The sequence below is a fragment of the Scaptodrosophila lebanonensis genome, unplaced genomic scaffold (assembly GCF_003285725.1).
Source record: "Scaptodrosophila lebanonensis strain 11010-0011.00,11010-0021.00 unplaced genomic scaffold, SlebRS2 tig00000142-arrow-arrow-pilon, whole genome shotgun sequence".
Taxonomy (NCBI): Eukaryota; Metazoa; Arthropoda; class Insecta; order Diptera; family Drosophilidae; genus Scaptodrosophila; species Scaptodrosophila lebanonensis.
Genome location: NW_022060589.1, coordinates 1,285,577 through 1,357,665, shown reverse-complemented (window position 1 = coordinate 1,357,665; position 72,089 = coordinate 1,285,577). Strand labels below are relative to the sequence as shown.

The window sequence follows — 72,089 nt, the reverse complement described above, 5'->3', positions numbered from 1 at the left end:
GTCAGTGCAACGAAATTTTGACGGCTTAAGTTGCACAAAACTGTTTGTCATGCCACGAAATTGGAAATGCCTTCCAATTGTGTCCCAGCATGCTCATCTGCCACATAAATAAATCAACTTTTCGACGCTGTAACTCAGCTTAATTGCATGCCCCGAGCATATGGATGGGATGTCACTTGCCTCATGCCAAATGCATGAGAGAAACGTTTAACCAAAACTTATGTCTAAACTGGGTCAGTTCGTCCTTTGAGTTATGTGTACATAACCTTTGCCTTGCTTTACTTATACGTAAATATTCAATGCGAGTACGGTGGGAAAACATTAAAAGCTACTGCGCTTGACAGCTAATTCTATCGAAAATTATCTCAAATGCCTTCGAGCGTTATTTAATTTGTTGTGAATGGCTTGTCGAACTGAAAAAAGTATTTTAAGGAATTCATTTTGGATAAATAGTTCGGCTCTGACTAAGGTAGGAGTTATTTCAGTTAGTCTTCTATATAAGAATGCTTCAAAGACTAGAAAATGTGTGTTCGTTATTGTGGAAAATGCTTTAATGGTAGGCTGTTTAAGGCAAACGCATTAATGCTGCTTTTAAAAGAAAAGCAATTAGAAAGCCCCTTATATTTCGACTGAAAAATTATATAATTCTGAGTCTGTTTTAGGTGTCGAGTCATTAGTTTCCCCCAGCTGTTTCCAGCTGTTCTCGTGTTAGTTACATAATTTGTCTGCAATTGAAAATTTTAATTTGCAATTAAGTATAATTTCAATAATTTTTACTGTACCTTAACATGCATTGTATATAGTATGTGGACATAATGCTAAGCGATTAAATCACAACTGGGTAATCACTTTCCACTCACCAGGGGTCATGTATTTTTTATCTAGCAGCTGAAAGTCTCCTCGTCCCCCTCCCACCCCACAATCTCCACATCACTCACTTTAGCTGTGTACATTAAATATGAAACTAAATGCATGCAATGACCAACTAATAGGAACTTGGGTATTCATACATGTGTGTACGTGTGTGTATGTATATAGTACACGTATAACGAATAAGCACGAGAGCACACACACGCTCACACACAGCTGCATAATTACAATAAATACCTACAAGTAATATTAGTGCATAGTCCCTGAGTGGTCAGTGCTATAAATGCATCTGCAATTAATGTAAATTAAAAGCAAAACCAAATTCCATTTCCGTTTTAACAAGACACTTAATTACATAAGTGAGTTGGCATACACGTATGCGCATATTGCTTCTATATTCATATGTATATACATATGCATGTATGTATTCATGCATGCATATATCTAAATCGGTGTGGGTATGTGCGTGGGCGTCTGTATCTGTGTGTGTGTGTGAGTTGTTCAGAGGGCAGGCAGGTTGCTTTGCATTTACAATTGCTCGCAACTATGTTTAGAATTTACTTAACAACATGGCAGCGTCAGAACGAGCAACTAACAACGGGCGACCGACGACCGACGACAGGCGACAGACGACCGACGACCAATGAGCGTCGGACAGAGCCGATGCAGCGCATTATAGACACATTTAGTTGGCATTCATACATATTACTCATACGTCATGTGGCACACAAGCACAGAAACATTCAGTAGTGCACTTAAACAGGCGTTCAGACGTATAAACAGCGCCACTCGCTGCCATTTAATCTTGGTGTTGTGGCTGTTGTTGTTGTTGTTGTTGTTTTTGTTGTTGCTATTGTTGTTGTTACTGTTGTTGTTACTATTGCTTGCTGCTTTGGCTTTGGCTTTGGCAGGTATTTGAATTTGCATTTGGCTGCTATTCCTGCCTCTGCTTGCCAACCAGTCACGGCTTCGTAATTAAGTTTCAAGTGCAATAAGAGTTTATCGGCTGTTCGTGTGCATATTTGTGTCTATATGTATATGTGTGTGCATGTGTGTGTGTGTGTGTGTGTGTGTGTGCATGTAAATACGTATAATCCAACCAATTTAACAAACTCTACTTATAATACTCAACTTATTTTGTAAGCAATAAACAGCAGAGGTGAAACCTCAAAATTCATTTTATTGTAAAGCGAGTTTCTACGACTTTTCTCAACGGTCCTGTAACAGTATTAGCTTGTACGCACCACCCCTCCCCACCCCTTGGGTGTATAAATGGATTTCATGCAACTAGAAGAAACAAAAAGAAAGTTACAAGCTTTTACCATAGAAGGAAGACCTATTTGAGCAAAGAGGCAATACAATTTCGTTCGACGACTACATCAGTTATTGATTCATCAATTAGAATGTATTGTAATTTATTAACACACACACACACACACACGCACAGCCTTGTACACTTATGCATATGTATGTGTGTCTCAATATGTACAGTTATTTACACTTTTTGTTATTTATTGGCTGAGAGCAGCTTTGGGGCAATTCATTGATGTTATTGTTTATATTTGCTTGCCTTTAAGCCTTGCCAAAAGCAATCGAAATGTATTGCCTACTTTTCAGCGCAAAGCCGCCACTTCTCAGTCATAGCACATTCACAAACCCTTCACCCACACACACACACAAACGCACACACACTCGATGTTTTATAGCAGAGCATGCGAAAATTATGGCAAGCTGCAAAAGTGCACCAGCAAGAGTGAACAAGTGAGAGACTGAGAGTTAGCTCTCAAGAGTGTACAAAAGAGAGCCGAAGGACGCTATTGAATATATTTTGGCACAAACAGACTGGCAATTAATTTCAGTCAAAAGCAAATGAGGCCCAAATGGGTGGCAGGACGCCCTAATGTGCTACGTAAGTAGTTGACAGTGGTTAGGCAACATTTTGAGCATTTTGTTAGCTGTTGCACCCCATCAGCGATCAATCAAATCAACGACCAGCACATGTGGCGCAAATGACTACTTTTTCAAAAACCATGCGATTCTTTAAACATATCCATTTGAGTCGCACTACGTTTTGCATTCAAAATTCGGGCTCTACAATTGTGGGCTTATTTTATATAATTAAAATATTAAATAAAATTCTTTACCGTATTCGAAATGATTTACTATTCCCTCCAAGTGCAAAATATTTGCGTATTACTATTATTAGAGGTAAGGCGGTGAGGAACATAAAAAGTAAGGCTTTTGGATTACCCAAGCTATATGGCATTTATTTGAAAATGCAATTTTCAGAAATAAATCATTAAGAAATTAGAATTAGTTTTTATAAATAAAATTCATTTAAAAAACAAAAAAAAAAATAAAATAGAACTCCCCTCACATGGCAGACATAATGATAATAAAAACCAACAGAATGGAAAATCAAAAGTACTTGTATTATAAAAAATTACAAATTAATAAATAAAATTAAAAAAACACAGACTTGACTGCTTGACGGCTCGAAGCCAAATGATAATATGCCTTCTATTGTGTCTCCTATTATGAGGGCGTTTGATTTAAAACTTAACACCTGCTGTGTTGCTTCGAAAGGTTTTGTGTTCAATGATATGTTTGACTTTTGCAACACTCGAACTCGCAGTGTTACCCAACACTGTCAGCTACAATCACAACGAGTCATTTGAAACACTGATGTGCACCATGAAGAACAATGGTGCCATCTTTTTAGAAGGGAAAAATGCTGTTTTTCATAGGAAGAAGAGAGAAATAAAGTTCAAAAAATGAATGAGCGGAGGCGCGATAACGACAACGATAGTAGCGATAGCAGTGCATGCATGCTCATCGCCAGCCTTGGCAGCCGCAACCAAACTAGAGATGTAAGAGAACCTCGATATATCGAACGTCGACAATGTTTCTACCACGATGCATCGATGTTTTGTGAAGTTTTTTTTTGCGATGCATCGAACATTTTTCATGTTTTATTGGGCGGTCATATTTTTTTGTGCGGCTTACAGGAGGTATATGTGTATTTTAATTTTATTATTATATGCACTGTAGATTGTTAAGTATTTGATCTTCATGTTGATTTGTATTGAATTTAATTGAATTGAATTGTTTTTAAAACTGTAAATAATAAGTTGCTTTTTAAGTTAACCACACAAGTTTATCAAAAGTCCGGACTTTGAGTTCTTTATTGGTTAACAACATTAGGTAAAATACTGTATCAGAGTCTTTTGATAAATAATTGTTTATTTAAAACATCTCTCTCTCTCTCTCTCTCTCTCTAATAAGAGCCATTTTTTCAAAGAAAAGTTTTTTTAAAGCGTCGAAGGATATTGACTTCGATGTTTTCGCTTCGATTTACATCCCTAAGCCAAACCAAAAAAATATGTAAATCTTGCGAATTCGTTTAAACGATTTTGATTACTGAAAACGACCAAAGAAGCGAAAAAAGAAAAATAACAAAAAAACAAAACATAAATAAAGCGTTTGTTTTTATGGCCGTTGCTGCTGCCTGCACTTCCGTTGGACTTATGATGATGATGATGATCATGGCGGTGGTGGCGGTGGTTTGGATGGTGTGGGTGGTGCTGTTGATTATTATTATTTTGGCGCTGGCATTGTCTTTGTCTGCCAGCCAGTGGCGAGTTGTTGGCGCGGGCGGTACGGGGGCTGACTGCATTTACAATTGAAATGACTCTCGTCGCATACGAAATGCGAAATGCATTTAAAGTTTGAGGATGCCCGAAATGTGCGCTGCATTTTACAGGCGCCATTGTCGTTGACAATTTGCTGCAACACTGCCACTGCCGCTGCCGCCGCCACCTCCACCGCAGCCTCTAACGCCGCTGCTGACGCTGGCGACGGCTGCAAAAAATAAATAAATAGGCGAGCATGCAAATATTTAGATTAATGCAAGACTTTTGCAACAAAATACGCGCCGCGCATATTGCAACGAATTTTTATTTATGTCGTGTCGCTGCTTGGGCTGCTTGACTAGCTCTGAGTCCCACAAAGTGTTGCCCGGAGGCTGAGGCTGCGATTGCTGTGGCTGCTGCTGCTGTTGCTGCCGCGGCGTTTGGCGGTGGCAGGACGAAGACGCCTGCATATTGCTTGTCAGTCGAAAAGTCACACCAACAACGATGGGCACAAAATTAGTTTTTTGTTTGCTTCTGTTTGCATTCCAAATGGCATATATTTTATGTAACTTGCATTTGGAATTTTCCATTCCATCGTGCTGCACTGATTTCTGAATTTCTGAATCATTTCTACGCACATATAAAGACTGCTTGGGGAAAATACAAGTATATACATATATTAATGCTGCCATTGTTCGTTCAAATAACAACTGACATGGCGATATATGCCTTCGAGCAGTGTTATGGGGTGTTATTTAAGCAATAAGAGAGCTGCCACAAATAATCCCTGAACTACCCAACTCGTATCCGAATCAAACGCACAGTCGTCATTAACATAATGAAATATTTTGATGAATATTTTGAAGAAATATTGTTCGAGCCGTCAACTGAAAAACGAGCCAACTAAAACACCAAGAACTAGAACGAGGCTTGTCGACCTGTAAAGATATTTTCTACATAGTTTGTTCTTTAAAGGTGCCTGAGGGCTATTGTTATTTCTATGGCTACCTCTGTCGCCTTAATTATTGTTATTATTTAGCTATAAACACGCACTAAATAGTTGTCTTCATCTGAACTTGTCATCTTAAATTGCCATCAGAGATTGTCATCGACTTGAAATTGAATTACTCTACTGTTCAAAAATATATACTTAGATCGTTTAATTTTAATTGGTAACTAGTATTTAAAAAACTGCTAAAGAATTGTTTTTGATTGTAGAGCTAAACACACACACGTCCATACATACTTGTACATATGTATATACACGACCAAAACTTTCTAGAAGTAGCTTGAATCTGATTAGTTCTCTGCCTAGAATCTCTAAATTCAAAAAATACTACTGGTCTCAGACTAGTCAGTTCTTTGGTGTTGAAGGTATAGCCCCTTAATCTTTATCAAAAAGCTCCTTCATATTCTGCAACTGTTGTGTTCTGCAATCCTGAGACTGTGCTCGCACTGCGGACTGGGGTCTATTGTTGGGAAGTTCACTTAAATTCGATGAGAAGTGTCTATTTGAAGCTGTTCGTCCTTTCATATCTACCAATAAAACGTTTACTGTGCCCTTCGACCCTAAACGTTTTCCAGTTCGTTTAACATCTCGTTGGCACCTTCTCACAAATGTGAAGGCCTACAGAGCTTTGTTCGAGACCACTTAAGATGACAATGGAGATTATGCTGATTATGATTGAGTGAAGGGTGCTATTGTAGCCATTTTTGAGAACATGCTCCAAAGCTTCACCACTGAGCAACTATCCAGCAGTTTAAAGCCGATCAAATTCTCTCTTAGAAGCTCATTTGCTTCTAACGGTTGTAGCCCAATATGCTGCCCATTCCTGGCCAGGCCAGCGAACACAATATTGCATGCCTTGAATGGCATTAGACCGACATTTCAATTTAGTTTTCGCATTGTATTACCTTGCTAGCTGGCTAGCCCTTGGATGCTTTTGTTTGCCTTTACACAGGGCCAACATCAACACAAGGTTTTGAATGCATTTTGGCCCGAAACCCCACACTGATGGCTGGCAATGGCCCGAACTACAGACAGGCTGCAAGCTCCGTCGTGGCCTGCATCGTGTCTGATACAGTGTTGTCCAGCTTTTGGCCGCCATGTTGGCCACGATGGCCACGTTGGCCATATTGGCCACGTTGGTCGTATTGGCCGCGCTCGGTCTATATGTCAAATTAATTGATGACCAATTTGCGTTTTCAATTAAAAGCAGCGCTCACTTTTTGCCAACGCGAATTCATTTCAGCTGTCCTGCTTCCTTTTTATCAACGAGCTATTGCCACTGCCACTGCCACTGCCATTGCCATTGCTGTTGTTTTTGTTTTCGTCATTCTTGTTGCTATTTCTTTTTTTGTCATCAACGCCAGCATCGCTATCGTCATCGTCATCGTCGCCGTCGTCATTTTCAGCACGGAAATTGCCCCTTTTGCTAAAATGGCAAAGTGGCGGAGCAGAAACAGAAACAGAAACAGAGACAGCGGAGCCGAATGACAGATCTTAGTTGCGGGCTCGCAGTGAACGGGTTGTGGAATAAAAAAGTAAGTTAAGTAACGCTCGAGCTCTGGTCCCGCTCTCATATGGTTTGGAGCATTAACAGATGTCTGCCGCAACACTCGATTGCCAACTCTGACACCGTTCCTTTAATTAAGTTGAACAATCTGCTGCTGCAGTCAGTTGTCCAAATAATCGCATTTCGGAATGCTGCTAATATTGCTGCCACTACTAGTATATCTGTTGTTGTTGTTGCTGCTGCTGCCGCTGTTTATAGCAGTTTCCCAAATTGGCTTGGACATGTTTATGCAGATGGGCTTGAATTGAAAACGATGGCAGCAAAGCCATGGAGAAGGCACAAGCCGAGAATTATTTATCAAGTGCCATCCAATCCTTTAACACTTTTTTAAGCGAAAACTGTATAGTTGCTTAACAATTATTAGCGAGAGCATTTTAATGTCACTTCGTATAACCATTATTTCTTCGATCCTTAAAGGGGCATTCATTGCTTAAATATACAAATTATAGCAGACGCTTGAATGAGAACTAAGAAGTGGAATAGAAGCTTGCTAAATATTACACGAAACACTTGAAGAATTGTGAAACGATTCAGAATTTTTATTCTTCTTCCCAAATAGAAGGGAAAGCAACGAATGAGTGCGTTAACAAGCATTTGGAGTCATTTCGTTTGTAAACCATTGACTGAGTGACACAAATACCTTAGTTAAGAATCAGTACAAGATATAAACTTTAAGAGTATTTCTATTTAGTGCTTGGCACTACTTCTCAAAACACATCATATCTTAAGTCTCGTTCACATTAGATATACAACTCCATCTCAACTGTAATTCTTACTAGAAATTTATAAAAAAAAAAAACCTCCTTCAGTGCAAATTGCATAACAAATGGATTTCTTTCAAAAATTGCTCAAATATGTTTTTAGTTATGTTTTGCGATTAATATGCGCAGTCTGATGATGAATAATGAAAATTATCTTCACTTTATATGTAGATACTAATTAGGAGTCTATCACTTTTTCAATTTTCAAGTGCATAAATATTTATTTTCTACCGCTGGTTATTCATATTCTTTTTTCCAAAAATACTTTTGCATTCAACACTGTGGCCATGACAAACTAATTATCAGACTTACTATAGATCTTTATATTTATCCGTGTAAAACTATTTTGATGTCCAATGGCAAATAAGAAGTTAACTTCGTCTGCCCCCAAAGCTTTTATAACTCCACTATTTTTTTACATTTTTTGCTTTAAGTCATCGATGGCAATCTTCTCAATAAATAAATAATAAATTGAAATGTCTTTGATGAAGAGCCTTTTTTAAATCGTATACTTTCTATGTTCGCTATATGATGTAGTGATAGTGTAGTGGTCTCAACAAATTATCTGTTTTAGCTAAAAGGAAGGTCCGGTACACAGATTCAAGGCGATAGCCCTCAACTTTTAAAGATACTGATTGAACAGCTAGACGGATAGGCGGATAAATGATAAATTTAGCTATTCCTTCTTCAAATTCTTACAAACTTACATGCCAAGAACAATATACCCCTTACCCTCCCTCCTCAGTAAAGTATACAGTATTGTCATTATTTTTGTTTAACCTTGCATTACCACACACTAACACATTTCTATATAACAGAAGGACATCCGATCGACAATGATTAAGCAACTGTCGCAAAAAAATGCACAACACTAAGTGTGAGAGCTGTATTTCTTGATTAAAAAATGCATATTAGAGTGTCCTTAAACAGACAAAGAGTCCATCATGCGGGTATATGACAGATTTGTTGTTGGCGCTTCACTCTCATTTATCGGCATAAATTCAAATATTGGGAACAGGGACAGGGAACGAAAATGGACTTTAAGAAAATAGACCAGACAGGCAGTTCGTATTGATAATTATTTGTGGCAGTTGCAGCTGAAGGATATCTGGAAATGGTGAAGCAAGTCTAGATATCTTCAAATGAAATGCTTAACAAACTTTAAGCTGCTTAACAAACTGATGGCCGTTGATTGCCAAAAAGCCATTGAAATTCACAGCTTAGGCAGCCAATTCGAGTCGAGCGCCCAACTTGTCGACATCTTGAAGTGCACACCTGTGAAAAGTCGTCCACGTTCGGCGCGTGCTCCAGAGCACTTCTGGTGCCGTGGCACTATAAAATGGGGGTGGCTGTAGGGCGAGGACGAGGGCGAGGACGAGGGCGAGGGCGTGGGCGATGTCGAAGTCGAAGGTTGCAGAGTGCAGGGCGTTGAGGACATCGCAAATTAAGTGACAAGCAACTTAACGCATTTAAATTAATTAAAAATGTGCTTAAGATGTTTTCGACTGACTCTGACTTGGTCGGTGGCGATGGCGATGGCGATGGTGATGGCATAATGGCTGAGTGTCTGAATGGCAGGAGGAAGTAATGGGGCGACAGCAAGTCGCTTTTGCTGTTGTTGTCTTTGTCTGGTATTGGAAGGCTGTCCGTGTCAACAGGAATAATAGCAACAACAACAACAACAAAAACAGTGGCAAGTAGTACTTGCACTACACTTTTGTTTTGCATTGCAGCTGGCAGCTGCAATTAGACAATTCACTCGCCACGGCAGCCCCCATCACCCTTTTCCCATTAGCGGTGGGGTGTGAAAATCAAAAAATTTTGTTGACGGCGGCACAGATTCAAGACGCGCCGCATTGGCGGTAAAGTTTTGTGCTAACGAAACTTTTGTTGTTGTCTGTCTGTCCGTCTGTCCAAATGTTCCTGCACAGGAGCCCCTGCCCTGTGCCGTACCCATGTTTTCTGGCTCCTGCCCTATGCTTTGTCTACTTTTCTGTCGCTTGCTTAAGACCCTGCTGCATAGACTTTTAAGTAGTTGGCAGAAACATAGACACACACACACACACACACTGGTAGGGAGAGAGGGGCGGTAGGGCGAGATGTAGGTAGGAAGCATTGAACAGGATGTGGAATAGAAAAGGCATTTGCAGGCGTTAATGAAAATATTTGTAATTAGTTTTATTTGTTGTTGGCAATGCATGGCTGGCAAGAGATGTGAGAAAGAATGCCTTTAGCCGGTAGCGGAAGCGGAAGTGCGGCAAGAAAATAATACAATTTCAGGTGCATTAATTGATGAGTTTGTCACACTCGCATTGCATTGTCGTGCACATATACTACAATGGAAACTACTTTTATTTACGAGTATTATGTATACAAGTATGCGGGTATTTTCATTTCACTTTCAACTTTCCACTTTAGCCAAATTTAATTTCCGCTTTAAGTTTGCTGCCCCAAGTCCAATTGGCATGGCATACATAATTATGCAGCAGCCACAACAAAAACAATGTCTATATAGACAGGTGGCACTGGCACTGGCAGCGGCAGCGGCACCAGCACCATTCAGTGGCAGTGGCAGTGGCGGTTGCTGGCCAACAGCATTCATTTTCATTGGGAGTGTTCAACGTGTGTCTGTGTCAGTGTCTGTGTCAGTGTCTGTGTCCGTGTCCGTGTCCATGTCTGTTGACTGGCGAACAGGAACAGGAACAATTCATCATCCATATGACAAGCAGTCGAAAGCAATCGTTTTGTCATCTTCTTGTGTGTTGCTAAATTGAATATGCCCCGCAGAAGGCCACTGTCCCAACACCCCCCAAGACCCAAAACCCACTTACACCCAAGCTCAAAAACACACACACACACACACATACGCACACACACATACGCACACATACACACGTCCAAATGCCAGTCGAATGAAATGAATGAATGAGCACACATGAATATATGCACATGATTGTGTTTGTGTGTGTGTGTGTGTGTGTGTGTGTGCGTCTCTCTCTTCAAATATGCATATCTGCCGACGCATTCCAAAATAACACCACTTCACTCACACACTCACAGACTCACACACACCCACACACACAACACACAACACACGCATTGCCTCACGTTCCTTTTTTTCTGTGCTGTGCTGTGGTGGGGTGCGGTGGGGTTGGGGGTGAAATGGGGAATGGGGGCAGCTGGCTTCAGAACAAACACCCCACCCCCCGCCACCAAAATAACGCACACACACACACACTCGTCCCTTCATCATTTCTCATTCCCCATTCATGGAGGCTGCATGGCCAGGATAGCAGGCTGGCACTCAGGCAGGAAGGAAGCTTTACAGACTCTGATAGATGCTAAAGACACGATGTCAAAAAGAGTGGTAGCACACGCACACACTCACACACTCACACACACACACACACACACACGCATGCATTATGCGTTGGTCGCTGCGCCACACGAATACAAAGTAGGCAACGAGTTGACTTTAAAAAGCCTTTGCATGTGCCTGTCCGAGGGTCTGTCTGTCTGCCTGTCTCTTCTTGCTCCATTCCTCTCTCTCTCTCTCTCTCTCTCTCTTTCTTCTCTGTGACAATAGATCATCAAATTCATTACGTTACATTTCATATGTCTCATTTGTGTCTGTCTATGGCACGCGCACACACACACACACACACACACACACACACACACACACATCTTCCGCCCCTATTTCTGTGCTGGCAAAATAAAAGTTCTGCAATGCTATCCAATTGTCCAAATGTGCGTGACCATGACATGCATCAAAATAAGCTAAGTTCAAGCAACAATAATTTAGCCAAATAACACATACACCCGCACACCCACACACCTAAGCATCCACACACACACTGATACATTTGCAGAAATTCCATAGCAAATGCTTTGTGACATTTTGGAACAGCAGGAGCTGCAGGAGCAGGAGCGACAGCCAAACCACTAGTTTCAGTTTCAGTTGCAGGCTCCAACTGGAGCTCAGTGAAGGCACCTCATCATAAGCAGCATGAAAAGCTGCTGTCCATGCCCCACTACCCAGCCTCTCATACTCTTTGTTCATGCTCATGAGCCTCTGGCATCTATTGCGCCACTTTTCAGCAAAGATTTTATACAAGTACATGGCTCTCTCCACTCCGGCTCAGAGACATGCTTTGGTTTTGAAAATGGCAGCCACAAAATGCCGCGACTGCATTCACCACCTACCATTCACCGCTTACTGCATTGCGCCCTGCCCTCTTCTCTTCTCTTCTCCCCTTCCTGCTCTATAGTGCTCGAAGTTTCCTCTTGAGCCTGTCCACAGGCAAACTGCCGTTTTTATAGACCAAAATTTGCGTTGACATTGTGCTCAAAATGAACGGCACGTTACCAGCAACAGTCTAGACCGAGTTGCTGTGCTCCACATGACGTATACGCAACGTTGAGCTTTTCATTTGAGCTGCTGCTACACACAACTAGAAAGCAGCTAGAACTACAAAAACTAAGGGAAAACAAAAATATGAGTAGTCCAATGTTGCGTTGAATCCATGTCGGCTTACAAACTCGACATTTGTTTGCAGGTAGTCCTTTACTCATCCACTTAAGTTCCCTGCTCTCCCATTCAGAACATTAATACAAGTATCTCGGTAGGCTTTTAAAAATCAATTTCAAAATTAAGTAGCTAGGCAATAAACAATTTATATGCTTTGAACACAAAGTGGAACGCTGTAACAGTGCCCTCCATAATGTAATTACAAGTATTACTATATATATTTCAGGGAGATACCCTATCGCCTATTTGTTCGCCTGTATGAACGCAAGGATCGTGGAAAGTGGAGGAGCTTGATTCATTAAGCTTGATATCCATTGTTAATTATTTTCTGCGATGTGTAAACAGACCTTAGATGGGTAAAGGGTCAAAAGTTTGATAAGTTTCCGAAAATATTATAACTGTTACAGGTTGGGTCTGAAAAGTCGGGCTTCTGCTACCATAAGGGCATTAATTGACACCATTATCCTGAGCTGATAGCAACCGAACAATATTGTAGAAGACATCTTAAATATACGAAAAATTGTTGCTGTTTAAAACATTACTGAGGCACAGTAGCAATGCTTCTGTGCCAGCCCTAATGAAAGGAGTCAGACCCAGAGCTACACAATTCGCAGGTTGTTCAATGAAGCGGAAATGTATTCGATCTGGAATTGAGTTCTCGTCTATATAACACTCGAAGATAACTCTTTAAGTTATAGCCAATATATAGATTTACTTTTTTCGTTCCCATGAAAAGTATTATTATTTATTTTTCTAAACAATTGACAAATTGATTTATTATATATACTTGTATATAGCACGAATATGCAGGTATTGCTTTTGCCATTACATAGAATAAATGTATATACGAGTATAAACATACACAAGCACATATACAAGTATTTTCGCTGTGGTGGTGAATGACTTGCACATTCTTCTCTCACCACTCGAGCATTTATTTCGTTGGACTTATTTTTGGAGGGAATCACCCACAATGCTGTCCACACCACTCGCCAATACTTTTGTTATTCGCGAACGCCCTGGGGCTGACAATAATCGAAATTCCAGCTTATAATCCCTTTAGCGAATTAGCAGGCAACCCTTTTTTAGTGGCACTCCTCTAGGTTGAGGGCTGGTGGGTGCGAGTGGAGGTGGGTGGGGAGTGGCTGATTTGTGGGCATTGCAAATTATGAAAATTAAAGCGCGCCCCGTTCGATTTGAGCAGCTGGCCAGCAACAACAACCACGGCTGAAAAAAAAAAAAACAGTAATAACAACAATAGGGCAAATTATGCGCACAAAGTGGTGGGCAGCCGATACTGCATGGCCAGAATCAGAGTCAGAGGCAGAGCCAGGGCCGGAGCCGGAGCCGGAGCCAGACGTCGTTGCGAGTCATCCTGGCAGGTGGCGGAGAGCCATTCTCGCCGTTCTTCGTTGCCGGCACTGCAGAAGTAGAAAAAAAAGAAGCAACTTTTCCAATACGATGCGGAGCTCAACGAGCAAACAAGGATAAATTATGCCGACGCACTCGAGTGCTTATTGTCCTGCTGCTGCTGCTGCTGTTGCTAATGCTGGTTGCTGGTTGCCGGTTGCCGGCTACCGTCTGCCTTTCGAGTGCGTCCAGCCAGCGTGCCCCATCCCTCCAGTTGACAACATCGCGTCGGCTGCGTTTTTTATGCTACTTGCCATCAATACACCAACAACAGCAACAACAACAGCAACATCAACAGCAAAGCAACTTGGACGTCACACCGGCGCAGTTGTTTGGCATATTCAAAGTCATAAATCATGGAACTGCTGGAGGATATTTTATCATAATCACATCAGGAAGCAAAAAGCAAACCGAGCCGATCCGAGTCGACTCGACTCGAGCAGAGCAGGGCAGGGCAGGGCAGAGCGAAGGCAAGCCATGGCGCTTCCGTCTGCCCAGCCCTGGCTCGACGCGTCCTTTCGATTTGTTCAATAGAAAAATGACATTAGCCATATTTTTGGCGTTAAGTGTTCTTATTGCTGTTGCTTTGCTTGTTGTTGCCTTGGTTATTGCTGTTGTTGTTGTTGTTACTGCTACTGCTGCTGGTGCTTTTAATTTCTACTTTCCTTCGCCTCGTTTCTCGCTTTCCCGTCCCCGTCCCCGTTGCCGTTCCCATTCTGACAAGCGACTTTTTGTTTGCACGCTCAAGGGGTGCATAATTTAAGCGACTGTCACACACAAACACACACATATTCATAAATATATATACATGTATGTGTGTGTGTGTGTGTGTGTGTGTACATATGTGTGTAGACTTGCCTATTTGCTTGCCTGCCAAATTGCATATGAAAGTCAATAAATAATTTCAGGCACAGCCAACAGAGACAAACATTTCACTTAGCTGCTCATTAGGCATTCAAGCGGGCGATTTCATAAATGAAGTGCCTTCATGTCAATAAGGATTGTCCCGCCCCCCACTTACTGACTCAGCATGTTGTGGTCTATGGAAAATTAATATCCTTTACCGAAAGAAACAATTTGTAAGAACATTTTTTTTGTATTTATTATATCCAAGAACAAGCAACAAAGCGTTTTAGTTCCGCTTCGATTCCACTTTCCCTTCCACTCAGCTTTATTATTCATTCATTATCTTTAGTTACCTTCTACTTCAAAACTATTGAAATCTTTTCAGTTATCCTCTTTTCTGAGCTGGAAATTAAACTCTTTTTGCAACCGTATACAAATAGATTGTCAATAAAATATATATATTTTAGCTAGAGCGAAAAAACATAATACCAGAGTGATTATAAAACTTACATAAATCTGTAATCAAAGAGGAAATAAATAAAAGATAATAATGATAATTGCGAAAATAAGGGAAGCGCCGGAAATCAATTTTATGTGGACGCAGTATTTTTTGAATATTTTCGAAACTTATTGAGGGAATTTCTCTAAGTTTGGCATAATTTATCGCTATAGGATTTAATATTTAATCTTAATGGTTATTTATAAACAAACAAAAATTTATATTAGAAATGTAAAAATGTTTAAACAGATATATAATATTATACCTGATTAGACATACTTGTACATATATTTATAACGTATATCTAGTTAGGTATTTTTAAGTATTTCTACTGCGACTTATACAAGATATTAGTCGACTTAAATTGAGGTGAAAGCTTAAACAAATGTGTGTTCTATTACATGAGATTACAATTTTCTTTTGACATTAGAAATAAATAGCTTTAAAGCTAGACAAAAAAAAAACAGCCAAACAAAGTGTACGTGTATGAGGTAAATCAATAAAGCCCTAGTGACCAAAATGTAATCGCTATAGGGGAGCAACTTGAATGGCAATTGAGCCTCAACTTAGACGGACAAGATGCAAAGTTTGAAAACAATTTGGCAACAGCTCCACAGACAGGCCAACAACAGCCGGCGAAGGACAGTTGGAGGAGATGCAAGAGCAACAGAGCTGGAGCTGGAGCAGGAGCAGGAGCAAGGGAAGAGACAAGGTGGACAGCAATTGCTGCTAATGCGCATATGTTTTGGCCAAATGTTGTCATAAATTTCAGCAGCAATGGCCAAAACAGAAACTGCAACAACAACAACAACAGCAACAGCAACATGGCAAGCATAAGCAGTCAAGTCAAAAGAAACAATGTGCAGTGGCAAACGGCAGGATGGCAAAGGAAATAAGTGCGGTTGTCTCTGAACAGACAGGCGGCAGGCAGGCAGGCAGGCAGGCAGACAGAAAGAGAGACAGAGAGGCAGGCAAGTTGACGACGACAATATCAGAGGCAACAAGGACACCGACAGTGATACTGACAACGACAGCGACAGGGCCAGGATGCTGGCCAAAGTTGGCAAATGATCTGCCAGAAATCAAAAGAGGGCTATGAAGAGTGGCCGAGTGAGCGAAGCGATTAGAGCGGTTGGCAGAAGGACGCAATCATGCAAAGTGCCATGGGCGGCCGCCATTGTGGGCAGTCAGCGTTGCACCTGCAGCAGCAGCTTTACACACACACACACACACACACACACACACACATAGACACATGCATATGCGAGTACGTATATGTATATGTCCAGAGACGACGGACACACAACTAAAATAATTGCATAATTTGCATATTATTTTCTGCTAAACATGCAAAAAGCGCCGCGCAAAGCGAACACCCACACACTCACACACACACAGACACACGACAATATATTGCGGTGTGAGCATGTGTGTGTGTGTGTGTGTGTGTGCATTAAGTGAAAAGTGTAAATAACCGACTCAGCATAAATCGTGATTACAACATTTTGTGCGGATATTTGCGGGCTTGGTTTTGTGGTTTTAATTTAATTAATATATTTTTTTTTTGTTTTTCGCTTCCAACCAGAGCACAGATTTTTTTCTCTATCTTTGCGAATATATACACATTGCCTGTGTGTGTGTGTGTGTCTGTGTGTGCATGGGTGTGCTTTTTGTTCAGGTGCAGGCATTTTATTGAGAATTTGCATGTGCAGCCAATGCCCGCAAATAGACACAGAGACACACACACTTATCCACATATTTGGCTTATGAACTGCACATACACTATAAGTCAGGCAACAACAGAGTTGGTGAAGGCAAATCAATTTTCGAAAATTCCAAACGCAATTCGATAAGACATTCTGTTTACTATCTTGCAATTCAATTATTTTCTAGGAATTTTATCTCCAAATAAGAAAAACAAACACATCGCATCGATTCTTTATTTTAAATTCAAGAATGATCATTTTTAAGTCAAATATGAAATGTATGTACCCTTACAAATGGTGTTAATTCAACTTAAAAGGCATATTTTATATAAATGCGCAAATCAATTGTTTCCCACTAGTCGCCCATCTTTATTCTAAACTACGGTAGAGAGAATGGAAATAATTAGTTCGACCAATATCCGTTTATTTTCATTTGCTATCAAAACTTGTCGTTTAGCTCTGCAACTAAAAAAGCTTAGCTGAGCTGAGCTGTGATTGTGATGTTGATCGTGAAGTCCTTCTTGTTTTATGACCGAGATGCTTATTCATCTGAAAGAAACCAAAAGAAACAATTTGTAAAATCATTTTTTATTTATTATCTATTAATTTTCATTTACAACCAAAACTTGCCGTTTAGCTCTGAAACTAAAAAAACTTACCTGAGCTGAGCTGTGATTGTGATGTTGATCGTGAAGTCCTGCTTGTTTTATGACCATCAGTGCTTTCGGGCTGATTTCGTATATAAAGTTTATCTTGGCTTGTCTTGATGATGCTTCTCCGTCTAAAAGAAACAATTTGTCTAAACATTTTTTATTTATTATCTGTTTATTTCCATTAACAACCAAAACTTTCCGTTTAGCTTTGAAACGACAAACGCTGAGCTGAGCTGTGATTGTGAAGTCCTTCTTGTTTTATGGCAGTCTGTCCTTTCGTTCATAAGGTTCATCTTGGCTTGTCTTTGTGATGCTTCTTCTCCTCCGATTTAAAATTAATTCATGTTTGAACAAATATACTACTTAGGTAAGTAAGAAGGTTCTCATCCGGCTGTGAGCCAAGTACTTAATATTTAATTAGGCCCTAGTCGTTTGTGTTCATCTTCCCTTCTTTTAATTTCGTTGATTTGTTGCAGTCCTCGCTACTTTAACCACAACTCAGCCAACAACTACAAAGGAGTTGTTAGCTGCACAGTTGCTATCAAGACCACAATTGCGGCCAAAAACACTTTTAAACTCTAATACAGTTTCTTTAGCTGTTCCGTGAGCATTCGATGCAATTGACAGCTGGAAAATGAAATTGAATTTTAGACACATCCAAGCTAGTCGAAGAGCTATTCCAAAGTGAAGATGTTGTTATATTATAATTCAATATCGAAACAAATCTAAAGTGCCTTTAAAAAACAGCTCCTACTCCAAACTGCTAGGTTCAAAGGAAGCTTACAATTTGCTTAATACTGGAAAACAGGCTTAGTTCTAATACCGACTCTTTACAGCTTGCTAATGCTTTTAATTGATAGTTTGACAGATAAATGCATTATATTCCTAGGTTGCCACGTTTTTTGCTCAGTGTGCAGCGCTCACACTTCACACTAGCAATTTGTTTACCTTTTCGTGGCTGTTCTCCCGTTTTTGTTGGGCACTTTTTTTTTTGTCGGCTCTGTATTGTGCATTTGAGCTTCATTGGCGGTGGCAACAATGCGGTTATGTAATATAGTGCAAATATGGCGTAAAACTTAGATAAATAAATTTAGCATGGCGTACATGTATCTGTGTGTGTGTGTGTGTGTATGTGTGTGTATGAGTGTTAGGGTGTGTGTGTGTGTGCGTGTGCGTGCGATAGAAAATGCAAACGTGCAAAATCGCATTAAATGAGCATTAGCGCTTTGTTGGTTTTGCCCACGCAACCATCCAAAGCGGCCTCCTTCCTCGTACATGCCCCCCCTTCTTTGCTGGGATATTCATGCATTGCCAGTGAGAAAATTTAACAAAATTTAAGCTAAGCCGCTTTTATAATGCATAGCCATTATGTATTAACGACGGCCATTGGTGCGTAGAACAAGCTGTGCGTTGGAGAGTTTCGAGAACGAAGGAAGGTTAGGACTGGATTGGATTGGACAGGACTGGACGGGACTGGATTCGATGGAATGGGATGGGATGGGATGGGACGGGACGGGATTGAAGGGGATATAATGTGCGAATGGCCACTTTGATCTGCGTCCAGCTGAGTGACCGCGCTGCGGGTCAAAGTTCAACTAGGGACGCCACTTCAATAAATTAATTTAAAGTTTAATTAAAAAATTGGTCTTTATTTTCAATTAGTGCGCTGCAAAGTGCTGTCCAAGTAGGACCCACACCGGCACCCGCATCCACACCCAACCATAGACGAGCAAACCAAACCATAGCAGACCCGAGCACCGCATCGCTTCGCCTTACCGAGACAGCGACCAAAGTGCTGCTCTTGCTGCTTTTCTTAATTAATTAACCAAATTAAATTTATGCACGGGGCAAAAAATGTAAGCAGCAAAGCACAATAATTATCAATAAGGCAGTCACTAGCGGCATGCCCCACCACCGCCACTGCCACCGCCAGCGGCTGCAGCCCCCAGCCTCCAGTCTCGTCCTTGGTTCACCTTTTTGCACTCGCTTGCCCCAAGTCGTTCAAGAAACGACCGGCACGACGACGCAAACGACAACGACAACGACAGCGATGCTGGCGAAGAAGGCACAACACAATGGCTATTAACTTACATTACATAACAAGTGCGAGCACATACACACACACTCACGTACACAAACAAAGGACTCTTCTCTTTCTTGCTGCTAGCTTCCAATGGTGGTGCTTGCTGCTGGCCTGAAGGGTTGGGGTGGGACAGGCACGTAAAAGAAACATTAACGCGCCATCACTCGTGCTACCCGACCAACCAACCAACCAACCGACCAACCAACCGACGGAAGTAGTCAACCCGGTTGTACTCCCCCCTCCCCCCCCCCTCCCCCACAGGCAGCTACACGCTCGCTGACTCCCAAAGCTTGTTAGCCCAAAAACCAAGCGGCAGCATGCACGTGACCTGCTCCCGCTTCTTCCGCCGTACGCTGTGCGTGCGAGCTCTGAAGATGATGCCTACTTGCCACTCGACCGAGCTCCCACCGTCTTGTCTCCGTCTTGTCTCCGTCTCGCATGCAAAGTGCTCGCCCAGCTGCCTTCCAAGCGAATGCCAAAGGCAACACGCCAAAGCCAAAGGTGAACAGGCGAATAGGCGAGCAGGCGAGCAGGTGAATAGGTGAGCGGATGAATGGCGTCTCTCTTGGGTTAGTTTTCTGCCTCAGGATGGCAGCTGAAGTTGTTTACTGCAAGACACTGACGTGGCAAGAGTTGCTTGCGATATGCATACGTACTCATATATCGAATCCTTTCAGTAAAACGATCGTTAACTTAAAACCTCTCGGGCATGTCATGATATAAAACATAAGCGTTGTGCTACAAAGCGCTTGACTATAAAATACCCTGCACGCAGCCCCAAAAGAATATCCTTTCCCTTTTTTTTTTTTTTTAAAAGCACTTTTTGTTTAACAATACCTTTTGATTGTTGACACCGCTTTAGACGATCAAGTAACAAATTCAATTCCAATCCATCTTGATTTGATTCTAAAGCTTGGAAAATAGTTTTTATTTATTTATTTATTTGTTTATAAGTTCCTACATAGGTTTCAATCCATCATTTTATTTCTTAGAGCAAAAAAAGAACCATAATCGATATATCTGGAATAATGGGTTTATAGAAGTTTCTCCATCTCTTTGTCCACTCGTGTAAGTTACTCGACTGCTAGTTACTGCAACTCCATAAAAGTAAAGCTAATAAAAACGTTCTTTGTTGTTCATTAAAATCCAACAAGTAATATTATATTCCATATACCCCTACAAAGATAATTTTTTGATATGAATACAAAGCCTAATTCTGTTAAGAACCTCGGAAAATAGTTTATCCATTTAAGCAAATTTCACAGATATTATTTAGCATTGTCTTTATTTTAGTTAATGTTTATATCTAAATTAAATTTACTAAACGGCATATCTTAGACGAGTATGCGCCCGTCTCACTACAACTTTAGAGGTTACTTAAAATTGAGAAATGCATGCATCCCAACTTGGTTATTCATTTGCAATTATGTTATTTTTTTTTATTTTTTATTTACCTCCATCCGAGATCTGGCAGAACCGGAAGGCACAATTTAAAAGTGCATCGCATGCCCCTGTCTAGCACGCCCACGGAATGGTGCAGCCAACATCGACGTGCAACAGAGCCCAAAATGAACTTTGGTCTTGCATGTCCATTAAGATGTCTAAGGTAACTTACAAAGCATGCGATGCCGACACTTTGAACGCTGGCAGGACGACCGCTTGCTACAGTCGGGTGGGACAACTTAATTTCCGCCTAGATTTCAATAATAATAGCAACAACAACAACGGCAAAGACAGCAAGCAGAGAATCTGTAGCAACAATGGAGGAGTTGCAAGTCGCAGGCAAAGCGTCGGCAATGAGTTTTAAAATATTCATAAATGAGTGCAAAAAGAGTTTGTCGGTCGGTGGCCGGTCTGGCCTGACTGCGTGCTTACATATACTTATATATGTATATGTGTGTGTGTCTCTCTCTCTCTCTCTCTCTCTCTCTGATAAGTGTCGGAGGGTTTTGCTCCAAAGTTGAGGTCGAAAGCTGCCATTGCTGCTGCACACTAATTGCTGTTTCACTTACAGCACGCAAAGTGGGTGAAATCAATGAGCAACTAAAGGAGCAGGAGCAGCAGCAGGAACAGGAACAGAAGGAAGCCACTGCAACAACAATGGAGCCCAAGTTGGGCCATACATTGAACACTACAAAGGTCGGGCCGGGCATTGCCTGTCAGTTGTAATCAACGTTCCAGCTGCCCCCTAAAACACACGCCCAGCTGCTGGCAGCAGCAATTAGAAAATGTTGCCGACTTAGAAATGCGTGGCAACTGAAGCTGCAGCTAAATGGACGTTAATGGCCCGCTCTGGCAGCAACAACAAAAGCAACAATAGCAGCACAAACACTAGCAACGACAACGACAACGACAACAATAATGAAATTAGAAGGGTCACAAAGTATGATGGCGTTAGTGGCAGTAGAGGAGGGGGAGTGGGAGTGGGAGGGGACAACTACTACCCCTTTCAATGGCGCATATGTCCAGGTGGACCGCGGTCCACCCACCTACAATTCTCAATACACAACACTTGGTTGGTCGTTGGTTCGATGGCTGTTTGGTTGTTAGTTGTTTGACTGGCTGGCTGGTTGGATGGTTGGATGGTTGGTTAGTTGGTTGGTTGCCATGCGGTAGGCACACACATTAAAATTAAATTGCAAATTAAACATCAAAGTAGTTCATGGGCGAAATAGTGAAATGAGTTCATAATCGGATTTGACGACTTGTGAAATGGTTTTAAATGACTGCACAGGTATCGAGCGGGCGGATGTATGGGCGGACGGGCGGATGGGCGGACAAAAAAGCGCCGTCAAATTAAAACAGAATGTTGGCTGGCCGTGCATCAAACGGTAGCAGTAAATACGCTGTGCGAAAATAAAAATCCTTTACAAATAACAATCATTAGCAAAAGCCACAGACAGATTGCCTGCTCATTAATTCTGAGATAAATTGTTGAGTGCCCATTATGAATAAAAAGCTCTGAATTCCAGTTTCAAGATTAAAAATACTTAAATATTTGTTTATATATTGCCGTTGTTATTATTTGAAAGCAAAAAAGCAAAAAAGAAAAACAAACAAAGAAAACAAAAAAAAAAAAACAAACAAGTCCCCACTTTTGTGCTTTAATGACCCCTAAAAGTATGCAACGCTTTTAACTTTACAGAAACCATTATCGCAAATAATTGCAGATTATAATGAACACACAAAATGCAAATAAATATGTACTTATGCATATATTTATCGCGTATTACCACGGAATATATGTGTATTTATTTACACATTCATATATACAGATAGATTGGTATATATACAAATATAACACATACGACCCATTGCCCACAAATCTCACAATACAATGCTAACAAAGTATTGAAACATTTACGTCAATGTGATTGCAATATTTCCCCAGCATTGCATTTGATATATTCATTTTCTCAAACGTTTCAGCGGTGCTTGGAAGTCTCCATCAAATAATCGATTTCCCCTCAACGATTTCTTTTCCATCAATCTGAGGGCGTACTTAATATCAACCATTCTGCACAATCAGTTCATATTTAAAACTTTAACATTTAAAACATATAAATATAACATACTTGTATATTGATAGCTTGCATCAACTTATCGCTAAAAAATGTATAGAAATCAAATATATTTTACCTCAATTATGACTATGAACACCTTTGTTGTTGAAGACGAAAGTGGCAGCCAAGTTTATGCACGAAACGATTTACAAACTGTAACAAAATTAATAAAAGAAAATTTCTATTGATATTTGCCTTTCCCCATAGAATTCACACCAATTATTTTTTTCAATAGCTGTCCCAAAATATTATCAACTTTACCTTTTCTACCTAAGAGAAGGCACAACAAAATACAATTTATTAGCCATTTGTGCGTGCTCCGATATGGCAAAGGTTGGTGGGCATTACCAGCTAGGATTGTGCGAAATAAGCAATCACAACTCTATTGCACAAACTTTTAGCAAATAAATGCATTACAATGCAAAATATATAAATTAAAAGACGGAACGTTTTCATAAGCATTTCAAGTAAGTGCTTCGTGCCACTACACATGTTGTCGAACTGCCCCAAAACGCAACTAGTTGTGCTGGTTGCTTAATATATTAATATTCATATTTTTCAAACCGATTTATAATCGTCGAAAAAATACTTTAGAAAAGATTTTGAAAGCTGCAAACAAATGTGTGACTAACTTTTTTAGGGGGCCTGGCATAGCTCCACGGGCTAACAGGAATCTTACAATCTGAATTCGTGCCTGGTTCTAATCATTGCTTAAAGCATGATTTTAAAATAAATAATAATAATCATATCTAAAGAAAAAATATAAAACTGTCTTGTTACGTCTTGGATTCCGCAGCATAATATCAAAAAAAAAAAAAAAAAACTATCTTTTGTTCAGCTACAAATTTGTAAGCGTTTTCCAAACGTCATTTCCTTGAGGAAGATTAGATTTTTTATGAAATTTAAATGGCTTAAGTCGACCTCTGAAATGCATTTTTAATTCAAGTAATAGCAACAATAACTACAATGTTTTCATTTCATTTATTTTATTTAATTGCAGCATAAAAGCTACAAATATTTTAAGCAAGAAGTAAATAATATAAACAAATTGTAGTTGTTGGTATACTTTTTTTGTTGTTGTGGAAATCAACTCACATTTTTGTGCAGTGTACAGTCACTTTGCATTTGTATTTCGCACTTGAGTGCCTTCGTTGGCCGTCTAGGTTGCTGGCTCGCTGGCTCCCTGGCTGGCTCGCTGGCTGGCTGGCTGGCTCGCTGGCAGGTTGGTTGAATGACGCATTGGTTCTGGACCAGAGAACGGCCTACCATAGACCGAGGACTACGTTCTGAGTACTGAGTAGTGAATACTAAGTACTGAGTAGCGAGTAGTGAGCGTGGACAACAACATGCTTTTGACTGAATGACACCTTCGCTTGGTTACACATTTTCGTGAGTGAGTCGCAGTTTGTTTTTACTGTTGCTGTTGCTGTTGTTGTTGTTGCCGCTGCTGTATGCGGTTTGTCGTTGCTATTTTGTCGTTGCGGCCCATTGTTGCTATTGTTGTGCTTATACTTTGTTGCTGTAGTTGATGTTGTCGGCATACTGCCACCGCCAATAAACATTAGATGGAGGCGTTGTGTTTTTGTTACGTTGCGATGCGATGCGTTGCGTTGCGTTGGGTTGTGTTGTGTTGCTTTTGGGCCGTGCCGCTAACAAATTCTTCAAAAATCAATACGTAGGCGACGGCAGGGCGTGAAATGTCAGGCGGTGGCTATGGTGGCTACGGTGGCTACGGTGGCTTGGATGCGGCATGACGCGCACAGGCACAGTTTAACATGCTATGGGACACGAGCTGCGGCCATGATGGCATCACCACGAGTCTGAGGGTCCGTGTGGGTTTCCATGTTTGGTGTGTGCTGTGTGCTGTTGTCAGCTTTTCAGTGGTCACAACGGTGGCTGCCACCAATGCCACCATCTACGCCGACACCACCACCATGCCACTGCCAGCGTCGTTGCCGATAGCGTATGGAACTCTAACGGCTGCGGCATGTTCCGGCGGTTGACTGACGCGTTTGCGTTATTAAATCTGCATATGTGTGTGCGTGTGGGTGGGTGGGAATATCAGTGTGTATGTATGCGTGTATGCGTGTATGCGGCATGTGCGTGAGTGCGTCTATGTCTATGCGTTTGCACGCTGACAGCAATTTGCGTATCAATATGGGCACATAATGTTTCGAAAATGATTTCCAAAATTTGCATTTAAATTAAAAATTATATTTGCAACACAAACACCACACTACTATACCCATATACATATGCACATATAAGTATATACGAGTATAGGCATACGAGTACGATATATATACACACATACATGCATATACTTGTATGTGTGTAGTACTCGTACACTATTGCAGCCGCAACACCACAACACCGCAAAACGTCAAAAAATGCAAATTTAGCAAATTTTTAGCGAAAATTTAGCTATTAGTTGTTTCAACGTCACACACACACACACACACATACACACATATACACACTCAATGGCTCACGCACACACACACACACACACACACATTAAATGCGTTGCGCATACGCAACGTGTGCGGCCACAAAATGGAAATGTTCAACATACACGTAAGCCCCAAAACACACACACGCACACACGCACATACAGGCAACGAGTATATGTGTAGATATGGCAACTTGATTTGGTGCTGCCACGCCCAGCATCACACCTTGCCGCCCACTTTGTTGGTTACGCTGTCACATGGCTGTGGCTTTAGAAGCTTCTGTTTTTGATTAGGCAACCGGTAGCAGCAAAATCGAGCACAATCATGCATACATGTACTATATACATACATACATACATACATACATACATACATACATATACGTATATATAGTTTGGCACGAAAGCCAAATCGCTTATACAGCCACGCACATATTGGTGTGCATGCATAAGCACCGATATATCATTCCCAAGTGGCCGGAGCATGAGGCTAAAAAAAAACGTAAAAAGCTCACAAAACAAATTGCAATTACTTTTAGAAACTTTTACATTTCTGTTCTTTAATTCATATGGATCAGCTAATGATACTTTCGAAACACGAAAAATGTTATTAAATAGCTCTATATATACTATATATATTTTATGTATAACAATATATATAATAGGTAGGTATATATAATTGTATATATAATTTTTAAACATGACACCTAATTCCTAATATAAACAACGCATTATTCTAGAAAACAAAACAATGCATGACGGTTGTTCGTAAGGACTCGAGCTTTTACCAGAGCGGAATTATAAAGCTGTCCTTAAATTGAGAACAGGTTACTGAACAAAAATGGCAAATACTAGAGCTCTATCTGAAAAAGCATTCCTTACTAATTGTAATTTGAAAATATTATAAAAAATCGATGTGTTCTTTCCCAACCCTCCAAATAATGGGGCAGCATTATGTGTATTAAGAGTGTGGTGGTATCAGTATTTTGTAGTATTACATAATTTATATAAAATAAGTACTACGATCTCTTCTTAGTCGATACCAAATGAAATGCTTCTCACGCTCTGCTTTTGTAACAGGCGCCAATGCTGATGCCAGACTAATCGTTTAGGACCAGCAAAGTGATGCACACGTCAACCTATTTATTTTCCCATGCCCATTACAAAAAAATGAACAGAAAATATATGAAGCTGCAGCAACGAGCACTTCGAAATACGCCCGAGAATTGCAAGGATGTCCAGGAATGCCGAACAATCCGAACGAGCCGTTGTACACAAACTAGAGAAGCGCATGCCACACGCCTGCCTCTGTATGTGTGTGGGTGTGTGTTGGTGTGTGTGTCAAAACAAATTTTATTTCACATTCAATTAAATTAATTTTAACACCATTTGCAGGCGGCAGGACAAAACCAAAGCCATAGGGCGGCAGTGGCCGACGCCATGAAGATGCGAAGTGAAGTGCCAATGCGGACAAAGGACACAGCAGGATGCAAAAGACAGAAGGCAGGATGATGCGGCAGGGTGTTCGCTACCAAATGCCTTTGCTACGTTTTCCACATTTCTCACTACTTTGCCGTTAATGGTTTTATCTTTTCCTTATTGTTGCCGCTTGGCGCTCGCCCATAGATCGATCGAGCCTCTGTCTCTGCCCCTGCCTCAATTTCAGTTGCAGCCTCTGCATCAACATCGAAGTCGACAGCGGCCGTGCGAACCAATTCGAACAGCGAGTTAATATAATTACAGAAATAAAGTCTGGAATTTTAATTAAAACACAACTTCATTTACAGCCGCAGCCAGACGACAAGCGGCTGGGCCAAGCATAGGAGGCATGGCCACCACGATGGGTTAAGGGGTGCTCGGAGGGCAGGTGGGCTGGCTGGCAGAGCACAATTCACAATTGACAATAGTTCCGACTTCGATTGCGGCTGAATGTCATTCAGTTGCAGCGCCATAGCGACAACGTACGAATTAAAAAAAAAAAAAATCGAAAATTTAATTAGAAAAGCAACGAGTGGTGGGCAGGACCGTCCGAGCTACTTAAGAATAGGCCGCCAATACAAATGCGATGCAATGAAAAGGAAGAAGTTTGTTGTATTTCAAAGACCCGTAATATACTATATATATACATATACTATAATGTAATATTTGTTCTATCGCACCCATCACAAAAATTGTGGCTATTGTTCTTCCCTAATCTGATGGGGTCTTTCAAAGAAAAATGAAAAACCAGTCGTTACATACTATTTATACTCCCCTCCATATCAAAACAAAGCAGTCTTTCAAAATCAATTCATGCTTTATAAATTCGTCATGAACTCGTAATAAATATAATTTCAGTTTCCTAGCAGCTGGCGCGCTAAACACAACATAAAAAATGTTCGAAAGCAAAATTTGTGGATGAAGTATATTTTGAATTTTTGAAAATTTTCGTGTAAAAGGTAAGTCAAGTATTCTAGCAACCCTTTAGTTTATTTTCATAAATCAATGTATGTAATTGTAATTTACATATTCATTTTAGTAAACAATACACGGTGTGGTTAATGAACAGGAGTTGGTTCAAAAAACATGAAAACATTAGGGCTAACACACTTATGAGATGTTCATGCTGCTGGTACTTGAGAGCAATCGGATCTTTGGTAAAAAATACAGCTGGATATCTCGCAGGAAACATCGCGATAACAATCCTTGACATTAGATGATGGTTTAACTACAAACACGAGCTAGGCACTACAGCAAATGTGGCTGGAACGATGCACACATAACCCCCTTCTTCTGCATAGTCTGCAGACACATAGCTGCCATATTTGACAGCGATTTTCCTTGTATTGCTCCACAGTAAGGAAGGTCCCATACTAAGTATACACAAATGCTGGAAGTTCTGAAGGGCTTTCCACTTCGGTAAGAAAACATATCGACTTTGCAAACGATGGAAACTCTAGTTACAGTATAATCTTCTTTTCGTAGTCCAATCTATCGACAAGAGTGTCCCGCTAGCTGCGACGGTACCGATTGCCCAGATCCGAAGGCTTGCGATCCACTGGCGGTACGAGTGGTGTTAGAAAACATTGTTGTTTTTATTTTTATGTTTTGTTCCGCATACGAGTAATAAAAATAAATGTGGTATGGTAAGCGCAAGATATTTTTTGTACCGAAGGACACCACTATGACACACATCCTGAACTGAGTTGTATTTCGCCAGCTGGGATGGTACCGACTCGTAGGAGGAAGGGCTTCGCATCGCCCTGGCAGACACCCATCTTTAGGAAACTTGACCCCAACAAGTCTCGACAAATTACTTACAAATTATTATTAAGGTCTCCAGAGCCCAATTTTCTTATTTCAGTAATAAAATTCGCGTTTAAATTTATTTTTGATTTTACATTTAGTTTTTTTACAAACATGTTTTTAATTGCAAAAAATATGTAAATAATTATTGGGTAAAATCAAAACCATTTGTAAGAGACATCAATCATTGAATGGTGGTCGCGAAAACCACTTCTGAGTATCTCCCGTGCGAATTACATTGGAAACGAAACGATAGTACCAATTATAGGACTAGTTAGGAGTTATAAGTTACGTCCTTTAACAACAACAAAAACTGTTTTCATTTGACTTTTTTTGCATTAAATATGATAACATCGAAAAAGTCGAAAACATCGCAAGCATTGCAATGAAAATCGAAACTCAAGGCATAAGAATGTTGCTCCATCCAGCTCTCGAGCTGAACACATCAGCAAACGTTTTATTTTTTATTTTTATACAAAAGTGTAAGTATCCTTGTTTTCTTCCCCTTGTATTTCTCTAATCCTTTGCTACTATGTTCTCTACAGAAAAAATGTCGTGGTGTTATTGAACAAACGCGCCTGAGCTAACACGGGTAAAGAATCCTCTCGTGAGTAAGAAACCTAGATAGTTCGAATGAAACATACCGGTTGGCTTTTAATCGTCTGCTTCTGCAGCATTCAAGGAACGGACTGAACACTACATATTGGTACACAATTGAAAGGAAAACTATGACACTCAATAGTTGCAATTAGTATGGGAAAGCAGGTCCAGGAGGTCGCTTTGATTTAGACTTCATTTTAGACCCCCTTGGAAATCGGCGCTGAGTTGTCCTTGCGATAGAGTATTTCTAAGTTCATTGTGTATTCGACTCTATTCTAAATTGAATGTGTAAATAAATTCGGTGTCTTCATACTAGAATATAGATATAAACTAACTGACTAAATTATTGACTCAAGCACTCAAAGTATTTCTAATAATCTTCAGGTGCAGAATCTTCGCCCATTACGGTACGAGTATTTGAGAAAATCTGTACCTTTTTTTGGAAACCTAGCAAGCATTGAAATTAAATTCGTCGCTTATATTTAGGCCAGTTGCTCTCGAAAAATATATATTCAGTTTTCGTTCAGCTCGAGAGCTGAACACATCAAAATTTTATTTAAATGTTTAGTTTGGACTTTTCTCCACAAAATTCTGGTTTCTCCAAAAAATCTTCTTTCTAGTTTGATGTGGAATTGACGCTCCACAGATATCTCTATAGAGCGGCGGGACCGACCTCCATATGGGCGAGAGGATTGCGCTGAGCTGGTAGTCAAATGTGTACTCTTTTATAAATGATGGTCCAATATGTAAGTGACCCTATTCTTTTCCTCAGTAACTGATTGATTGATGATCCATCCCTGGCAGATTTTTGTCCAAGGTTTATTCGTAATACATCCCCTTTGATACACTAAGGACGGTAATGGCGGTACCGAAGGCAGATTGCGCCAATTTAGGAAACAAAATGCAAGTTGGAGTCGCTGGCAATCCTTCTAATTTCTACAACTATCCTTTTCTCTCTTCATGGTTTTAGACTGCAATGGATTCCTGGCAGGACTATTGATATTATTTTGTTGGCAGCTGACACTGCTTCACTTATTAAATAAATGCTTGCATCGCTTTGAATTTCATTTCTTCACTTCATTCCCTTAATTGTGTAGCCCATGACGGAAGCCTGCGAATTGAATGCTAGCTTGATTTTCAAAATACATTCGGTTGTAAAATTCGATTCTTTCGATAAAAAAAATATCTAAATGGGAAGAAATGTTGAAGTTTGTTTGTGCATGAGTGTTCCATATTGTTGGCTTTCAGCAAACTGTAAGAACACTCTGTATAAAATGGGGGAAATTATTTATCAATGGCTTCTTGAAATTCCTAACTGGCTGCTGTAAATTTAACTAAAAGCGATGCCTTTAAAGGAGGCACGTACTTAGTATAAGATGTGGCACGAACCAGTTGGGAACTATAAGTGAAAATAATGAGCAATTTCGCCGCGATGTATGCTACAGTTTTGTTAAAAAGTGCTCACACCCCATCCACCTTTCCGCCTCTCAATCTACCTATCTGTCGTGCTGTTTATATTTACTTTTTCCTTGCGTTTGAAGCTCTCAACCAACACCAGATGGAATGCCTCGGTTTGTTGCCATTGTCTGCAGCTCTCCCGCTACTGCCCTTTCGCTGTCTCAATTCCAATTATATTTTACGGCTTAGCGTTAATTGAAAATCAATTCGTAGGCAAACAAAAACTGACTGACATTCAGCCATATTTCCACAGTGGAAAATCGAACCAATCAAACACTCCATTCGATACATTTTTCTATGATGGCAGCTCCCAAAAAATAAAAAATAAATACATATGCCAATGCGATTTCAAACAACAAACAAACACACACACGCAAATACATTTTTTTATTATCAGTATTGACTTTGCTGTTTTCAATTAAAGCACGTAATTGATTAACGCTGAAGCTGGCATAAAAATTGAAAATGATGTTTACATTGCGTTTGTGGCGTGTAAATAATGCAGAGAGCAAAGAGCATGCTGGCTGGGGATGTGCTGTGTGTTGGTGACGCTGGTGGAGCTATTGGAAGAGCATCAAAGGGATCGCGTGGCCAACAAAATGGCGCATGGCATTCATAATTACATATTATTCCGCAGGCGTGCTGCCAAATATATAGGTATATATTCGCATCTACATAAATATGATTTTTCTTTGTTCCCTGTATAGTGGAAGGATATAACAAGTAGGGAGTAAATTTTGTATGGCCGTCCTTCATTGCTTTAGGTTATAAATATCAATGAAATGAATGATTATTCACTTCAAAAATGGTTTGATTTGGTTTTAATTTGTAGTACATTTCTGAACAAGAAAGAGTCTTTTGAATTGGTTGCACATTCCTTTTTTCCAGTAAGAAGATGCTTAATTTCTGCTCGATTTCTACAATACATTCCTCGGCTAATTGGTTTCTACCGGATGGAGCCAGCGCGCTCGTTATTTGCGCCTCCAACCAACTCATTTCCTTCTCGTGGAAACCTCTGGGCTTGGAACAATACCCGAAGCACCTCTCAAAACAACCTTCCTACTTTCGCAAACGTTTTGAGGAATTTAATCAGTAGTTTACCCTACAAATAACTATAAACATTATATGCTCAGTTAAATATACGAGAGACATGTACGTTATATATCTGCTGCACTAATGTTTGCAATAAAAGGCAACTTCAAAAACACCCTTTTGCCCTTTTTCTCACTTTTGTCTACTCCCAAGTAGTAACGCAGAAACTAGTGCTCCAAAGTTTCAGTTGGTGGATTAATATCGCGGCCACATCTCAAGTCCATTAGTCTTTAAAGGGTTATCTGTTGTTGGGCTTTGGTTCAGAGTATTGAGGAGTCGGGTTAGCGCGAAACCTCTCTTATTTAACGATCATCTCAAATGGGCAATAGGTACTATACAACAATATGATACTTTGCAATTGTAGTTGATTTTTAATATATTTTCTGTCATTTCATTAAAAAGCGATAAGCTTATTGTTTTTGTTTCTGTTCGCTTGCGTGCACACATACATACGTGAATACGTGAATACGTGTATGGGTGTGTGTGTGTAATAATTTGCAAAATTACTTTCGTCGTTGCAAAATGAAAAACAACAACAACGGCAGCAGGAACAACAACAAATGTAATTCAAAAGCACATTGTTATTGTTGGTGTTCCAATTGCTAAGGACGATGACGAAGGCGGCGAAGAGATGGAAATGCTCATGAGCTGCAGAACAACAATAATAGCAACAACAACAAAGTGCTTGCTACTGATGATGAGCCTGATGGCAGATGGCTGCCAATGCATTTATTGTTGTTGCTGTTGCTGTTGCTATTGCTGTTGCTGTTGCTGTTGTTGCCTCAGTGGCAACAACATAATTGTTGTAGCTGTTGAACTTTTTGACCATTTGCCGCCTGTGCGGGGCAATTCGCAACATCACACAATCGAGCAGGGGACAGACCAGGGTTGCCAGGGTTGCGGAATGGGGAGTGGGGAGTGGGGAGTGCGCAGGGCACTAGCCAGGGCAGTCGTGTGCAGTCAGGGCAGTCAGGGCAGTCAGATTTGCATAATAAATGAGACAAAAGCCAAGCGGCTACTGTCACATAGCCACTGGGCAATGGTCAAGCGAACAAGCAGGCAGGCAAGCAGGCAAGCGAGCGACCAACGAAACGACAGACCCATCTATAATGATGATAATAATGATGCAGATATATGCAGACAAACACTCACACACACACACACACACACACACACACAAACATACACATATACACAATAACGAAGAGCTGGCCAGACAGACAGGTGTAAAGCTGTATTGGGGCTGAAGTGCAATGAGTTATATATGCACATATGTGTGTATATCAATATGTATGTTTGTTTGCATGTATGCATATGTATGTGTGCGAATTCGGGCAGGCTTGTTGTTGATTTGCCAGAGCAGAAGTAGCTGTGTATGTGTGTATGTGGCATATGAAAGTATTTGTAATACAAGACAGAGCTGTGTTGGTTGAGTTCAAATCAATTGAGCGAGACGGATGTTTGGAAATACTCATTACAGCTACTTGATACTTTTGTTTATCTAATCCTTGGCAAATCATCGCTATCCTCGCACCATAATCTGCCATTAATGCCCTCGGGGTGTCGTTCCGTTAATGTACATGGCATGCTTAAAGACAGACATTTTATTAAGTTTTTCAGTTTATTCTCTCATAGCAAGAACCAGACATATTTCTCTTACTCTTTACTTTTAAATTCTGTCAAATTATAATAGTCGGCTTATATGGCGAACAAACATTATACTTGTAATTGCAATACTTCCAAAAACGCGGCGAGCTCTGCATTTCTATTCCTTCATAATTAATCGTCGATATGATTATATATTTACGAACGCTTCTTAAATATTTTCAGCTCTTAAAAGCAGTTATTGGTATCCGCTTCATATAACTGGAATTTTGAGTTCTTAAAAAGTGTTATACTTGGTTCCAGCTCTATCTGGTAACTAATCTACCAAAAGCTTGGGTTGGTGAATGAAGTATTATACCATTGATTGTAAAAAAAACTTATTGAGCACCATAAACTTATATTTGAGGAAGAAGTCTTATAACATGTTTTGAACGAAAACTATTGAGCACCATTGGTTCAATATTTCATTTTCATTTTCCATCGGAATTTCTAAGGATTGTGTATCTGTCAATTTCTTTTGAAATTTTCTCATTGCGTCTCATCTCGATGCTTGTTGTCATATCCTTTTGAAGGATCTTGGTGCTCTTTAAATCTACACTACCATCCCAATTGGAATCTGTTCTTTTGTCGTATTTTCACAAAACATCTAAAGCTGTGATCATGCATGGGAATTATTTGTCAAGTTGTTATCATCCGATGTTTTTTGGATCTTTCGTGTTGTGCATCCTCATGAGTTTCTACTTGTATATCGAAGGCGAGCACCTTTTGAATGGCCCTCGTATATGCACACACACACACACACACACACGCATATATATACAAACATACATATTGAATAGTATAGGCTTGCACGTACAAGTTGCAGACGTCATGCGTCACAAAGCAAAAACAATATGCAAATTTCATTGCATTCTTTTCGGAGGCAGCGTGAAAAACATTGCAGCTAAGCATGTGGTTGGCGGCAGACGCACACAACCACACACACATACACACACACACACTCACACAGGCAAATGCAGCTAAAATCGCTCACTATTGCAGACAGTTGGCGGCACAATCAAACAAATAAGCAGCAGCAGCAACAACAACAATAAAAAGAAGAAGAAGACGAAGAGAATGACGTGCAACATTGCAAACGGCAGCGGCAACATAATGCCTTCCTTTCCGGTATCCAATAAACCGGCTGCACTTGGACAGCCCGGATATCCGCTTGAATCATTGATGAGCTATTAAAGTCATTTCTATTTTGCCTGTTTGTATTCCGTCTCCCCTGTCTGGCTGGCTGGCTGCCTGCCTGCCTACGTATTTCAACCCTTTGTGCACTGTTTCCTAGTGCTGTTGTTGTTGTTGTTGTTGTTGCTATTGTCGGCCTTTATGGGCAATGTCGTTGCATTGTGTGTGCTGTGTTGTTTTAGTTGTTGTTATTCAAATTGTAGCTGTTGTAATTGTTGTTTTTGCTGAACTTTTCTCCCATGGCAAATTGTTAAAAGGAAAACGTAGACGAACTCAAAAGTAAGTAATAGCTGCATGCAAGCCAATCTATGAGTGTGTATGCGTGTGTGTGTGTCTACGTGTCTGAGTGTGAGTAATTGGGCACCCCTGCCACCTCGTAGAGTGACTCTACCAGGCAACCACCGAGTCCATAACTTCAAACCACGCAGTCGAGAGCCGTATTATAGAAGAAAATTATAAAATTGATTTCATTTCAATGAAAACTCTTCATCATTATTGCTTTTGAAATGGCGCCTGCGCTCGAGCTGTGTCAGCCGAACACAATATATAATTAGGAATATACACACATATAATATGGGAAATATAATTTTAAGTCTTCTTCTTCAGAAATTTATTGTCTTATCTCTTGTCGGAATAAATCAATGAATTCCGGGGAATATACTCTCACATTACTTGTATATGTATGTACTCGTACAAAAAACTGCTGCTATGTTGGGTCTAAAACTCTGAGCTATGCTTAGTTCAGTCGACTTGGGGCCATACCTGCATTTTAAGAAGTAGGCCCGCTCCCTAATCTTTGGCATTTCCGCCGATTTGCAACATATAGCAAGCGTTTATAATGTATCATAAACATTTGCAATATAAGGAGTGCTTACATTTGTTTAATTCTTTACGTCCAACATTCTCAAGCAACCTAAATATTCAAAAATACATCTTCAACATTTACGCAAGTTTCTACAGACTTTTCTAAAGGCATACAGGAATGTTTATGGTGGCTGAGAATAATTTCTGTCAGTATTCAAAACTCTTCTTAAGCTGTTATTTTTGGTTCGAATTTGAATCACAAACTAACTTGTTATGCCACCCACAACAAATGTCATTATTATACCTTAAATAATGATATATCTGCGCACCGCTTTCATGTCTCCTCTGAACCAGCAGCCGGTTCTAAACAAAATCGAATCATTTATAAATCGATAGCCAACCATTTATGACGACATTCGCAGACCTGGACCAAGTCTTGACAATGATTCAATCATGTGTTTGGTATGGCTCAGAAGAATAAATCCGAATTCTGAAGTCGATCCATAATCTTGGATCACTTCGCGACTGGAAAGAGGGAACAGTAATGACAATATGATAAATCTGGAGAATCGGCTCCAAAGAGTTCCATCTGCATTTGGATGCACCTTTTTCCAATAGTTTCCAACATTTTACATACCCGTTAAAGCATTGTCGAAGAGTTTAATTTTTAAACATTTTTCGGATTATTTCCTTTTTTCAGGCTTGAAAAATGACCCGGTGCTAAGGATTTGCGAACAATGAAGAGGTCTGCTCTTGAACATCGGTGTATTGTGCTAAGCAGGCGTATTTTAGAGAAATAAAGAGAATCTCTCCCCAAATTGTTTAAACTTTTGTTTAATGTCGGGTACTACTGCCAATACCCTAGAATCAATTTTCAAGTCTTATTTGCCCGTAACTCTAATATTCGATAATGATCGATTCAGTAGTGTCGACGCCTATTGGCAGCAAAAATGCAATTGCTTTCATGCATACTTTATGTGCCTATGTATGTATATGTATGTGCATATTTGTTTACATAAATAAAAACAAATATAACAACAAAGGAGCTTGAGAAACCGACACAAACGAATACATTTCAAAATAAAAATAAAAATTAATTATAATTAAATTAAATTTGATATCAAATGCAAACTAATAAGATTTTCTAAAAAATATATATTAAATTTAAAGCAGCATAATACAAAATTAAAAAACATTAAAATTATAATAATTAAAAAATGTATAATTTTAAATAAAAATATGAGACGCTGTTGACTGGGCGACTGATCTCGAGGCGACCTCCTTCCTTTCAAATGACAGAAGCGAGAAAGCAAAGCCTAGAATGATTCGCAGTTGTTGGGCAACTCTGAGACGGTGTGGCAGCACTGTTTTCAATTAGTTTTGCATAAATAATGCCAATAGAACAAATAGGCTTGATATCATGCCGGATTTTCACTATTAGTTCAGTCTTTTTTTTTTTGTATATCCCTTAATAAATGGTTTGTCTTTTCCAGATATATATATAGAGAGAGAGAGAGAGAGAGAGAGAGAGAGAGAGAGAGAGCTAGGTAGCTGTTGTAACGATATCGATAACAACATAAAGCTTAAAAGCTATAAATAAGTACTTTTTAATAATTTAATTTCTGAATTCAACCCATCTCCGAGATTTGCGGCTCTTGTTGATTCGCATTGGTTGGCCTCTGGCTCTGGCTGTGGTTGTGGCTGTGGCGCTGTGTTAATTAAGTCAGCGCTGCCACTAGCTGAATGGAATTCTAATTGAAAGGTTAATCAAATTGACTTTTTTCAGTAGATTTTCTTGTTCGGCACATCCTCTGCTTGCACACAGCTTCATAGTTAATTAAAATCGGTATCGATATCGATTTTTGTAAAGGACGATTCTGTTAACTACTCGTGGCTCACATTTTTCATAATTAACTTGAAATTTCATTAAAGTTTTTTTTATTTCAAAATACACACGCACAGAATCGCATTTATGCAATCGCATTGCCTCTCAACTGTGAGTGTGTGCATGGATTTATGTGTGTGTGTGTGTGTGTGTGTGTGTGTGTGTGTGTGTGTGTGTGTGTGTGTGTGTGTGTGTGTGTATGTTTGTATGCAACTTATATAATTTGATGAAACAATTAGCGAAACGAAACTCGATTTAAGCTGCTTTTAACAGTTGTCCACGTGCCGCATCAGCCGCAAAGGCCTCATCAGCCACATCCGACCCTGACCAGCTCGACCAGCTCGACCAGCCCGACCAGCTCGACCACCCTCAGTCCACACCCACACCCACACTCACACCCGAACCCACACCCCCCACATGCCCACAACAGCGACCGACTTGCTTGCCATTTTATGGTACTTTGCGTGAGCTGCCAATGGCTTTCGCGGCATTTTTAATGAAACTCGACATTGGACTTAAGTTGGCGACATGGCACATGAACAGACCACCTGGTCATCTGCCCAGAATAGTGTCCCGGCCGTCGTTGGCGACAACGACGGCGACGGCGACGACGACGACGACGACGTGATTGCTAAAAAGCTTAAAGCAAACAATCGAATGACGCGGCAACGTCGACCTCGGTTACGTTGAGGCTGTAGCTAAGAGTACGTGGCAATTGCCAACAGAACGGATGCACGGACCGAGGAAGGGATGGCAGGGACAGACGAACGGACGAACGGATGGCAGACGACGTTGACGGAAATGAAAAGATAATTTACCCGCATGTTCCAACATCAACGCAACTACGCCCAACTCACGCACGTGGACGCAGTCGACTGCAGATTTGCCTTTGCCCGGGACAGGGACAGGGACAGAGGCAGAGGCAGAGGCAGAGGCAGAACTAGAGCCAGCTCCAGATCCGTACGAAGAGGTAGATATACATAGATATAGAGAGGACTAGGGATGTGCGAGTGTCGTACACGTGATTAATGCTGATAAACGTTTACTGAATCGGATTCCATAAGCTAAGAGCGCTTGTAGCAATACTTTTCCATATTATGGAATCTATAGCTCTTTAGACAGTCTAACTGTCAACTATCAAGATCAGTGATTGTGAAGTGATTGAATTAAGATAGAATAAGTATTTAAAATAGAGTATTTCATGGAGTCTTTCATTTCAACAAATGCAGAAAGATTATATATTAGAAAGATCAACCTCCACTGAGAGTAGAACAAGGCCTTTTGCGCTTTTCGATTTTCACGAAATTAAGTCAAATTATTTTTGCGGATTGAAATTTGGAAGCAAATATTAATAGAAATCCTTGATATCGGTGGAAATCTGCGTGTCATATTTATATGAAACAATAAGTAGTAGAACTTCGATTATTAACACTTGAAACGAAGCTGCGATCAGCCTGAAATGCCTATATTCTCGGCAATAAGTTGCCAGTTCTGAGGAGTTCGTCTTTTAAATCAAAAGGTCCATATGACTCAGGCATAATTTGCTTAATAGGGTCCACATTGCGATTGCTGTAAGGTAAGAACGGGTAACTATCTCTAGGGTTACAAAAATAAAAATACAGACGACGCTTGATAAGCATTATACCAAAAACATAATCAGGCTTCGGAAATTCTAGAATTAAGTGAAATAGAAGCCAGAAGAGAAAACACTGAAAGCCAATCAGCAATTTGTGCTGTCGATAAAAATGACAAAAAATATAAATTATATTACAATAAAAATGTAAAAATAATATTACGTTATAATTTCAACTTAAAAGAGAAGAAAGCCTCAAATATACAAATGCAATAATGCCTGTTCCTTCTGCATGTTACATACTTTGCACAAACCTAATATACCCTTTTTACCCTACGGGCACAGGGTACAAAAATCACAATAAATGAGCATTATTTACAGCATAAGGACCTTTAGTCACGCACCCATCTCTGGCGGTGAATCAGACTCAGACCCCCATCGCTAATGCTAATGCCGCAGCCGCCGGTTATCTGTCTATCCATCAGCCGGCCGTGTTATGATGTAAATGCTGCTCATGTGCCCGTGCCCGTGTCCGTGCCCGAGCCCGTGCCCGCAGTGGCTGACAAGAATTCCGAGCCACTCAGCGGTTGCTGCTGCTGCTGCCACTGATGATAATGGCCACCAGGACTCGGCGGTCGCTTTCGCTTCCGTCTTGTCATTGGGCTTGGGAGAGCCGGCAGACGACTGCCAAACATTTAGTCTGTCTAGCTTAAACACGCACACACACACACACACACATAGACACACACACATAGACACACACACATAGACACACACACATAGACACACAAACACATGCTCACATACGCAAATTTATTGTTCTTAAATATCTGAGCATGAATGAATGAATGGCTGCGCCCCAACCCCAGCCCAAGCCAGAGACCGTCACCGAGCCCGAGCTCGAGCCCGAACCTGTACTCGTGCTATAAGAATCCAAGCAAGAGCCTGCGCCCCGTCTGCCGGCTATATTTGAATGCCAACTTGCCAGTTGTCAGAAACTGAGTGAAATATAGCCAAAATGTCAAATGTCAGCGAAAGACATTATTACTGGCTAGTTGATCCGTCGACGTCGACGTCGTTGTCGTCGTCCTCGTCGTCTTGGTTGTCTTGGTTGTCTACGGTTGCCGGCATCTGATGCCGTGCATGGCCCAGATAATCGATACGCACAGTCCGCAAACACGCACAGCCCCACACGCCCAGCACATGTGCGGACAATGTATGAATGGGGTGTGGGTGTGGGTTTGGGTTTGGGTGTGGGGAGCAGGACGAGGCATAAAGGAGCGCTGCTGTCCATGTCAACCCAATGCGTTTGGTAACTTACAATATCCTTCAATTCCTCACGCGCACTTTTTTCTAAAAGCATACGAGTACAAACATACCTTCTTAAAGACAGAAAGGGAATCTCTTCAAACTGTTAAGCACTCTGTCTTGGTAATTTTACAGTTCAGAGAGAGGCTTCTCACAACCATTTAGTTCCTTTTTACTATATCAGTAGAGCTGGCACGGTCATTCCTCGAGTAAAATAAAGCTTGCAAAATCTTACGGAATAATGTTTATGCTTCAGCGTTGATTAAAAACTTTCCAATATTCCAGTTTGTGCTCCCACCCTGCTTTGTCGTTAAAGATTTCCTTTTCCATTTGCAATGTCCTCTTCAGGCGAGAAAGTCGAAACGCAAAATGTAAATGTAAGAGGTGGAAGGATATATAGACATCTTCCTCTGTCTGTCCGCCTGTATGTTCGTCCGTATGAAGCTAGCTAGGAATACAAAACTTGATATGCAGACCATATGCAGAGCGAGTTTTCTTTTATATAACATCATTATTTTATATAGCTGCCATAGGTCCGATCACTCTCAATATGATAATGATGTTTGCGAAATTGATATACAAGTATAAACCAGATTTGCTATTAATACTTTAATGTGATATTCTAGAGTTTCATCAAAATTGAAGCACACAACAATCCAAGTGCTTATGAAGTTATCGGAAGCTTATTTGATAATTATCAGTTTTGTGCATCAATACGTGCATAATCTAAGGTTTCATCAATATCGGTGGACTATAGTATACCCATGAAACGATCGATTGAAAAGCCCTGTTTTGTTTTCTTTTTTGGCATTTATGTATTGCTTTTTTATCTAAGGTATTATGAAAATCGGCTGACTATATCATATAGCTGCCACGGGAATTATTGCGTTACAAATGTATTCAAGCTAAATGAGAGGCGGTTCTTTCTTATTTCTTACATCCAGCTATTTTGGATACCATTTCTCAATTGTTCAAAGTCCCTTCGATTTGTAATCAGAATAGATGTTAAGTAGAATTAACCAATTCTAATACTTAGTACTTAAGTATATCCAGAATTATTTTACTCACAACATGAAATACATCCGGTGTTATTTCTTCCTAAATCTTCCTAAGTAAAAATAGTTACGCTTTTAAGCTCTGATTAAGTAATTTCTCTTTAAGCCATATTATTAATTGATTTCAATTCTAACACCTTTATACAAATCATAGTTTTGTTTAATTCTCTAGCAGTTCCTTTATACTTATTCGGTTTACCGTGCTTTGAAATTATATTCAACATTTGTGTTAGTGTCAAATGTGAAACTTAAATCAAACCCCCAAACTTTGCTATTTTTTATTAACAATAAACTATTCTTCCCACAACATTTTATTTGATCAAAATCGACGATTTGGTTGAAAAGATATAACAATTTGAACTTTTGAGAATCGTTGAACCTATTCAGTTGAGCGGCAGTGTATGTGTAATCTCAAAGCTAGTAAGGAGAACCATGTGCAATATTAACACTAGTAGACCATAGATAAGGAATAGGCTAGGCGTCACAATAGGTCTAAAAAAATGTATCGTCGCTATATTGCTGGGTGCATATCCAGCATCGGCATATAGACGTAGACCTGCCAGCCGGTTGATCGCTGTTCTCTGCACATGCGCGGCTGCTATTTGAACAATAGCTAAGAATAGCTAAATAATACGGTCAAGTAATGAACTTCATCATGGGACATGGATGAACACCAAGAATGTGAACAAGGGCGTACGCAGCTTTTACCAAGGGGGGCAAAAAAATAAAATTTTGATTGATTTACAAAATAATTTTTGCATATGATCAATGAAAAAACTTCAACAAATCCAACTCAGTTCCATTTTAAGACGAAATAGTGCGTCATAATAAGGAACGTGTTGTCGACTTCATATGGCAAAATTTGTTGTAGGTGGGGCCCTTGCCCCTCCCCCTGCGTACGCCCTTGAATTTGAATCAAGTCTACTGTGCATTCGTCGACGGAATGTTGGCATAAAAATTTAACATTTCGATAAAAATAAATCTATTAGCTAACATTTTTGAACACTTTTTAGAACCGAGACACACCGGCTGATTAAAAGGAGGCTGACGAACTATGGATCGTAGAACGAGGAGGGTTCAGCGAGAGGTGCGCATCGGCAACTACAGGGTGCTGAGAAGGATTGGAGGTGGATCTTTCGGTGACATTTACGAGGGCGTTTACGTGCACAGCGGCGCCAAGGTGGCCATCAAGGTGGAGAGCACCAAGGCACGTCATCCACAGTTGAGCTTCGAGCGACGGCTTTACCGCTGCCTGAGAAGGGCGCCGGGCGTGCCGCACGTGCGCTACTTTTACAAGTCGGAGCACTTTCAAGCCATGGTCATGGATCTGCTGGGGCCGTCTTTGGAGGTCCTCTTCAATGCCTGCGTCCGCCTCTTCACCATGAAGACGGTGCTGATGCTGGTGGACCAAATGCTGCAGCGCATCCAATATGTGCACAATCGAGGCTTCATACATCGCGACATCAAGCCGGATAACTTCCTGATGGGTGTGGGCAGACGGAGCAAGACGCTCTATATCATCGATTTTGGGCTATCGAAGAAGTATCGCGATCTCACCACTGGCGTGCATATACCATATCGCGAGAACCGTTGCCTGACCGGCACCGCACGCTTCTCCTCCATATATGCCCACCAGGGTGTGGAGCAGTCGCGACGCGACGATCTCGTATCGCTGGGCTATGTCTTCATCTATTTTCTGCACGGTCGCCTGCCCTGGCAGGGCCTCAAGGCGGCCAACAAGCGACAGAAATACGAACGCATTTTGGAGCTGAAGATAAGCATCTCCATTGAGGAGCTCTGCGCCGGCTACCCCAGCGAGTTCTCCATCTATCTGAGCTATGCCCGGGGTCTGCAGTTCGACGAGAAACCCGACTATGTCATGCTGCGCAAAATGTTCAAAACTTTGCGCAAATCTCTTGGCTTCCCCAAGGACGGCATCTACGACTGGGATATGCTCAAGACCATACCGCTTCACACCCAGAGAAATCGCGGCAGAGACTTCAGAGCCTATCCATTGCGTGCCAGGTGCGACGATGGTGCCAGTGGCTCTCCGGTAGTTCGCAATGAGAACGCCAATATATGGAACTAGCCCCGAACTCCCACAACCCAAGTACAAGCGATAGACATAAAAAGTGAAGCATTAAATTTGGAATTAATTGACAATTTATAGAAGCTTATTGAGCTTACGAAAACGAAATTAAATTATTGCGAGCATGTATCCCGTCACAGTTATTTCGAAATAGTTATATCTAGAAAGCAAATCAGACGTGGCCATCATTGAAAACTAATTGTACACTTAAATAAATATATCTTGTAGCAATTGAAAAATGTCAAAAAATAAAAATGCTTAAGATTTCTTTTTTTTAAGCTCAGTTTCAAGCCAACAAAAATTATCTGATAAAATTTCGTTATCAGAAATCGTGGGACTTAACCACGTCAATAGAGACCATACTAAGAAATAAGCTACTGCGCTTGGACACAATAACCCTAACATTAGCATACATAGAATATTAATCGGAAATGGACGTGCTCCTAGTTTTTTGTAGTCGAGCTTGAGGTTGGCTGCGAAGATAGGCCAGAAGGCTGTAAGTTGACGGGCAAAGAACGAGCTCGCTTTTGCTGCCTGAACTCATGTCCAATCTTTCCCGAAGAAACTATAGGAGGTTTTAGGTTTTAGAAGAAGCCCCTGTTCTTCGAGGTTTAGATATATTAGCCACGGGAGGAGCTGCCAACAAGCTGGCAGTTGTTGCTTGCACAAAAATAAAAGTGTTGGCTGGTGGTTCGTGCTTCTACAGCTATTAATTGAGCACAGGATCCAAACTTACTTAGTTGTTGTTGTAATGCAAACAAACACAAGCGCACTGTGTTGATTTTACAGTGAAAAAAAAAAGAAAAAACTACACTATACAGCAGCTGTATTGGGGTGCACTGTGATGCGCCATGCTGTGTACGTGCCATTAACTATACGAGTACTCTCCATATGGAATAGTAGCTAGCGCTCAGATAGTTCGACACACTCGGCAAACAATGGGGCGGCTCGAGCAATGACAGCTAATATAGGTTGTCCTTTCATTTGCACTACTTTCTTGCACAAAATAGTTTTCTTTCTTTATTTTCCAATGTACGCGTACTAGCCATGCATACAAGTACTAGAGGCGGCGGGCGCCACATGCATCAGGAATCGGGCATCAGGCAGCAGGCAGCAAGAATCAGTCAACATTCAACATTCAGTAGCACCCATCAGGCAAAGGGACGGTCAACCGACCGAGTGTCTGTCTATCTGACTATCGGTCTGGCCAGCAAATAGAGCAATTTAAATTGGAACGTGATTATGCAAACGTTTGCGCAGCTTAACTCAAGTGCCGGGCCGTGCTGCTCGGCCAGTTGGCCACACTTGAAACATCAAACATCCACTCGTCCTCTGATTCCATCCATCCACTGCCCACTCCATGAGGCGTTGGCAGCCAACTAGCGTCCAAAACTGTGAGCCGCACGTTCACACATGCTAGTGGTGATGGTGTCGATGGTGCTGCTGGGTGGTGGTGGAGGGATAGGGATAGGGGCATGGGGAGTGGTAGGGGTAGCTGGCGGTAGAGGCACTTTACATCTCTTAAATCAATTTTTAATGCCACGTCGCTGGCCATTCATTGTGGTTCAAACAACAGACAAATCCCTGCAAAGTGTGCCAAAGACATGCGAAGCATTTGACACGTCTGCTCAGCAGCTATATATACAAGTATATATATATATATATATGTATGTATGTATATATATGTGCATATGTACATATATGTGTATTGATAGGCCCCGTTCAGAGCCTCCGCAGCAGGCTATGTAACAGTGGGCTGCGCACGGAGACCAGCTCGAGAAGAAAGAGGAGACTGGCCAGCAGCAGTAACGAGAAATGGCAGAAATATAAGCCATGCAGCATATCGTTGGTGATGCAAGGATTCTGACGCTCTCTCGCATTCATGTCGATGAAGCGATGTCCCTGCACAAAACGCTGCTCCAGATGATTTAGTATGCCCGAACCCTCCAATTGTTCGATCTTGCGATCAAAGACGAACTTGAATATCGAGTGCTTCGGAAAATAGAGCACCACCTGATACACGTAGACGGGCTCGTGGAGACGCACCAAACGACTACTGTCCCAATTCTCCATATTCCAATGCGCCAGATTATTGATCAACGATATCGTGGCGATCCTATCCTCCCGCTTGGCCCTCTGCACGAGCTTAAAGCGCACACTAAATTTTCCGGGCACGAGACGAGTTCGTGATTCCGGATAGAAATCAAAAAATACTCCGCTCACTAGCGTATAGTTTTGCGCCAGTAGATCCCCCAGTCCGTTGGGCAATGGCTTGGGTCGTGACACGCGCAAAACATCGAACATCTTGCCCTGATAGGCGCTCCGCAGCACCAGCGTGAATAGCAGCCAGCTGGCCAGCAGGTAGCGAACACTGATCCTTCCACTGAGCCGGTGAACACCTATTGGGTTGCCAAAGGTAGAGGCGAGCAAGCTCTCGACGGGATGCGGGAGATAGGCGCGTAGCCAGGGCGTTGCCAAGAGCACTGCCAGCAGCAACAGCAACAGTAAGTTCCACACTCGGTTGCGAAAAGGACATAAGAGATGAGCCACCTGGGGAATGTCCTTGTCGTTGGCCACCACAAAGACCAGATAGTTCAGTTGATAGACGGCCGAGAGTGAGAAATATTGACGGTTCCGATCAGATCCACTTAAGCCACCTATGGCCATGTTAGCCACACCAGATGCCAGCTGCAAAGAAGTTAAGAAAAGTTATAGAAAGAAAAATAAAACCTTTTTTCCATGCACATTTTTTCAAATTTATATTATTTTCTAATCATAGTTTCATCTTAATTGTCTGCCTTCCTTTATCTTTCTCAAGCAATGATGCACTTAAGTTTAGATTCGAGCTCAGCGACTTGGAATATGAAGAATTTGTGAATGTAGGTTATATACAAGGAGCTTTCCAAAGTAAACAGGACTTTCTGAATCTAGCGCCCCCTGGTGGCGCCATCTATATGTCGACTGGTGCGTTAGAATCTGCTATCTTTAATGATTGTCCAGTGAGAATTTCATGACATTTCTTCGATTGGAAGTGAAGTTATTGCGTTTTAAGTGTCAGTATGTTTGTGTTATCGGTGCAAAAATGAGCTTCGGACAAAGAGCCAATCATTATTTTCAATTAATTAATTTCAAATTCTAAATATCCTGAATATTGTGATAGGTCTCCTCCTAAAAGTTTGTATTAAAAAATGGGCTTCATCTGCAGTTCTGCTTCTAACAATTTCTTGCAGTGGAACACTTATGAAAACTGTTTCAACTATTGGCTGAAAAGCTGGACTTACTTTCGAAATTTGTGCTGTATTTCCTGCTTATGGTATTCTCAATAAGAACAAAAAAATTACCTGCGCAAAGCAACCGCTGTAGTTTCCCGCACTCCAGATCTCGCTCCGACGGCTCGGCACATACAGACGTATGCGAAAGCGCATCTTTTTGGCCAACAGACGCAGCAGCTCGCCATCGATGCCACTGATGCGGCGCAGATCGCTTTCGTCCAGGAGCCCACCAGAGCTCTTCCCTCGATACATGAAATGCGGGGGCAGCTGTTGGGCGCTGACATTCAGAGCACAAAAGTGGAAATCACGGAAGTGCGCCGGAAAGAGCACATCATTCTGGAAGCGTCCAGTTTCGGGGTCGTATCTGTTGAACTCCATCACGTCGATTACGTGCTTACAGTCCGGTCTGAAGATGCGATGCTTGTAGAGTATAATCTGACCGTCTTCCCGCTGCACCATCACCACAACGTTGATCACATTAAACTGCAGACTGGTCGCGAAAATGTGCTGCACGTCGGCCAGGCTCCACAGACGTTCCGTGAGCACGACCAGGAAGTAGAATTCGCGTTCGTGCAACGTGTTTGGCAGGCTGAAGCGCAGCTCACTAGCGGAAATTTGAGATGAATGGAGAGGGGTGGTAAAATAGAATTGTACCTATATACAAGTATCTACTATTATGAAAGCTAATTCCAAAGCAATCACTAGTTTAGAAGATGTGTGCGCCTGCAAGTATGCTTTAAACATTTGAAATTGTATCACCCACAGGATTAAATTAAATCTTAATCTTCAAGCATATTTCATTTCTATACTAATTTGAAAGTAATGTAAATAGTTTGTATTTTGTACAGTTACATTGATTTAAGTGCAATCCTATAGATATTTTCTATATATAAAATATAGTAAAAATCTTCTATCTATCTATCTATCTATCTATCTATCTATCTATATATCTATCTATATATATATATATAACAAATAGGCTGCGGAATATTGCGAATCAATTAACTGATGAAGAACGTCAAATTGCACGAAAAGAGCGCCGCGTTGGTGTGGCACAAAATATTTGTAGAGCCCTGCATCGTTCTTATCAAACACAAGAGTAAAGAGAGGTCGTGAAAAGGCTAGATTAGAAAGGAGAAATCGTAGAGTTTATCTCACAGATCAACGACAAAATAGTCGTCGACGCACAAGAAGAAATATTTCAAGTGTTGATTTAAATCGTTCAGCCTTTATTTCACAATTGACTATCCGCTCATTGAATTGAATTAAGTTTGTACTTTTTTATTTATTTGTCTGTTGCTATAATAAAGCAGTGCATTGAATCTGTATCACCAGGTCCATTAAAATTTCGTATTGCAGAATCAGACGATTCGAAATTATTTTTAAGTACAACACGTAAATTTAATTCATGGTTTAAAATGAACTCAAAACGAACGTGCTACCCTTGCGAAGCCGGGGTAGGCCACGAGATTTTTCAAACATAAAAAATTAAGTTAAATTGTTAAGTGCTAAGGAATTCTGAATGGGCTAGAACTAAAATTAAGGCTCAAATTGCAAATTGAAAAAATCTACAAGTAGATTGTAAATGCGGCATTGTGGGGCCTATTTCGAATTAATGATGAGTGAAAACTTAAAATGTACCCTGAACTCTAGATAATAATTCTTTAGACAAGTACCAGCTTTGTCAATAATTGTGGCAACAAGCCCCTATTTACTCACTCAAAGGCACGCGGCTTATTGACAATGAACAAACTGTAGTCCCAGGGCTGTTCATCGAGTGTTCCCACAAATAGCTGAAGTGCCAGACTCTGGACGGTCTGTTTCAGTACGTAGTCGAGAAGCTGGGTCTGCCGGCTGCGCTGCCTGCTCGTACAAAGCTCACAGTGATCCATGATGACCAGCGTGGTGGTGCAGCGGACAATGTGCCTTCGTGCCGCATCCACTGCTGCACTTGCCAGCTGTAGTGCTGCCACCTCATCGCTGTCCGACAAGGGCGCCAGGGCAGAGACTAAGCCCAGGCAGGCGTATAGGGAGACCAGAGCCAAATGCATGTGACGAACGATATTTGGCGACGCTCCTAAGGCTACTGGCTGGCCGATGATGTGGCCATCAATGCGTGTACTCGTATGCTAAAGACCTTCAACGGCATTGCAATGCAATTGACTAAGTGGTCGGCGATGGGAGAATTGTGATAAGGAAGCTGGCTGCGATAAGCATTGCAAGCCGGCAACGGCAATACTCTAATTGAATCCAAATGCGATATCATTAATCAAGGATGACTTGCGACACTTGCGATAATTTGAAAGAGAGAGAGAGAGAGCATTAAAGTATGAACAGGAATAGAAAAGGATATGTATTATGAGATTTTTCCTTCACATCATACCATACTTTTCTCTTTCGTTTTCCAACTTTTTTCTTACTTTTCTTCTTCCTAGAATCTACTTTTCTGCTTTCCAGAATCTATCCAATATTATATTTTACATATACACTTTTATTCCCTGTACAATCTCTGCTTTTTTTATTTATGGCTTCCCTCTGTTTCTCAACAAACTCTCTATTATTGTCTGTGAGGCTTTCTCTGCCTGCCTAACACTTTTTAAAGATAATGAATATGAAGAAAATACATTTGGAACAATAGACATGTTTTTAAAAATACATTTTTTTAATTTTCCTTTCTTTCTGCTTCGATGTTTACAGGTATTAATAGTTTCTTTGTGGAGATCTTCAATATAAACCAGCCATCTCTCTCTCTTTCTCTCTCTCTGGCTCTCTTTCTCGGTCTCTCTGGGAGAGAAAATCGAGAAAATCGACACCCATTCAATATGGAGATTAGAAATAAATTCAAATAATTCTATGAACAAATATTCGGACTGTCCCTCTGTTTATCTAAGAAATATTTGTGGGATTCCAGGAACCTATAGAATATATGTGCATATGTTAAAAAATCGGTCATATCGCTTCCAAAATCCCGTCTTCACTTCGTCGCCATCATCCCACCGTGCCTTACCAGATTCCTCCAACCTCTGTCCACGCCGTCGCTTTCTCTTTCTATCCATTTATTAGCGCGTCCTCCCCGCCCAACGACAAGAGCAATAAGATTCGCAGAACGCGTGCTCGGTAATTTAAGGAGCGATGCAACGACATCAGCGACCACGACTGGACAGCGAGAATATGAGATGGGTGGGAGTGGGGGCGGACGAAGGGGGAGGGGCTGGCCTGCAAAGTGTGAGAGTCTGAGTTCAGTTGATGTTATTTTACAAGGACACGCGCACAATTTATAATAACGCCGGCTGCCTGGCTGTAAATCTATGGCCGCCAAAAGATGCTTTTCTTGGTAAGGAAAACCGAGCGACCAAGCGAGAGAAAGAAAATAGACCATGGCAAAATACATAGTTCTCTGTACGCGTATATATATATATATATATATATATATATATAAATATATATATTGTGTGTGTGTGTGTGTGTTTGCAAACGAGAAAAATGAAGCGAAACAATTCCAAGTAAGCAAACAAAACTGATGGAAGATAATCTACTTGAAGCATACTTTAAGGCGTATCTAATGGTCCTTTTAATGTTTAAACACGCTTTCGTCTGTTTTGCTCAGCGCCAGCGCACCAACGACCACCCAACCCGCAAAATCCAACCATCCAACTCCCCCCCACCCCCCTCCACCACAACGCCAGTGTCCTGCTCCTCTGTTTATTTTATCCACATCATCAGCGTTCGGCTGTGGCTCCCCCAAACGGACCCACTCATGGACCAGCAGCCCAACAGCCGCCCCACTGGCCGCTCCCGCCCATCAAGCCACGCCACGCACGTCTTGGGTCTTAGCTTTTCTTAGCAGTAGCTTGCCAAATGTCGCGCGATAGCCTACACGCCCCCGCCCCCCTCCCCTAGACACCGCCCACTCCACTCTATCAGTCGCTGTCGTGCCGTTTGCTATTTCATCGCTGCTGGTGCTGGGTTTTTTCTGCTCGCTTTTGTGTGTGTGTGTGTGTGTTTATTTTATCATAATAATTTCACATTTTTGCTTTTATGAATTTTTAATTTGAACAGCGGCATCCACATAGGTCGCCACGCCATCGACTAGGGCGGTGCGAAGACAACGCTGGTCACTCCCTTTGGCCAAGGAGCGTGCGACAAATTATGGCGTAGTCCCAGAGCTTAGAGGTGCTGCTTCCGATCTCAGTTGTCCCCGAGTGACAAAGATAGAGACGAAATTGTAGGGCTTTTTGCTCGTAAGTAACAAGTTCTTCAGTTGTGAAGACTTTACTTGTCCATATCACGCATCATGCCTTAAATTCTGATTGTTGTTTGTCCTTGGAATCAACTACCGAATAAGTATAAGCTGCGAAATAAACTAAAAGTGAATCCATTAAACGAGTATGCCCATTATCTTAAGCTGTATTGGAACTATCAAAAACTGCAAAACATTTCAAATGATTTATCAGTTTTCAAAACAACTTAAACAATCGTATTTAAGTGATAGTTGCATTATCTATTTCAGCTACTTAGGATCTACTAGTGACTGGTGCCCCAAGTGGTAAGCTTCGCTCTTAGAAATAAATATTATAAATTAAATAAATTATAACTCACCTACTTACTTTTGAGCAGCTTAATGCGAATGTCAATTATCGCCCTTTTCTAATGGTCCCTTCAAAAATAGTTTAAACAGAGCGCAATAATAAAGAGTTAATGAATAGTCCGATAGTTCTACGATTGAAAATATAAAATAATCACACAATCAGTATGACTCTTGGACTACAATTTTTAGCAAAAGAGTATGCTATAGTCAAGTAATTCGCTGTACCCCATTCCCAGACTCCAAACCTTTCTTTTAACTGGGCGATATCTTTTCTTAATTTTTTATTTATTTATTTATTTATTTCTTTATTTGTTCCTAGTACGACATGAAAAATTCGAATAAATTAATGCACTAGACTCTCTAAATTCTTAAAAGCTCTATCTGGGAATTCTGATCTGAACTGTTTTATTTGGTATGACGTCATTCAAGTTTCTATAATTCAGACTGGGAAGCCCCTAAAAGATGAAGAAAAAGAACAGTTTGGAGAAGCATAGTACTGAATTAAATGGTTGCGCCCAAAACTGATTTGCATGGAATTTTAAGTAAAGCCTTATAATTTAATAATTGCAGTATTCTATGGTGGCAGAAAGAAAACGAAATTGTGTTTTTTGATTTGATGATTAAGAATAAACTATGTATGTATATTCCTAATGGAGTTGGAATTGCTGAACAAACTTACTGTTTGATTTCTATCTTTTGAGTTCATGAACATGAGCACCATAGCTCCAAACCTAATGCTCCCTTATCGGTAGTAATATCTGTAATATATGTGCTTATATAAAACAAAGTAAACATGAGATTAAAAAACACAATTTCAAAAGCTAGCCAATTCCACTTAAGCTTAGATAAGATCGCAACTGACTGCCTAAATACGAGTATGTAGTTGTTGTTATTTTAATTAGTCGAAAGATATATACACTCAAAAAAAAAAACGACTTTCCTAAAACTACAAACAGCTTGCTAAAGTTAAGTCTTAAAAGTATTTGCGATTCAGGCTCGCATTTTTCAGTTTTTTTAAGACGAATTAAATTGAAACTTGGTTTATCGTGCTCAAGAAAGAGTTGGTTACACATTTTTCTTGGACTTTTCTGCGTTTTCATTATCCAATTATCTCTTAACTGAAAACTCAAATCAGCAATTCGATAATTCGTTGTGATGCGTCGAATGTGGAAGTCTGTTAAATAGGTAGAGGGGATATGTATTATCGTCATTCTATTGCTATCAGAATTTAATTTCAACCCTCATTTAGAGATGCAGCCCCAGAACTCAATTGATTGGTTAGTGGCAAGGATTGGATAAGGTCCTTGCCAAACGAGCCACTTGGATTCACAATCGAATTGCCGAGCGGGCGGAGTGTGTCTAGTTGTCGAGGCATTGCTCACCTGCTGGCCATCTTGGTGCCGAGCAAAGGCCCGAATGCATGCTGCCAACCACTTGGCCAAATGGCTTAACCGCAAATATCGTTGAAGCTCTCTTAGCTGGAAGCGGAGACTGTGTTGGCGGCCCTCCTTGTCGAGTCGACGAAAAACGATTACGCACTAAGCCTATAACTTATGTTGATGTTTTCTTTTCGTCTTAACATTTGCAAATTTGTCATTTTTTGTTGCTCTTTTAGTTTTGTTGTTGTTGCTATTGTTGTTGTTGTTGTTGCTGGTGATGGCGCTCACTTTGTGCTGCCGCCTTGGCTTTATCTTACCAATATTTTGCTTGCCCGCCCACACTTCCATTCTGTCTATTTTGTTCCTCAGTCCGCTGTCTTCCGGCTCTCTCTCTCAAGTTTGTTCGTCGTCTCATTCTTTGCTAATATTATTGTCCTTGTGCCATGTTTGTCGTCCGTCCCGTATATGCGTGTGTGTGTGTGTGTGTGTGTGTGTGTGTGTGTGCGTGTGCGTGTGCGTGTGGCTGTGGGTGTGGGTGTGTGAGGGTATGTTTAAGTTGTCCACATTTTGTTGCTGCTGCTGCTTTGCCATTTTTAAGTACTGTTTGCGTATTCCAGCAGCGTTATCTTCTTCATTCTTTCTCTTCTTTTTTTTTTTTTTTGGTAACATATTAAACTAATCCTAAATGGTTCCTTCACGGTACATTTGCTGGCAGGAGGAGGAGGAGGAGGAGGAGGAGGTGGAGGAGGAGCAGCAGCAGCAGCAGGACTCACAGGTGTACAGGCTTAGTTATTGTGGCAATGTTGCCTGCTAAGCATATTTATGCGGCTGTATGTATATGAAAGAAATTAAAAAGGACCTAAGCCTAAGAAAAGAAGCCAGACACACCCACACACAAGTACACACACATGCTCTCGTACGAATACTTGTACATGTGTGAACAGAGCTGCTTACAAGTCTGTAAGTCATACTCGTATGCGTGCTAAAGAACCAAAGTCAAATGCGATTAGAGCACTTCAAAAAGATAACAATTTTTTATGCGCTTTCTTGTCTTTCAGGCTCTCCCTCCCACTCCCACTCCCTCTCTCTCCCTCTCTCTCTCTCTCTCATTTGTCCACTCTGCTGACTCTCCATTTTTCAATGTATTCCTGTATTGCCTTCCCAACAGCTTATGAGCAGTTCTTTTGAGGTTTATTACCTGGGATTTTCTCCAGCTTATTTCGAGTTTTGAATTTCTGACAACGCCGCCTCAAGCTCTGCCCAACAACTATTTACAACTTTTAAATGCTTTCAATAAATATTGAAAGTGAACAGCTTTGTATGCCGCCACTTGGCCGCCTGCATAAACAGGCTAGAAAACTGTTTGCAAACTTACGTATGTAAAATAATTGAGCATTTCTCCGGCATCTGTCCTGCCAAGGACCTGCCCAGCTTCGCCAGCGATGTCTTGTCAGAGAAAAGAGGGCGAGGGGTGAATGCTTAAAAGTTTATAGAACGTTGTGTACAATTAATAAATAATTGACGAATCTGGTCGATATTTTTAATTAAAAAACACCTCAAGCCCATGTTCCTCAATAACTCCAAATTCTGCTTTGCTTTGCTTTTGTATAATACTGGTGCATAAGGTGCTTAACATAATATATATACTTATTATACTTGTATATTATACTGTACTCGAATGCTAAAAAGGGTATATGAATTAGATTTGTATGTAGCAGGCAGCAGAAAGCATCTCCGACCCTATTAAGTATTTAAATTATTAATCAGCATGACAATAGAAATCAATCTGCACATGTCCGTCCGTCCCTGCGTCCGTCTGTTCATCTGTCTGAATAAGCCCCTCAATTTCGGAGATGCACATTGACCAAACCTGGTATGTAGCCTCTGCTCTTCCTTATTCTCCTTATGAGCCTATTTCATTTTTTTCTCCTCCGCCCCCCCGCTGCAGAATTTCGTCAATACTGTCCATAATTCCGAAGTTACCAAAACCACAGCTGCCTTTGCACACTTAATAAATATATTCATTTCATTTAATTTCATATATTCAAAAAAATGGCTCATAAATTGGTGTGTATCTATAATTAGTTAATAATAAAGAGTGCTGGATATAAAACCTTATCAACTTAATTATATATAAAGTGCGTTTCTACAGCTTATAAGTGAACGGACAGCTTCTAATATGTAACAAAAGCGGGGAAAAATTTATTCAAAAACCCATTTATTGTACATACTTGTATGTATATATTTTTCTACTTTTTAAATTTTCTCCAAATCGGTTGATTTAAAAGAAAGGTTATTACGGAAAAAAACAACAGCATTGGTTCGGTAGTCTTCTCTTTCTAGCATTCTCTATTGTTTTTTTTTTATAATTTCAAGTTTATATTAATCCTAGAAAAGAAACGCAATTGAATGTTGTATATTTAAAATTGTTTTCATTTTTTTATTATTGTTTTTTTATGAAGATAAAATACAAAAACTGAAATTGTTGGCCGTACGCTACTTCATTTTATTTGTGTTATTGTGTCCATTAAGCCAAAAGGACCTAAATTGACTAAAAATTCGGTTAAGATTTAAGTGATTCCCCCTTGTGCCTTTTTCACCTCAAAAAGTCTCCTCGATGAATAGAATAGCAGCCAACTTCCGCCACTCTGAAAAGATAGCAATTTTTATGTCCGATACATAATTAAATTGGATAAAGATTGGATGAGCAGGGTGGCCAGCCAGTACGATTCTAAAAATGCATTATCCTGCTTAAAAAGGAAAGGTTTCTTCCCACTGTCCTGCAGCCATAGAAGTAGGCTGCTTTCCAACTCTGCTACTTAAGCAGCATTGTTTATTCTCTTGAGCTACAGAAACATAATTCAAGAGCCAGGAATCTAGAAAAGGGCGCCTTATATCTTTTATTGCAATTTTTTAATCTCCACTTTTTCTTTGTTACTCCTGGCTGTGAATCGGGGCATAGCTGGCTGTTTGGCAAAAAAATTTCCCCCACCGAGTCGGATTCGTTATCACAGTTTTATTAAGTTCTCTATTGCATTGATTTTTTTTATTTTTTTTTTACATAGACAGCCTTCTTTGTCGATGAAAGAAAGAAATAAATAAACAAATTAATTAATTAATTAATACCATTTATGATAACTTGCCAAAATTTCTCTAAGATAGTATAAGTGGTTATCAGATTCCTTCAAAAGCAACGCATGACGTCGCGTCCATTTAAATGGAATTCTTTTTATTTTTATCAAAAAACGTCGACTGCATGATTAAGAGAAATAATTTTTAAAGGTGCCTAATTTCTTAGGGGGAAACGGATTGAATTGGGAATGGTAAGCAGGGCTCCAGAAGGCTCCAGGGTAAGCAGAAGGCTCCACCTTCTTCAACACAGCTCCAACTAGTTAGTATGTGATTAATTTTTTTAAAAGTGTTGATTAACAGTTAAGTTGCTGGCCGTATTCAATGCACTGGGCCTATGCTTTGGTGTGCCGATGTTAAACCTAATTGAATCAGAATTGAATTCGATTAGTATTCAGTCGACCAGTTCAAAGTTGATCAGTAAATAGATGGATGAGTGGACGGTTGGATGGACGGATGGATGGATGGATGTAACACGCACTCGTTATTTACAATGTCAGACGAATATCATTGTTTGCGCTGCAATGAACTTTGACTAAAATTAGCTGCTCACATGTAAATTTATTGAATGCAATTCAAAGGCGGCAGCAAACTAAAGTGCTCTGCATTGTGTGTGTGTGTGTGGGTGGAAAATACTGACCAGATAGGCATGCAGCCAGCCAGCCAGCCAGCCAACCAGCCAGTCATTCATCCAGTCAGTCAGTTAGTCGGGGAGCTCATTTATAAAGTTATGCGCTAATAAATAGTTCACAATCAACGATAAATTGACGCAACTTGCCTATACCTGAGCCTGCCATCAGGACCAGAACCAGGACCAGAACCAGGCCCAGGCCCAGCCCCAGGACCTAGACCTGGACGCCATGGGCCGTTGCTAGCAACACGCCCGCAGCTCGGGACTGACTGACGCCATGTACTATACATAGAAAACTGCCACAAAATGATAATAATTACGCGTATTATGTTTAATTCATGCGAGTGCATACACACCAATCGACACGGATGCAGGATGGCAGGACAATTGGGCGATTGCAGCGAGCGGCAGTGGGGCGGACAGGCAGAGGCACACAGAGCCAGAGAGTTGCGCATATTTTCCCACTGATTTCAACTTTTAATTTGAAGCTATTGTTCTAAGGCACGCACACACACACACACATACAGACAGACAGACAGACAGACAGACAGACAGACAGATCGGACAGTGAGCAGCGAATAACAGGACATTCAAATGACCATTCGATAATTTGAGCGAGATACGAGCAGTCGACAATGGCGGAGGGGGGGAGGGGGCGTATGTAAATGCCGCCGCGACCAAAACAATGGCCACTAGTTAGTTTGCCACCAGCAGCTGCTGGTCCAGCCATGTATTTTTTTCATGCAACTACAATTTTGTTTCTCTCTATTAATTAAAACACAATCATCGAAAATTATTCATTGCTGTTCAGCGATACAAAAATATTTATGACCGTTAAAGGTGGCGGGCAAATAAATAAGTACAGCCCCCGACCCGCCATTCAAAACGGAACTTGATTAGTGCCACCATCAGTCCGCAGCTGCATTTCGAGTGAATTCGAGTGACAGTCAATCAGATAGGACATCAGATTGTCCTGTTTCTGTTCCCAACTCAGCGATCATGCGAATGAATCATGTGAATGGCATGTGAGAACGAAATAGTGCGAGTATTGGTTTGGGGGAGGAAGCAATTTTCTTCAAGCTTGCTCTAAAAAAAAGTCTGCTATCGTTTTGTGATAGATCGATTCATATGTGAGATAAATTGTGCTAAGAATGAATGCCTGCCCTTTCCAGAAGTTTCAACTTCACGAATATGGCGATAAAATTGTGGAAATGTTTGACCAAAATTGTTGAAAGTTGTCAACAAAATGAAAATCCATGAATTCATATCCTAAGCGGATGGTGGCTGGTGTTGAAAAATAGAACAATCCCAACTAAAACGTTGTCCAAGCCACGGAAGGCTTTGCTGTGCACTGGAACAGCGACTGGAAGGGAATCATCTCCCCTACTCTACTGTCAACAATTAGTTCGTTCACCAATAGAAATAGCGTTGTTTTTTCTCTGGAAGCAAGGCTGGAAGGCTTAAATGCAATCAACGTATAGTCCGAATATGGCGGCAAATAATTGTCTCACTTATTTTTTTGTCATTACAAAATTGTCTGGATATTATCCAGCAGGAATTATAAGCCTATCCCACAATGGCAATAAGTTATTCAACAAAAGGGCACGAATTAAATTGGGAAATAGATTAAAAATTAGGGCTATGATGAATTACATGTACTCCTAATTCTGTTTTTACACGGTAGATTGGTTCCAGAAACAACCGTGTAAAAAAAGACATTGATCATACGCAAAAATAGGTGATTGGTTTCTTATCTCTATAGAAATATATATGCAATTTTTAATTTTCAAACCGTGCTATATCAAAATCGTGTAAAAAAGACCGTGTAAAAACAGAATCAGGTGTATTTCTTAAAGCTCTGGTAAATTCTTTGTCACTCAGAGTCAAAGCGAAATTATTATCACTTGCTATTGTTTCAGTGGAAAAAAAAGTTATGTCCCACAGAATTATTTAAAATCGAACTGAGAAACTGCCTGTGTCTGTGCAAGAGAGGGAAAGGACGAGCAACCAGTCTTAAGGATGCTCGGCAATTGAGTTGTGCAGCAAAATATATGGAATGAAGAAGGAAGAAATAGCATTAAAATCGCTTTGTAATAATTGGTGAACAACGTAGTGGAAGCAACGAGCTTTAGGGTCCTTGAATTGCCTTGATATCAACCAATATTTCCTTTTCATACAATTAAAGCGCACGGATTGCTTTTCACATGGAGTAAATAGTAATGGAAATATAGAATAAATTGTTTACCCAGAAGTACAGTGAAAACTCCGTTAACGGACACCTCTTTTATCCGGACACTCTCTTCGGCGGACACCTTTTCTAAAACATGCGATCGGTGTATAAAGTATTTAAGCACCACCTTAAGTATTAATTAAATCTTTAACAAATTCATGCTTTATTTTAATGAGTACGAGTCACAGCGAAACGTGGCTGACTACAGCTAATAGTTCATAAACTCAAATCTTACTAATATTCAACAAAAAATATGGCTTCTTAAGATGGCATTTAGATGACAGTCCTTGCGCCTCAGCATTTTTTCAATGTCAGTCACTCAATCACAAAACATAGGTAAGCTAAACTATATTTCTTAAATATTTCAAATCAAATCAATCTCTGCCTTAAAATAGTGTGGAAGAACATAAAAACATAAAGCAACATGACCAGAAGGCAGCTCAGATTTGGATGTGGGAAAACCTTCGATAGCGATTCATGTTTCTATTAAATAAGAGGCGAAAACCACTCCAAATGAAGTTAAAAATTAGACAATAGAAACTTCAATTACGTATCTTGGTATTACGATTATTTTTGATTCGAAATTGTAGCCCCACATAGCTTTATTGTTTGACTGTCTTTTGGCCAAGCTCAGCACTAAATTTCCGAGCAGTATTTCCTCGCATCTGATATTATTTCGCATTTCAGCTGGGCCATATTATTTTGCACGACTTTTAACTGTGAATACAAACTATAATATTTATGGAACCGTTTATTCATTTAGACAAACCAGCATGTTTTAGTAAATTGCTCTTCGATTGCTTGTTTTGTGCATAATTCGAATCGAATGAAAATAGAAAATATTTGCACACATTATTTAACATAGAGAGCTGAACTTGGCTGATTTCAATAAAACCCGTTGATGGTGCAAGATATTGTAATATTTGAATGCAGCAACAAGGAACTGTTAATTCTTGAAGTTTATTAAAAGCTTTTAGCCTTTCGAACTGCAAGCTTAAACCCAAAGCGACATCTCGTGTCCCACACACACACATACACACACACAGATAAATAAACTCTAGATGGCGCTGGTGCAAGCTTTCGCTTGGGATTTATCTGTGTGAAGGACATTTTCAAATAGGCGTATTGTATACGCCATAGGGGTAATAATTGCAACAACAATTTCGAGCCCGTATATAGCTTTAGCGAGCATTTAAATTGTTTAAGCAAAGAAATTCCTTATTTATTCGAAGGCAATTAATTCTTTAAAATAAAACCAATATGTGTTTAAAACCCGAATGTATTTAATACTCTATTATTATATTTATGTTTTGAGCATTGAAATGTTGAACTGGGTTGGATAAATATGTTTAAATTATGGATTTACATAAAGAAATTGCGTACATTTGCTGGTTTAAATATATATTTTGTAACTATTTTTGTGAAATTGTTGATTGCATTACAAATAGAAAATGGAGAGGATTTGCCTTTTAAGTGCAGCGCCTTTCTCTGGCATCGTTGAGGTGGAAAACATTTGCGCAGCAATGGCACCGCACACCGCATAAGTTAGTACGTTAATTAAAATTATGGAAATCAAAAGATAAATGCAATTTAAGCACATTACGACACATGTAAGCGAGGACACCAGTCCACCAGTCCAGCAGCCCAGTAGCCCTGTAGCCCAGCGAAAGAACAAACGAACGAACAATAAATGCGGGCAGAACGCGAGTGGAGGCAGGAAGGAGTCGCGGTGGATTCATTGAAATGAACCCAATTGTAAATCGCATTAAAATAATTACATTTAATGGCAGCTGATCGCTGCGTGCAACTCATTTGTTTTTATTAACGCACTATAATTGCAACAGTGGCGGCACGTGCTAGACTCGGACCACAAACAGAGCCGGAGACCTGGCCGCAACTGTGGATGGGGATAGGAAGAGGGTCTGCCTGCAAGTGGCAGCGAAGGACCAGACGAGGGCGAGGGCGAGGACACGGAGGCTGAGAAACTGGCGTGCAGTTCAACGGCCGACAAATAGTCAGCGATTACTTAACCAAAGGAATTAAGCCCATTTTCATGGTTTCATAATTAATCCAATTTGTAGACACACACACACACACACACACACTCACACACACACACACACATATACATATTAATAATGTTAAGGCAGCGGCACTCACAATCAGAGCAGCCGCAAAAAGGGAAGCGATCATAATTGGAAATTTATTATACACAATGGAGCCGATGGCTCGGCGATTCGACAGCCACTGCAAGGCCACACACAACTACATACATACATACTACATACATATATATACAATTACATGCATGTACCTATGTATATGTGTGAGCTGCCCTTTGACTCTATGTAGTGGCTGAATAGCCAGCAGCAAGTCAATAGACGGCTTTATCAATCATGCAAGTGGTTTTCTCATTAACGCGGCATATAAACAAACAAACACATGCATACTACTCTACTTTATTTTGCTTATATATTGCAAAAATTGCGGTTTTATTAGCAATCTGGAATCTACTTCACACGGCCAGCTTCATTTTCATTTAGCGGGAAATTTTGAACCCCTTTCCCAGCTTTTCAAGACAAAAATGCCCTTCAAAATATTGCCCTGGAGCTTTGCAAGCTTTCCTTCTGTCCCAACAATTTCTTCGCATTCGAAAGCTTATACAACTTTTGCGATGTTTGTGCGCCCCCAGCTTAGGTTTCGATGTCGAAATGCTGCCCAACGCTGTTAGTTATTAACAGCGAGCTGTTCAACTGTTCCCAAGTCTGTTAACTCTACACAAAGCCCCCCCCCCCCCCCCCACCAACTGGGTCAAAGCTCGGCCAAAAAGTAATGAGATTAAAATCGAATTAAGTGGTGGAGGGAACTGAACCGAAATATGTTATATCGATGCTGATTGAAGCTGAACTTGGAACACTATCTGGATCAGCTTTAAGCTACAAATTCGACTTTGAAAAGTAAATCAGAAATCCGTTTTTGCAGCAATATAGAAGTCCTATTAGTTCGGATTGAGACTCGACAATTCTAAGAGCCAACAATAACTAAACTAATTTCTTTTCGACTGAAGAGTTCATTTAAATTGTGACTCTTAACTGTTGGACTGCAGGCAAAGCTTAAAATGAAAAAAAGAAAGTCTCGAAAAAAGCGAAAAATAAAACAAAAGAGAGGAAGTGTGCAACCCAGCGGGGAAAGATTCCATAGCCTAGGCAGAGACTTCGGATATAGCCTGAATAGAGGGACTTTTAAGCACAGTTGGACCAGAACATTATAATTTGAGAAAAAGCCAGAAAATTAGTTGCATCCGTTTGAATAAAAGAAGCAAGAATTCAAGGGAATTAAGTTGTCCTGCGATTAGTCACTGGCGGCAGAGTAGTTAACAGAAATCTGCTTCAGTAGAGTGGCAAACAGAGTTCGAGCTCTCAGTTTAAGCAGAAAGACTCCATCCGATCCTGATGCGTATAAGAAAATAAAATGTGGACGTCCTTAGCCTTGTAAACAATAGAGGAGATTTAACGATTGAAGTTAAATTTTGCATCAAGAACCAACCGAAGATCTTCAACTGCCGCTATATCGCATGGCAATGGCACATTTTCCATCTTATGAACAATCGCAGACGAATATAATGAGGAGTATCTGTGATAGAAAGAGTTATAAGACACAAGCACTACTACGAATATGAGAAGGAAGAGGAGTAAAGTAGGAAAGGGCTAAGATGTAGTTGAAGACGAGAACTTCATTCTCGAGGGCATTTTATTCGAAATGTTAGAATATCTTTTTATTTTTATTTATTCATAAATGCTCCTACGTGATGTAAAAGCGACACACGCACAATAGAAGATTTTTTAATATACCCAAGCTGCTGATTTAAGTGCATTTTTTTGAAAGGCAATGTAGAATATAATTATATAGATATAGATATATGTATATATTCCATTGTAACTTTATTTAAAATCAGTCCCTAGTATGACTAGTATTTTCAACAATGTTTCAAGAGTGGGGGAGTTTTTGTTTTAATATATATCCAAATATCCAAAATATTCCCTTTGGACATGCGGACCTGATATTCCCGTCATCAACCGTAATGTTTTAGATTGAAAGCGCTGCAAAGTAAGGAAAATAATATCACTCGAATATCCTTTGAATGGAATTCCCAAAGTACTTGAAGAAGAGGAAGACCCATTGTAACTTGGTTGAGATCGGTCCACGTAGAAACCAGAAACACGGCTATCTGGCGAGAAATAAAACGCTCAGCACATCGCTCAGCATCGAAATTGTTTTCGGGATAGAAGCGATAGCTACGAATATTTTAATATCCTTTCTATACTTTTTATCATCCAGAAAATAAAAAACTAAAAATTGTAGCCGCCTGTCCAGAATGAGGGCTTGGAGTGTTTTTTTTTTTTACTCTTTTCACATTGTTATAGAATAGCAGTTAATAAATAATAATTGATCATCACTTAATAATTCGAAGTTTTATTTATTTTCTCTCACAAATTTCAAACCTTTTGATATTTCAAACTCTCGATAATTCGTAATATAAAAAGAGTTCCTCGAGTTTCGAATTAACGAGAGTCGACTGTATATATCTTAAACAATGTTGAGAATCATTTCCACCTTATGGACATCTCGGGAACAAAACTGCCACATCTGGGGCTGGGAAAACCGGCACGTGATCGTCAAGAATGCTTCCTAGGAGAGAGTGGCAGTCTGGTGCCCGTTTTTCTGAAAGAAATGCTGCTCTGGAAACGACTTTCCAGTTAAATTAGAGCGCTTCGGAAGCATAATAAACGATTCAAGGACATGGACTTTGATGATCTTTGGCTTTTGCAGAATGGCTACACAATCGTCGTGCCACACATCGATCTTCTTGGAATCGTGTATTGATTGTCTTGGCAACGTCCGAGCTGCCATTTCGGACCATTTGGACCAACCGATGTCATGCGAACACTCCACAAACGATTCAGGCCCTTAGGGCGAACATCGAGCGAGCCATTCGTGAGATAGTTGCTGCCAAGGTAGCCACATGAATGAGCTCATGTTATAGTTTTTCAGGTCTATAATGTCTCTGACCACATATGGCTGTGAATCGGGGCATAGTGTCGGAGGCATTAATAGACGTTATCGTACTATACAGCTTTGAGTTAGGCTTTCTTATCTTTTCAGTTGAGCTTAAATTGTTATATTAAGTTTTATCATCATATAATCGACAGAATTATTGTTGATGTACTAAATAAAATAAAATAAAATAATGGGACTGTTTGCTGAATGCTTTAAAAGATCAGGACTGCGCGGTAGAGTATATGACAGTTGCTTCAGCTTGCACAGCAATCTACACACAGGTTTAACAGTGAAGGATATACTAACAAATAGAATATAGATTCAATTGCTAACTGGCAACATCTTTTTCTACCACGTGTGTCGATTCTAATGAGGACATTGGCAATCGATTTTTGTCAAATGCAATTTGTTTTAAATCGTAAAATAAGTCCGACTTAACTCAACTTTTAATTAGTTAATTAAAGCTACTAAACATGCCACACAATTGAGTGTTGAACTGATTTATGAACAGAAAAATACAGCGTGTTTTATATTTGTAAGAAATTTTCTGCATTTTTTCCAAGTTTTTTTTATAAAACCTTAACTTAACCCTTTCTTATCTAGCTACACGAATGAAGTTTAATTATGCAGAACTTAAGGAACTTCACAGCCGCTTATCGCTGCTGCACTGCAAAGGCGTTTGTAGACTTTTTCAATGAACCTGCAGTTGCGCAGCCACCCAGTCGTATACTTGCTATGCCAACACGATGCAACAAGTTCCGACACGCACGCCACTCCGAAGCAATGGGTAGAATGCCATAAAGCACCATTTAGCTGGGACACGAACAGGCAATGCGCTTAGATCTCAACTGGAATACGCCATAATGGCCATATAAGAGAAATGCCTGAAAGCAGAGTCTGCGCAAAGGCCAAGTCTTGGCACGGCGCACAGCAAAACAGTTACAGAGCCGCGTTGCCATAAAATCAGGTTCTTCTTAAATGAAAAACATCCTGAATACCAGCTGACATTAAATGTGTTTATTCAAATAAAAGGGAGACGCTGCTTGGCTGCATAACATATTGAATTACGGCCTTAGAATGGCTTTAAGATCTGAACATTGCGGTCTCGCGTAGTCGAGCCTCGAACCCGGCCATAACTGTCACATTCAAAACAAGTTAACTGTAATTTCTGTTGCTGCTCCCCTGCAGCTTCTGCGCCGTAAGTTCTGTAAAGCGCTACGAAATGTCCTTACAGGCTGCTGCTGCTGCTGCTGCTGTTAAACAAAAATCAGCTTTTGTGCAGACCTGCCTTGCCTCAGATAAGCCGCATTGTTATAAGTATTTGCCGAATGAGCTGGCGACACTAATCCCACAGAGCAGGATCATGACCATCTACCCACTTATCTATTTTTATTTGTTTTTTTTTTTTTGTTTTGGCAAAGCTCAACAGGTAGGTTCCCTCGATCTTCAAGTGCTGTGCTTGGGGACCCATATTCGCTGAACAATGCACAGAAACGGGCATTACCTGTGCACTCATGTGAGCCCAAAACTAGTCACAGTTCGGCTCCTTTTTGTGTGTCACACATCTGGCCTGCCTAACATCTTCCTCACAGTCCGTTTGTACAACAGAGACATGCACCACCACAAAGACGCTGGCAAGTGGTGGTGCGGAGTGGTGCGCTTGCTGAGTAACTACTTATTCGCAGTCAGCACGTTCTACGTCCACCATTTCCATTCCAAATACCAACAGCCAACTGGCAACTGGCGACTGGTGACTGCGCCCGCCCATCAGCCGCACATTTGCGCCTTATAATTTCGCACTTGGGTCATTTTGTTGTTTGGTGTGGATTATAAGACCACTTCATATTCATGCAACTAACAACCGGCGCGCACAAAAAGCTAGCTAACAGACCCCGGACCTCATCACAATCCCGGCCAACCCAACACAACACAACCCAAACGAAGACAGGCCAGACCCCAGACCCCACACCCCACACCCGGCCCAACCCAACCCCATCCAGCAGCAGCCTAGCCTTAGACCCACACAACTAAAGCGACCGCGTGCAACCCAAAAATGAAGGCACAGACTTTTGCTACTTGCGGCCGCAGCAAACTTTTATTTAAGCACAAGGACTATGGCGGCAACAACAACAACAACACCAACAACACCAACAATAAGCCATGAAACCGGCCGCCTTTGTATTTAACCACAAAAAGAAACAGCAACGGCAACGGCAACGGCAAAGGCGAACGAACAAAAAATGGCTTAAAGCTTGAAGCATGAGCACGTTGCGGCATGAGGCATGAGGCACGAGGCATAAGGAATGGGGCAAGCTGACCAAAAATGGAAAAGGCAGCAAAGTATGTTTAAAACAGAAGAAAAAAGAAATAGAAGAAGCAGGAAAGGAAACAGCAAAAAGAAAATGGCAGAAGAGTGGACGCGAAGGCGGCCGCACAAGCGTGAGGAGAACGTGAAGAATTGTGGCACACGAGCACTTCAATGTCTGCCCGACTCTCCCGTTTAGAAGTAACAACTTAATTTTTGCTGGCCAGGTCCACTTCTTGCTCCTGCCACGATTGTTGTTGTTGTTGTTGTTGTTGTTGCCACTTTTTAAAATGTAAGCAGGCCGCTTCATTTTCTTTTCTGTTATGTTTTGTTTTGTTTTGTTTTTTTTTTTTCGTCCATCTGCTTACTTTTTGTTGACTTCCCGCCACCTTTGACACGCTGGCAGCTGCAAGCTGCAATCAATAGTGTGCTGAGCGAGTGATTGGAACACTTGTGCACATGTCCGTAACATCCTTTCTGGAACAGAGACGTCTACACACATTTGGGATGGACAATGAAGGACACCTAATTGCGACAAATGTTCGAAGAAAGACATGAGAAGTAATTCATTCATATGTTTATTTTCCATTTATTTTCAAATAACAATTACATTTAAGATACAATCATAAATTTTTGATAAATATAAAATTCGTTAGCTAATTACAAACCCCTGATGAGAGCATCTATTAACCAGGAACAGCTGTTTACAGGATTGCTGAATGGTTCAACCATTCATTAATTTCTTGATTTCTTAAGAATTATCATATCACCTGTTAATGCAATTAATGGACCTAAATTCGTGAAATCGTTCAAGGCCGCATTCTAACCCCTCAGGCTTGAGAAAATGTTTGGAATAATTAACTGCATTCTCAAGGTGATGAAAGGACTCTGCCAATGGCTTTATATCTCAAACAATCAGAATGCAAATACCGTCTGGATATATAGTACGACTGAGGATATGTCAGAGTTATATATGTAGGTCTGTTTGCTATTATACACCTAATTCTGTTTTTACACTGTTTGAAAATTAAAGAATTTATATATGGTTGTTCGACTTTATTACATTTAGCTCGATTCAAAAAACATATGTCTGTTTTACACGGTTTTGGCTGAACATGGCTCCACAAGCCCAAGACAACGAGGAATTTCTGTTTAGTGTTTAGAAAACTACAATTGATGAGGCATTTCCAAAAAAACAATCAAAAACTAAATTGAATAGACTAACTAGCTAAAGCCTTGTAACGAAATAAGTGTTTATAGCCGCAGACTCTTTTCAAAAATAAATCAAAATAATAAAATTTTTCAAAATTATTGTCCATAATGAGCTCAGTTCCAGCATGCGGGCTAATCGTGGCTCAACTCTTTTTATTTTACGCAGAAATATGTGTAGCTTAAACGGTTTTTTATAAAATGCATTAAAGTAAGTCTTGCATTATAGAAGGCTTCTAAAGTAATTCCTCAACTTTTTTACGCTGCAATTAAAAGACTTAAAAGCAATCCAATTCACTATCGAACTATTTGGAGAATTATGTTATACCCAGAAGAGGCGATCGCTATTGTGTTTGTCTGTTTGGTTATTCGTTTAACTATTTACTCGCAGGTCATTAGCTCTTAAAAGCATTCAAGCTAGATTCATTAAACTTGCAATCAGTAATGATCACATACATATAGTATAGTATATATGTACACATATCTTTTGTATATATACTCCTTATTATTCTATCCCGGCTGCTGTAGAGTGCTCTTAGGAAGATAAATAATTACGCGGGCTAGCTCTGCTCTTTTAATTTTCCGTTTGTTATGTAAACAAATTTAATTCAAAAAACCAAAATTGGTTCATTACAAAATGTTAGACTTAAATGGACATAACAATCGCCCTGAAAACTAGACCATCAAGGAAAAGAAGCCCATAATCTTATGTCTAAATAGCATGCTCCTCTAATCGAAGAATGATTTCCAAGTGAGTATTTAATATAGGATTTGTAGATCTAATGGCCGTTTCAAAAAAGGAAGACACAAAAACTCAACTCATTATGTTCCATTTGTATTCAAAATTTTGTGTAACTTTTCTGGCAGGGCAGCTGACCCCTTTTTCCTCGCCCATAAGCAACTGCAAACAATTGGGAATATACCAAATATTGTTGAGTGATTAACATGACTGTCGATGGCCGATATTGAATAAACAAGTATTTATGTACATTCGAATCGAAAGCAACTCGAAGCCACGAGTATGGGGCACAAGTCGGGGACAAAAAGAAGCTTATGGCGCACACCCACAATGAATATTTTGATGCTCAATGCTATAAGTAATACGAGGAATTTTTTTTGTAAGCCCATAATGACAATAACAATGCCATTTATTTATAAAAAACAAAAACTCAACTAAGACCTGGCACTCGAATCAAATCGCTTCATCGCATCACAAGTTCCCCATGGTGGATGGTGGGGGGAGGGAGTAAATAGGCAAATATAAATTTGCTCGCAGACAAACAAGAACAACAACAACAGCAACAACAAGAAGAACAACAACAGCAAGAAAGTGGACAACATTATGGCCATCAAGACACCCCCGCACACCCGCCGCCCGCCAGCGAGGTAGGAGAGCTTGGCCAGAGCCTGGTCAGCCCATTTTGCACTTGTCCTTCCATGTTTTTTTAGGCCATGTTTCCCACATTCACTGCTTTGGCTCTTTTCTTGCTTTTTTAAAATGTTTTTCCAAGCTAAACGGCTGACCTGCGTTTGTGGGCGTGTACTTCACAGCTGTTCATTCGTAGCCTTTTTCCACTTGTTTCGCGTTTTGCCATCGCCCGCCTTTTGTTTTTCCTTCTACATTCTTTGTTCGGGTTTTTTTCTCTTTTTTTCCCTCTTCTTTTTTTTTGGTCTATTTTGATAATTTGTTGACCGTCACATTTTCCGCACATTTTCGTTGGCGACGACGCTGCCGACCCCAACAAAACGTCTACATTTCTACTTTCAGACTTTATCGTCGTCGCCATTGCTGCTGCTGTTGTTGTTGTTACTGTTGTTGTTGTTGTTGTTGCCATTTCGCCTTCCAGCTTCACTTCATTTCATTCATACACTTTTCTTTTTCACACGCATCCCATGCATTATTTATTTATAGTATATGCTCCCGCTCCCTTTGCCAGCTGCCTTGCTATCTTCTATTCTGTTCTATTCTATTCTCTACTCTTCTCTTCTCTTCTCCTCTCTCTCCTCGTCTTGTCTTGTCTTGTCTTCTGCGCTTTTTGTTGACTGTTGACCGCCATGCGCTGGCCCAGGACCTCAACGCCCAGGAGCCACCGCCTCAACACCTCAACGCCAGGACGAGCCGAAGCAGCCGTCTTTTTGCCTTTAGCTCTCCCGCCCCAAGTTCTAAGAGATGGGAAACATTTCGTAACCCACTGCCACCCACCACTGCTGTCCCGGCGCATGTCTGTGCATTAATGTGGCTTATAATCAAGATTCGCCGCCAAGCGCCAGGCGCCAGGCGCCCAGCAAAGAGGCCACAATACAATACAGTACAAAGCAAGCCAAAACAAAGCGCACAACCAAAAACAACAACAAAAAAACAAAAACAAAAAGGTAACAAGAAAATATGCCAGCCCGTTTGTAGTTTCTCATAGTACAAGTAGTAGCCACATCAAAGCCAAGGCGGGAGCCCAACGTCACCAACAGGCAGCAACATGTCAATCAGTGTTCCCATCGCCCATCCGCCACCCCCCCTCCCCGCCAGGACCAGGACTCTCCATACACTCCATCGATTGTGGTCAGCTTTGTTTGTTCCCGTGTCGCATTGTGGGCTCGCATTGTGTTTGTGTTTCGTTTCGTGAGGCTTGGATTTTGTGTAATTGAAATCGAGTCGGAGCACTTTGTTGCTCAACTACCACATCTTAAGCTTGGCTTAGACTTGAGTGTGGCATGCAACAGCAATGGTGACAACCAGAGCTCCCTTAGTGTCCAGCAAAGGGGCAAGCGTTTTGCGTGTGTTGTTGTTTTTTTTTGTTTTTTTTTTTTTGTTTTTAATGCAAGCCTTGGGCAACATGAGAGGCCAGGTAAGCTTATCAACTATTGCTTATGATTCTACATACATAACTATTGGAAACATCTGCTGCCCTTATTGTCGATGAAACGGTCCTAATTATGGCACATGAAGAGCGCAAACGAGAACTTCTATCTGCAATTATTCATTATTCGCATCTTTGTAGACCAACAAGGAATTATTTGCCATTCATTTTGTCACAACTGATTGCAATCGTTTTCGGGTCATTTGTTCTAATTACAATGATCTTTCACATTTGCATTCGACAGAACTCTCTCTATCTCTCTCTCTCTCTCTCTCTCTCTCTCCCTCTCTCTCTCTCTCTCTCTCTCTCTCTCTCTCTCTATTCTATAAAATGTATCCTTTTTATGTAGTTCCGGGGAAATCTCTGACCATTTACTGCTGTTAGTCGGGGCATAGCTGGCCAAATGGCAAATAAAATTCATAGTTTTTTCTTTCAAGTTGAAATTATAGCCTATTATTAAATATCTTTATTTTATTTTTTAATAAATTATTAAAATCGTATATGTATCGACAGGCACTGGTTGTTGATTTATTAAATAAAATAAAAGTGTCTGTTTAAAGAAAACTCTGCTCGATTCTTCTAATTACAGTAACGATGTCTTCAGGATATTAAGAACACTTCACTTCAGAATCCTGTAAACTTTCACATTCTTCAGAGGTTTAAAATAAACGAATCTTAATTATGTTTAATAAAATATTGAAATACAATCAAAATAACAAATGTACTAAGAATGTGGTTCCGTGTCCTTACACGACTTAAAAACAATTGATGCCTTCAGCTCCAAAAAATTGGGTTTTCAAATATTGTTGCAGAAGAACCTCCTTTTGCGAATTCCTAGTCCACATAATTCAGTGAAAACAAATGTTCATGTTAATTATAAATTTGTAATTAAAATTTTAAAAAATAAAATGTAGATTTCTCTACTGAATTGGATATAAATATAAGACACAACTCCCAATATTTTTCCATATGTATTTCAGTTTAAAAAATAGACTTCTTTAGGCGCTCAAAATTTAGGACAAACAAAGAAAATTTAAGAGAAATTCTCCTGTTATGTTCTCCTGAAGTTCGCTGAGAAGGCACGTCTGTACTGTGCTTAAACATGTTGAGCTTAGCCTTCATTAAATAGTTGTCATACTGCTGTACTACTGTACTTCTAATGATACTACATGTACTATGTACATCCGGCTAGTAACCATACAGCCTAGAAGGAAGCTTTGTCTGGAATCGTACACATATACTGTGAAAACTGTCTTAATGGACACCTCTTTTATTCGGACATCTATTTAGCCGGACACATTTGTTCGGTTTACTAAGTATTTAAGTATCCTTTTAAGCGGACACTCCCTTTGGGCGGACAAAAGTCGGTCGACGGTGAGTGTCCGGCCAAGAGAGTTCTCGATGTAGTACACTTGAATGTGAAAATGGGCCGTGGGTATTTCTCTGACCATCGGTCTGATGCCTGAAACCCTGCCTTGGCTTTAATGGTTGGCCAGAACTTCTTACTTCGTAGCACAGTTTGTAAACTCTGGAGCCTTGTGGGTGGTGTCGGACAGGTTTTCCTTTCACGAACATACATATATAAATTTCTTACAAAATAAATATCTTTACAAATATACAAACTCTTTACTAGTTCATGATAGCTTCTCTATCTCATTAGTGAGCGAAATTTTTTTAATATCTTAACGAATATTCAAAACAAAATAGTGACAATAATGGAAATCCCCTGATTTATTATTTGCAATTCCTTATTTTGGTGAGAAAATGCAATTTATTTATTCATTTTGTATTCAATTTATTAATCGTCGACATAGAATAAGGTATACCAGTGTACGCATGTATGTATGTATATTTTCTATAATTA

At 40.4% G+C, this 72,089-nt stretch overlaps 2 protein-coding genes and 2 long non-coding RNA genes across 4 annotated transcripts; 3 read left to right on the top strand and 1 right to left on the bottom strand.

Moving 5' to 3' along the window:
* The first annotated feature begins 27,931 nt into the window (after positions 1 to 27,931).
* LOC115629380 lies at positions 27,932 to 28,717 on the top strand. Its single transcript, XR_003995892.1, has 3 exons — positions 27,932 to 28,020; positions 28,101 to 28,480; positions 28,547 to 28,717. It is a non-coding gene; the product is annotated as an uncharacterized LOC115629380 (long non-coding RNA).
* A 605-nt stretch (positions 28,718 to 29,322) lies between these two features.
* LOC115629388 lies at positions 29,323 to 29,607 on the top strand. The gene is made up of 3 exons (XR_003995895.1): positions 29,323 to 29,349; positions 29,413 to 29,478; positions 29,542 to 29,607. It is a non-coding gene; the product is annotated as an uncharacterized LOC115629388 (long non-coding RNA).
* Positions 29,608 to 41,845: 12,238 nt separating this feature from the next.
* On the top strand, positions 41,846 to 43,698 carry LOC115629360 (casein kinase I). Its single transcript, XM_030525812.1, has 2 exons — positions 41,846 to 41,900; positions 42,494 to 43,698. The coding sequence occupies exon 2, from the start codon at positions 42,535 to 42,537 to the stop codon at positions 43,567 to 43,569; it is 1,035 nt and encodes a 344-aa protein (XP_030381672.1). The 5' UTR covers positions 41,846 to 41,900; positions 42,494 to 42,534; the 3' UTR covers positions 43,570 to 43,698.
* A 1,593-nt stretch (positions 43,699 to 45,291) lies between these two features.
* Positions 45,292 to 48,892, bottom strand: LOC115629334. The gene is made up of 3 exons (XM_030525782.1): positions 48,561 to 48,892; positions 46,911 to 47,445; positions 45,292 to 46,257 (listed from the first exon to the last, which is right to left on the bottom strand). Exons 1-3 carry the CDS (start codon positions 48,890 to 48,892, stop codon positions 45,292 to 45,294), a joined length of 1,833 nt encoding a protein of 610 aa, XP_030381642.1.
* Positions 48,893 to 72,089: the final 23,197 nt, after the last annotated feature.

Bases quoted from the DNA above. Each gene is read 5' to 3' on its own strand.
- LOC115629334 (XM_030525782.1), bottom strand. From the start codon at position 48,892: ATGCATTTGGCTCTGGTCTCCCTATACGCCTGCCTGGGCTTAGTCTCT. The intron at 47,446-48,560 runs GTGAGTAAATAG...AATTTCCGCTAG, and splicing joins AATAAGCCGCGTGCCTTTGA to TGAGCTGCGCTTCAGCCTGC. The intron at 46,258-46,910 runs GTAATTTTTTTG...ACTTCTTTGCAG, and splicing joins ACAGCGGTTGCTTTGCGCAG to CTGGCATCTGGTGTGGCTAA.
- LOC115629360 (XM_030525812.1), top strand. From the start codon at position 42,535: ATGGATCGTAGAACGAGGAGGGTTCAGCGAGAGGTGCGCATCGGCAAC.